Consider the following 72089-nt stretch of genomic DNA (forward strand, 5'->3'; position numbering starts at 1 on the left):
AGAAGCAGGTTATGCGAATTGGCCAATACTGAAAATCTGATTCAGAGTGTTATGGCTTCAGTGAAATGCAGTCAATTTGAGAACACCAGATCTGAGAATTTATGCAGAATTGATCCATAAATCCTATAGTAAACTTGAAGACTGTTGTTTGGTGAACAATTTTTATTAATGAAGGTCACCCTGTTCTTAACAAGAATTAAGAGAAAAAGAGGGTGAAAGGAGGTAGGTTCAGCAGGGGAATGCAGATCAGGGATCAAGAAATATCTGAAGAATGAAAAGATCTGAGGCAATGTGGATTTGGATGTGCTCGAGTGAATTGGAGATTGGAACGACCGTGGGAAGGCTATGAGCCGTGTCACCATTCCGCGAACTTGGCCGGAGTCTGACCGGAGATATTTCACCGGCGGTCACCGTGGCTCAGTCATTTCGTCGCCGTGTCACTCGCGCCTCACTCCTCCCTCACTGTGCTCCTTCCTTACATGTTTGCCATGCGCTAACAATGAATTTCGTGACCACGGACCAATAGTCGGGTCGCCGCCCCTATAAATAGCACCATCACCCATGGCGAGGTACTCACAGTTTCACCAGTGAGCTCGTTGAAGCCGAAATTCGCAAGATCCTCTCCACCTCTCCCCAAATTAGTTGTGCATGGTGAATCGGTAGTCCTTTGCGGCCGTATAGCCCCAACGTGACCCCCTAATTCCACCAGAGATCGTCGCAACGCCGTTTTCCCCTTCTCAGACACCGGCGAGCACGAATTCTCCGTGCTCCGTGGCCAGACAATCTTGGTATGGTTCTGCACTTTTGAAGTATCGTTTTAGCAGCCCTGTATGCCCATGAAGCTCACCGTGGCGACCATTTGAACTGTACGGGCACGATTTTGCGGGAACGTGGGCTCGGCGTGCACGTGGGTAGGTCATTCTCGGAGCGTGCGAGCCAAATTGATAACCATAATGGCTCGGGATAGGGTAGAATTTGGTGGAGCAGGTACCAGCGTGTGCTCGGGCCTTCCATGGTCGTGGCTCGACTAGGGGGTGTTCGTTCTCGCTGCTGTCCAGAGCCAGGGACCCAAGGTTAAAAGACTTAAAACATTGAGGGGGCTAAGGGAAAGGTGTCAGTGACACATGGGAACCGACCGAGGACTTCCCTTCTGATTTTTAAACCGGCAGGGGTCTTTCTGCAAAACCAACTGCGCGGTTGTGAGCGCGCCTGTTTTCTGTATAGGACTGGGCTGGTTGGGCTAGTTTTGGCCCAACACTATTAACAATTTATCTTTTTCTTTTTTCGAGAACGTTTGAAAATCCATAAAGAATTCTAGGAAAAAGATAAAAATATGAGACCAATTTTACTGGGCTCCTAATTTTCTTTAGTATTTAATGAAAATAGTTCCAAGATTTTTAGCCCAACCCAGGAATTATGTAGTATTTAAGAAGGCCTAAACTTAGTCTTTTTGAATTTTATAAGTTACTAGATGGCTCCAAAAATCATAAAACTTTTTGGGTGAACTTATTTTGGTACCTAGAACCCATGGGTAAAGTTAGACATGATTTGGACAAAGTTTGATCCCCAAACCCAAAACCCTAGTCTTCTAAGTAGTGTCTGCCCTATGAAATGAAGTACTGACTCCAAAAAACCTAGTTCCCCGGAGTACCATGAAAGGAAAGTTGTATTCAAGATACAACTTGATACATCCTTTCTATTATTGCATTTTCATAAGCATTACATGAGCATATGGTTATATATAGAAAACGAAGAAGAGGTGACTGTTGAAGAGGAAGAGACTACTCCATCAACAGAAAATCCACATGCCGGAAACTGTTTTTACTTTGACATCTGTGGAACAGAGCCCGACTCTCCTACAACACAAGGCAAGCCCCGGTGCATTTGCCACCTCATTGCTATTTTAAACTCTTTATCACTTGAATGATGCATTAGGTGATAGGAGTTGGGTGTTAAACCAATTGACCCATTTCCTCTATTGGAACTGTTTACCATTCCTTGATTACTTGTTTTTCTTAAAAGGATTTTCTTATCCTTAGTCCTGCTTTAGAAAAAACAAATCTTTTGTTTTAAAACAAAAGGTGATGCTTCACAATGGATGGGATGTTTTCAAATATAAAACTTGATGGTGGATCCATCATGGCCATGATGGGTTCAACATCGGAAAGGATGTACCTCTGCCATGTACCAAACTTTGGGTTTTAAATGATAAAGCTGAGACCGAGCGGGTGACTTGCACGAGAAGAGAGTCTCAGTGTAGTGTCTCCGTCTGAGTCGGTTAAGGACCGTCTCGATGTAGGCTTGATGATTGAGGACCTTTTAACTGGTCACATGCCTCGTCATGGGTAAGCTTTGCCTCGGGCAGACTAATACCAGAAAGGCCAACACGCAATGGGAGTGGAGAGATGGCGAGAGTAGCGTGTACCCTCCGTGGCAAGAGGCTGGACAGTGGTGTATCTGTGCTCTCCGTTGGCATGAACCCAGTTTGGTCTTAAGAACCCCGGTGGCGAGTTGACATATGCAAGGGTTAAGTGCTACATATGTCGTGTGATTGGAGATCCCCAGCTGGGTATTAATCGATTCGGATCGCCGTTACTTCTCGAACATGAAGACTTGGTCACTACCCTACACATAGCATTCCTGTGAACAAAAAGGGGTTGATAAAAGGATGGCTAGCATAGGCCAAGTGCTTGAACTAGGGTAGAAAGAACTATAGTGATAGGTAATGACTTAACTGGCTAATAAAACTGGAATTTTTAAGGATCCACTATTAGTAAGCATTTTTGCAAACAGAGTCTTGATTCTTGATTAAGACTTACCTTGACTCCCTTAAGCCAGCATATCCTTGAGAGTCTTTTATTTTGACGAGTAAGACTTGCAAAAGTACACTTCGTACTCAGGGTTTTCGAACCCATGTTGTTGTAGGTGAGGAAACAACAGAATTTTGCTGTCTTTGCCCCAAGGTGTTGCCCAAGGACGTGGTGCCCAAAGATGAGCCTCAATAGTAATGTGGTTGCGGAAGGACGTGGTCCTTCCTTTTGAAAAACAATATACTTTATGAGGGAGGGGTTTTTGCCTCCCAAGTTTGTAATAACAATAATTATGCACTCTTATACCCTAGGTTGTAATAACTCTAATAATCTTTCTGTATTTTAATGAATGTAAATTAAGCTATTGTAATCTGCTTCCGCTTATTCATTCCTCCGATGTGTTGTAATATCTGCGTGACGGGTGAAACGCTCTTGGGCAAGGAAAAGGATACAGATACCGAACTTGTCAAGTGATTAGGTGCATCTACAGGGTTGTCCAAAGTCCGTTGGACAAGGACAACTTAAGGTGGGCCTAATGACTTGGGAGGTTCCGTCACAGCTGGTATCGGAGCGAAGCCCATCTCTTTAGATATTATGAAGCATTTCAAAAAGAATTTTCAAATACTTATCCAAGGAAATTTCATCATTCTTACCCTATCATTTTCGGGAAGCCCACATCGTGTAAGACCAGGTAATAGAGTGCAATATATATGAAGTAGGATCAACAAAGGTTGATTCCGTAATTATGCATGCATCATGTTTAAAAACTATACTAATAAATTTTCCAACTTATGGAGATATGCCGCGTACGAGGAAAACCGCGCCCAAGTCCACTGGACCTATTGGCGTGCCTCATCATCAGTTGGCTTCGAGACATGAAGGGAGCAGTAGCGGCAGCAACGATCCAATCGGAGACTTAGAAGCCCAAGTGGAACAGCTTCGGACGGAGTTACGTCACCGAAACAGGGTGTGGGCAGAAGATGGTCAGCGTATAAATGAGTTAGCAGCTGACGTTAGATGTCTGCAAGACGAGCTTGCTGAACTAGATCTGGCGGTCGATTGGGCTGTCAACTCACGTTCGGTTGCTTGGGATCGGGAAGCCAAGGCTCATGCTCGTGTGACCGAGCTTAGTGCGGCCCTTGACAATTTGCAGGTATACTACAATACTCTACATGAGGAAGTGCATGTACTGTATTCGCGACTACACCCAGACGTACCTGCCGATCCTGTCCCTATGGGAGTCGGTCCATCATGGACAATAGGTGAAGGAACTGATGAAGAGCTAGACCTTTTTAGGCCTCCTTCCATGAACCTGGCTGACGATCGGACTCCCACGTCAAGAAATAAAGAAACCAAGGACGACGAAGACTAGACTAGTATAGTTTAGAAAATATATCTATGTAAAATAAATAATGAAGTCATGTTGTACACTTGAGTCTATATCATTACACCTTGGTAATGTAAAATGATGGTGTGTATCGACATGTTATATTTTTCCCAAATGTTTCTTTGCCTCATATGCCATCAAGGACTCATGCGCAGGACGGTGCAGGTACTTCTCGTGGTCAGGAAGATACTCCTAATCCACCACTTGTACCACCAACACTGGCCGAGGCTATCACTGCCTTGGTTAATGCGACTGCCGATAATACCCGCTTCGTACGTGAAATGGCGGGTAACCAATTCCAGTAGCAAGGCGGAAGGGCTCCTCCCCAGAGACCACGTGAAAGCTCATACTTGGACTTCTCTGAAATGCATCCCCCACTCTTTGTTAAAGCTGAAGATCCTCTTGAAGCTAATGAGTGGATCAGGGTAATGGAGCAGAAGTTCGGATTAATCCGCTGCACCGAAACACAGAAGTCGTTGTTCACCGCCCAACAAGTAAGAGGTCCTGCCAGTACCTGGTGGGGAAATTTTGTGGCGATTCAACAAGCCAGACAGCAGGTCACTTGGGATAAATTTAAATTGGCATTCCGTGAGCACTATATTCTAGAAGGATTGCTTCACATGAAAAAAGAGGAATTCATTCGACTAAAACAAGGAGGGGATACAGTGATGCAGTATCTCATCAAGTTTAATCATTTATCCCAATATGCAATTGATCAAGTAAACACTGACCTAAAAAGAAGAATTGCTTCATGAGAGGACTCAACGACCGGCTCCAAAGGAAAATGGCCACCTGCCTAGATCTTTCATACAGCAGGGCTGTCAGCACGACGCTGGCAGTAGAATCCAAGAATACAGGCCAAGGAAAATCCAAGGGATTTGGAGGTGACAGGTCCAATCAGGGACCTGAGAAGCGAACAAGGTTGGTAATCCGACCTTTCAATCAGAATCGTTCTTCGCCTCGTCCACCCTCCTATCCGTTTAAACAGCCTGTTTTCATTCGTCCTACCACTACCCCCACTTCTACAAATCAGTCGAGTGCCCCTGGTGCTCGTTTCCCCGCCCTCCCTAGTTCCTCAACTGGCTGCTTCAACTGTGGGAAGTGTTGTCATTTTATCAAAGACTGCCCATATCCGAGGCAGAATAAGTCCAACAATCAGCAGAACTCGGGGAGCTCAAATCAAGGCAGGGGAAACATGGCTAATAATTCAACAGGCAGAAATATTAAGAAGACTGGGCGAATTTATTACACTCAAGTGGCCACTACACCGGAAGGAGAGCCGGTAATGATGGGTATGTTCCTTGTGTGCAATCACCCAGCAACCATTCTCTTTAATTCTGTTGCTTCGCATACATTCATAAGCAAGAAATTCGTGGAAAAATATTGAATTCCTTGCACTGAATCAAGGGAAGGGTTTATTATTCATTCACCCAGGGGACAAATATTTACTAAGGAAGTAGTTTTCCATGTACTAGTAACATTGGCTGAACGGGGTTTTCCCACCAACATGATTGTTTTGAAAGGACAAGATATAGATGTAATTCTGGGCATGAATTGGTTAGCCCAGCACAAAGCTATCCTTAACACTGACTTAAGGACTATCAAGTTGAGCCACGGCCATGAAGAGGTTCTCTTGTCCATCCCTATAGCTATCCCAGCCAAACCATTTGGAAGGGTCTATGAAGCTATCATACCTGAAATCCAGGATATTCCGGTAGTATGTGAATTTCCGGATGTCTTTCCTAAAGATCTGCCTGGATTACCTCCACAAAGGGATGTAGAGTTTGTGATCAAACTGAAGCCCGGTACAGCCCCTATTTCTAGAAGATCGTACTGGATGCCACCAAATGAATTGGCGGAGCTCAAGACACAATTACAAGACTTACTTGAGAAGGGATTCATTCGGCCCAGTTCATCACCTTGGGGATGTCCCGCAATCTTTGTCAAGAAGAAGGATCAAACGCTTCAAATGTGCGTGGACTACAGACCCCTTAATGAGGTCACTATTAAGAATAAGTACCCTCTTCCCCGAATCGATATCTTGTTCGATCAACTCATTGGAGCACGGGTATTCTCCAAAATTGACCTTAGGTTGGGCTATCATCAGATCTGTATTCGACCCGAGGATATACCCAAGACCGCATTTACTACACGGTATGGATTATTTGAATATCTGGTTATGTCCTTCAGCTTGACAAATGCTCGGTGTTTATGCCCGAGCTGGATAAATTTGTGGTGGTCTTCATTGATGATATCTTGATCTATTCCAAGACTGAAGAGGGGCATGCTAAGCATTTACGGATCGTATTAACGTGCTTAAGGGAACATCAATTATATGCTAAATTCAGCAAATGCGCGTTTTGGCTGGAGAAAATCCAATTTTTCGGACATGTATTGTCTGCAAATTGGATTGCGGTTGATCCCAGCAAGGTCAAGGATATTATTGAGTGGAAACCGCCAACCACTGTACATCAAGTTCGAAGTTTCCTTGGATTGGCTGGCTATTACCGTAGATTTATCCCGGACTTCTCCAAGATTGTGAAACCAATCACAAGTCTGTTGAAGAATGATACCAAATTTAACTAGTCCTCAAGATGCAACGAAGCCTTCGAGCAGCTGAAGGTGTTGTTGACCACTGCTCCGGTATTGGCTCAGCCAAATATTGAAAAGCCTTTTGATGTATATTGTGATGCATTAGGCAGTGGTCTCGGATGTGTCTTAATGCAAGAGGGCCGAGTTATAGCATATGCTTCAAGACAGTTGCGCCGGCATGAGGAACATTATCCAACTCATGACTTAGAATTAGCTGTTGTGGTTCATGCCCTTAAAATATGGCATCATTATCTGCTGGGAAATATTTGCCATATATATACAGATCATAAAAGTTTGAAATATATTTTTACCGAGTCAGAACTAAACATGAGGCAGAGGAGATGGCTTGAGCTGATTAAGGATTATGAATTAGAAATTCACTATCACCTAGGCAAGGCCAACGTGGTGGCTGATGCACTAAGTCGCAAGGCTTCTTGCCATTGTCCTACAGCAAGGACCTCTGACACCACATTGTGTCAAGAAATGGAGAAATTAAACCTGGGAATGATTCAACATGGAACCTTGAACCAATTGAACCTTGAGTCAATTCTTCTGCAAAGGATTATTGATGCCCAAAGAAGTGATAAGAGTATGAAACATATTCATGAGAAAATAAAAGTCGGTAAAGCAAATTGTTTCAGAAAAGATGATCAAGGCATAGTATGGTTTAATAACAGCATAGTTGTGCCCAAGAATGATGAGGTCCGCTAGCAAATTTTGGATGAAGCTCATCTTAGTAGATATTCCATTCACCCCGGGAGCACTAAGATGTATCAAGATTTAAAACAACATTATTGGTGGATGAAGATGAAGATCGAAATTGCACGTTATGTGGCGAGATGTGACACCTGTAGACGTGTCAAAGCCATACATATGAAGACTGCTGGTTCACTGCAATCTTTACCCCTCCCGACTTGGAAATGGGAGGACATTAGCATGGACTTCATTGTGGGATTACCCAGGACAGCAAAAGGATTTGATTCTATCTGGGTTATAATTGATCGACTTACAAAGATCACCCACTTTCTTCCAGTAAAAGTAAAGTATCCAGTGATCACATATGCGGAACTTTACATTGCTCATATTCTCAGTCTGCACGGGGTCCCAAAAACAATTGTGTCGGATCGCGGACCACAATTTGTATCCAAATTCTAGGAAGAACTCCACAAAGCTCTGGGTACTAAGTTGCTCCACAGTTCGGCCTATCATCCCCAAACAAGTGGGCAGACTGAGAGAGTGAATCAAATACTCGAAGACATGTTACGGGCATGTGTTCTAGAGTTTCCGTAGAAATGGGATGACTGTTTACCACTGGCAGAATTTTTGTATAACAACAATTATCAAGAGAGCATCAAGATGGCACCATTTGAAGCTTTATATGGATGACGGTGCCGTACTCCATTAAATTGGTCTGAACCAGGAGAAAGGTGGTTTTTCAGGCCTGATTTGGTGAAAGAGATGGAAGAAAAGGTTCAACGAATCATACATAACCTGAAAGAAGCATAGGCTCGACAAAAGAGTTATGCAGACAAATGATGCCAACCCTTGTACTTTCAAGTTGAAGATTACGTTTACCTGAAAGTGTTGGGGGCCTTCGTCTTCCGAAGGTCCTCAAAAACATGACTAATAATGTTTCCCAAGTATAATACACATACAGGCACCTTCGGACTCAGGATGAAGCTATACACAATATGGGAAGCAGGGTCAGAACGAAGTCTGAACCAGTGCTGAAGCTGCACGCAAGGGAGCTTCGGCTCAGTACCAGAAAAAGGAACCGACTTAAGGAGGAAAAGGCTATCTAGTCCTCAACAGATTGTTCTTAAGTCAATAGTAAACATGAAGGGCATGAATGTAATTTCACACAGGCTGCCCCCTGTGCCTATAAATAGATAAACAGTACCCCCGTACTGTTCATGCTGACTTGTACTCGCTCGTGCATCACGCTTGTACCTTTGCCTTCTGTCAAGCCGAAGGTACAAATGTAATTCAATATTGTTCTTATTCATTTATGATTATGTAAAAAAAGATATATTGATGGTGTCATATAATTATCTATGTTATTTCTCATGTTTCATATGCTTCGTCTTTCATTGATACATGTTGTGATGATGAAGGTACGTCTTTCATGACCTTCGTCCGAAGATCGTTATATTCTTAGGGAAATAATGCTTCGAAGGACGAAGGGCATTAACCATTAACCTATTTTCGTGTTGCCTTATTCTTAATTCATAGCATTTGAGAACAAGTCCCCAACATTGGCGCCCACCTCCGGTGTACTCACTTCCACAACCTTCGGCAAAGCATAGACCTTCGTCATGCCGCCGAAGAAGATAACAGCACCAGGGGCTGCAGTGCAGCCACTGGACACAAACCAGGAGACTCTCTCTCTCCGAGAGGCTCGAAGCCAGAAGAGAAAGGCCACTAGTCCAACATTCCAGGAGGAGGAGTTGGACCAGGAGATTAGGGACATGGAAATCATCCACCAACAGGTGCAAAGGAAAAAGGAGAAGATGGCCCGGCTGGCCGATCTTCAAAGGAAGATCGATGAAGCTACTGAGGAAGTGCGTCATCTTGCTCAAGATAATCAAGACCGAAGGCCCCAACATAGGGAGCTTCATCAAGAGGGCTTATTCAACAAAGATGGATGGTATGATGATTTTAATCATGATACCTTTACTTTTGATGATGCTTCTCCCTTGGCAGCAGAATTGCAGGCTATCCCATGGCCACAATCCTACAAGCCACCCCAGCTACCCATGTACGATGGGTACTCGGACCCAAAACAATTCTTGATGAGCTATGAGGCAACAATATCCTCATACGGAGGCAATGCAACTGTCATGGCAAAGTCCTTCGTCATGGCAGTCCAGAACGTAGCCCAGACATGGTATTCTTCCCTTCGGCCAGGGACAATCACGTCGTGGTAGAAGCTCAAGGACATGCCGGTTACCAGTTTCGAAGGCTTTTAGACGAAGCCAGTCATAGCCCAGGCTTTGTTCCAGTGCACGCAAGACCATGAGGAATACCTTCAGGCGTATGTCCGAAGGTTCTTGCGACTGAGAGCACAAGCGCCCACAGTGCCTAATGAAATTGTCATTGAGAACGTATGTCTGAAGGTTCTTGCGACTGAGAGCACAAGCGCCCACAGTGCCCAATGAAATTGTCATTGAGGACACGATCAAGGGTCTTCGGCCAGGACCTACGGCTCAATACTTCGCCAGGAAGCCCCCTAGACTCTTGAGAAGCTGCTTCAGAAAATGGATGAGTACATCTGGGCTGACAACGACTTCCGCCAAAGAAGGGAGGAAGCTTACAGATTCTCTGAGATGACTAGGGGCTTCGGAGGGAGAGTCCACCCTAGGCATGTCAGATCAATCCATAGCTCCAGTCAGAATGATGACAAAGGAAGCCAGCTTCAGAGGCCACAACACACCTCACAGTCTTCGGGACAGCAGCAAAGCTCCTTTAGGCCGCCAGCTCCAAGGGGCAGAGGCGCCAGGGGCTTTGAAGGAAGATATGGGGATTAGCCTAGGAAAATCTATTGCTTATTGTGTGGTGAGGACAAGGGCCATACTACAAGAATGTGCCAAATCACTATTCTGAAGCAAAAGAAGATAGCAGAAGCCGAAGCTCGGCAGAATCAGCCGAAGCAGGTCTTGCACACTGCTTCGTGCCACTCTCCCTACATACCAAAATATGTGGGCAATCATGTTGCAGCTTTTGTTGCTTTGGCTAGCCATTCACAGGCTTCTTGGCCTCAGCTCCCGCCACCACCACTGCAACCTACCTATTCCCGAAGCCAGCATCTAGAAGGGCGCCAACACTCTCAACAGCAACGTGAATTCAGGGAGGAATCCAAAGCTCGTACAGTCAACAGTAGTGTGCCAGAATCAAAGCACATATATTGAGCGATATCCTGCCTCTGAAATACTTTTATGTTCTATGTCATTTTGTTCTTTTTTAATAAGGAACAAACAATGTAAAATTTAGTTTCAATTTTTTAACGATTTTGCTTCTATCAGAATGGAATATATCTTCTTCACAGACTTACGAAGCTCAAAAGTCGTTCCTAAGGGAATGCAGAGCTAAAATTGCTGAAGCTACAGAAAGTCATTCCTAAGGGAGTGCAGCGTAAGTTTTCTGCTCAAAAGTCGTTCCAAAGGGAATGCAGAGCCAAATACCGCCGAAATATAAGGTGAAGAAGTTCCAAAGTCGTTCATAAGGGGATGCAGAACTTATACCGCCGAAATAGAAGACGAAGAAGTTCAAAAGACGTTCCTAAGGGGATGCAGAACTTACACCGAAAAATAAACGGCGAACAACGAAAAATAAACGGTGAAGAAGGCTCCAAAGTCGTTCCTAAGGGGATGCAGAGCTTGTGTGTTTCAGTGTGGGTGTGTGTTTTCGGCATCCTCATCATTTTGCATTGTATCATCACATCACTTCGCATAACATCACATCATACATCATATTGCATCAATGACACGAATTGAATACGAAGTCAATCTTCGGAGAATACCTCGCAAAAATGAAAATGTGCTAAGGCACTAAGTAAGCTTCGGGAAATACAGTTTCATCAGCCTTGTTACAAAAGAGGGGATCCCTTTTTACGAAGCATGGATATTTTTGCAAAGCATGGATTTTTTCTTTACGAAGCGTGAAAAGAAGGGAAGGTGTTTTTTCGCCGAAGGCTCAAAAACGGTATGTATGTAAAGTTTCATGCATCGCAAAGAAATGAATTACAATAATTTACATTTTCGATTCAAAGCTATACACATCAAATATTACAATCTTGTTACAATAAAGGTACAATGTCCATTCTAGTGTTTCATACATTGACCATCTCAAAATGTTTTTACAACAAGTGTTATTCCTCTTTAAGGACTTTCTCTGCAACTTCGTGCAGTAATTTGTTAACAACTTCATCAACAACAGATTCAGCCATGTTTATAATATCCAATGCTTCCTTCATTTCTAGATCCGCTAGGGGATCGAACGGTTCCGGCGGCGGAGATAATTTAGCTGAAGTAGGAGAAGTTAATCAGTTCGAAGCAACAAAAATAAATGTCGAAGCTAAAAGACAAAAAGCAATACCTATACGTTTTTCACACTCTACAGCTTCTCCAACTTGCCTTGCTTCTGCTTGGGCATCATGGGTATCTTTTTCACTCTTCTTTATAATTTCATGGGCCATCTCTCAGCCACCATTCACCTAGACATCATTGAAAAATTTCCCGCCCATCAAGGTTGCTTCAGCTGAAGGATCCTTCGTATCATTTATGGAGAAGGCAGCTTCGGTCTGGGCCATGGTTTTAATATGGTCGTATCCCGCCTTCTCCAAGATAGCTGAAATTCCCCGCACACAGGAAAATGCGCAAACATCCCCACGATCACTTAAAATTTCTTCGAAGGTCTCGGCCTCCCCACTTATCCATTCAATAACGCCTTCGGGGTCGCCTCATATGAAGTTTTCTTTGGTAGAGTAGGAACCCACGTTGGCGAAACTAGCTTTTATTTTCTTCACACGGTCCAAGGATTTTTCAAAGCATATTTCCTTGGATGTGCGAAGTTCTTCAACATTTTTCTCTAAATGATTTTTCCAATATTCGCTGATTTCTCGGTTAGCTTCTGCGAGTGCGCATTTTTCTTTAGTTTCGGCCAGTTGCCTCCGAAGGTCTTCAATTTCAATCTTTTGGGCTTCGGCCTGAGCTTGAAGCTAGCTTCATCTTCTTTGACTTTGCTAACCAGAGAAATTAAGATTTTGTCTTTTTCAAGACCTTCGTTTCTCAATTCAATCACCTCTGAACGAAGGTTGTTCATGGCCATTGTATAGCCTTTGTCCTCAATATTGTTTTGTGCCCTAAGGGCATTACTAAGGATCAAGCCCTGCAAGTGGAGGAAAGAATTAAGTATGACAAATGAAATACCTCATTTTCAAATTCAAATTTAACTTTATACCTTTATGCTATTATAAGCTAGGCTGTCAGCAAGTTCATCCTTCGACAAAATTGAAAGGCCATCTTCTAGCTTCGGAAATCCCATGTTTTTGCCTATCTCCTGATAGACATATATTTCTTTGTTGTCCGGAACACAGTATAAGAAATCATCTTCATTGCTTCCATTAAGCACTAATGCCCCCTTCGGATATTTCAATTTTTGGGCGTAGTGTTGTGCTTCTAGCATCTCTCCTTGGGATAGTTCTTTCCCCGAAGCATGACGAATAATGTACTCAATACTTTTGTTCGAAGCTTCGGGAGCAGAAGTTTCAATCTTTTCAGATGCAATTTGCTCTGTCGCCTTTTCTTCAAGTGCGGCAGGCTCTGTCTCAGTGGGCACTGAAGGCCCAGCCTCGGCCTCAGCTTGAACTTGTGCAGCTTCGGCTTACCTAGTTTTGGTTCCGGTCTGCGATTTGGTTTTAGTTGGAACAACTTTCTTTCCGAGAGAAGGACTCAAGGCCTTCGTCGTTTCTAGCACAACATCCAGCATGTTTGCCATCCTTCTCCTCTTGGGAGTTGCGGCATAAGCCTTTTGCACCTTCGGCAGTTTTATCTCTGTTGAAGGATTCAAAATTTCTAGCATTTTCATTAATTCTTCAATTTTTGGCTCTTCAATCTTCCTCTCAACTGGCTCGACTATAAGTACCTTAGGTACTATAGTCAGCTCTTTAGTGCTCTGCACAGTCGGGACAGTTTCTTTTGCTTCGGCAGCTGAACAGGTGCCTTTGCCAAATTCAGGTATCACGGTCGTTTCAATGTAACGCGGTCGGTGACTCAGAACCTTCATCTTCTTGCCCTTCGGCTCAGCTGTAATGGCCGAAGCAGCAACCTTTCCTGAAGCAGAAAACTTTCTTTTTACCCCTTGCCCTCGCAACGGGTAGCAATAGTCAGGGTATACGAAGCCAATAGCATCAAATACCATGTTCAATCTTTTCTTATTCTGACCCCCGAAAGCTGCGGACAAGGTATTGTCCTCGTCTTTGGAGTATGCCCCAAGTAGCTCGTCACTAGTAGCTTCAATGCACTTCAGCCAATCATCATTTGGCTCATCAAACTTATCCCCAAACCTGAAGGTATACTTCAGTCGGACTAAATTACCCTCACCAGAGTTAGCGATGGTCTCTTTTAGCATTTCCCAGCTTTCCACAAGCGGCCATACCCTGAAAGCTATATGTTCTTGAATCAAATCTCTTGTACCAATGAAGGAGCAAACGGTGCTGAAGGCCTTCTGACACGCTTCAGCGGCGTCATCAATTTCTACCTTTGGCCTTCGGAGGCCGAAGCAGGACCAGATGGGGCGCATGATGATTTCTTTAATGTCTTCCCTTGCCTTTAAATCATTCTTCACATAAAACCATTCTTCCATCCAGGCTCCGGGCCACCTCTTCCAAAATGTTGGCTTCGGGTGGCTTTCGTTGGGGCGAGCGATAAATCCATAACAACCGAAGTTGTTGTGGTACTGTTCTTTACCAATGGCCTACGTCTCAAATAAAAGTTCGTGCATATTGCAGAAGCACTTCACGCTTGGCTCTAGCCCTTGACTCCTTACTGCCCAGACAAAAATCCCCATCCTTATTATAGCTTCGGGGGTGATCTGATGGAGGAAGATCTGGTAGGTTTTCAACACTTCAACTACAAACTTGCTCAAAGGGAACCGAAGTCCAGCCTTGAAGAAGCTTCGGTAAATTACAACTTCGTTTTCCTCAGGGGCAGGGATGTTGTTGTCTCCGCCAGCCCTCACAATAGACATGTCCCGAAAGTACCTTCCTCTCATGTTCTCAAGATGACTCTATTTAATGGTTGATTTTCCGAAGATAGAATGGCTTGGTCGCCAGGGCCGATCTTCAGAATCCTCATCCCCTCTTTCCACATCATAGCTATCGCTGTCACCAGTATCTTTAGATAAACCTTCCAGTATCTCTTTAGTGATCTTCTCTGTGTTTGTCTTTGCCATCGACTCAACAAATCCAGCAACATAAGGACCCACAGGCTTCTTCTCCTCAAACAGCTTTGTCTCTTCAAACAACTTCATCTCCGCAACAACCTTCTTTTCCTTGGACATTTTTTCTCCAGACATGGTGAAACAGCGTCTTTTAGCCAAAGCTTGAAAATCTAGCGAGCGCTAGTAAGCAAGAGCTAAAAGTTTGAGAAAATAACGCAAATGGCAGAAACAGCGTGTCAAATGATGCCGTTGTGAGTTCATATTTATACGCCTAGCACGCTGCAACTTGGAGGGCCCCGTCTGTCATTGATTGTTGCTATTCTAGCAAAGGGAAGGTGTTTTTTTTGGACCTTCAGCTTAAGGCCTTCATTCACGTCGCAGTCTGAATTCGTTGTCATAACAAATTAATACTGCGAGGGGCTACTGTTGGGGGCCTTCATCTTCCGAAGGTCCTCAAAAACATGACTATTAATGTTTCCCAAGTATAATACACATACAGGCACCTTCGGACTCAGGATGAAGTTGTACACAATATGGGAAGCAGGGTCGGAATGAAGGCTGAACCAGCGCCGAAGCAGCGCGCAAGGGAGCTTTGACTCATTACCGGAAAAAGGAACCGACTTAAGGAGGAAAAGGCTATCTAGTCCTCAACAGATTGTTCTTAAGTCAATAGTAAACATGAAGGGCATGAATGTAATTTCACACAGGCTGCGCCCTGTGCCTATAAATAGATGAACATTACCCCCATACTGTTCATGTTGACTTGTACTCGCTCGTGCATCACGCTTGTACCTTTGCCTTCTGTCAAGCCGAATGTACAAATGTAATTCAATATTGTTCTTATTCATTTATGATTATGTAAAAAAAGATATATTGATGGTGTCAATAATTATCTATGTTATTTCTCATGTTTCATATGCTTCGTCTTTCATTGATACATGTTGTGATGATGAAGGTACGTCCTTCATGACCTTCGTCCAAAGATCGTTATATCCTTAGGGAAATAATGCTTCGAAGGACGAAGGGCATTAACCATTAACCTATTTTCGTGTTGCCTTGTTCTTAATTCATAGCATTTGAGAAAAACTCCCCAACAGAAAGTATCACCAATAAAGGGTGTATATCATTTCAGTGTAAAAGGAAAGGTTGCACCCTGATACATTGGTATGTTTCTTATTCTTGAAAGATGTGGATCAGTAGCGTACCGACTCCAACTACCCGAAACATTGTCTGCGGTGCACAATGTGTTCCATGTATCCCAATTGAAGAAATGTCTTCGGGTTCCAGATCGAACTATTGATGTGATGGATGTTACCTTGGAACTAGACTTAACATATTCAGAACATCCCATTCGAGTCCTGGATCAAAAGAATAGGGTCACCCGAAGAAGAGTTCTCAAATTTTATAAGATACAATGGAACCAACATACGGAAGATGAAGCTACATGGGAAACCCAAGACTTTTTAGAAAAGAACTTCCCTGGCTTTTTAGCTTCATGTAATTTGTGAGATATGTAAAGTTGTTTGTAAGAATGGAATAGACCCATACCACCCCTTGCCTTGTATAAGAAATAAGGAAATAAAAATATGACGTGTTTCCTTTTCCACTACTTGCCTTAGGACTTTAAATCTCGGGACGAGATCCTTTAATGTGGGGAAGGATGTAACACCCCTGGTGTTTCTGTCACTAAAACTTGAGCATAACATCATGAGCATTGGCATATCATGTGTTTGTTACACCTAGAGTGCATTCACTAGGTAAAAATTTCAAACAAGTTGACCTGATATGACTTGATGTGTGGTTAACCCTAGGGTTAAGTGCTTAACTTTAGATCAAGGCATATGGATATAAGTGAAGCCCAAATATGTGAAAACCATAAAAGACATGAGACATGATCATAGGATATCAAATTTGAAGGATTTAGTGACACCAAAACCCTAAAGTACTAAAAACCCTAGAAAGACCCCTGAAAAACCCTAAACTAGGACGCTAGGGGGCTAAGTGTAAAATTTGTGCACTTTTGGACCCAAGTGCAAAAACCAAAGTATTAGAGCACCACCAATCATATGTTTTACACATTTGAGGATTTGAAAATCAAATTATGGGATTTGGACTAATTTGAAAAAAGCACCACTTAAACCCTATTGGGTTAAGTCTGAAATTCAATGAACTTGGGGCATTTTTGGAGCCTTATATCTTTAAATCAATGAGGATTCTATCCTAGATCAGTACATCAAGATGATAGAGCTATGATAGGAGGATAAGTTTGATCAAAAGTATTAACCCAAAAACCTAGAGGAATTTAACAAAAAAACCCTCAAAGTTAAGCTATCAGACTAGGGTTCTGTAGGTTTCAGAAGAACAGTCGTATAGGGCCCACTTTGGGGCCATGTGGAGCTCGAAATAATGGGTGTTTAACTAAAATGTCTGTAACAAAATTAAAATTGGTTTGTAGTAGAGTAACTTTAATGTAGTCGGCTTGCTAGGGTATTGTACAAAAATTAGAGAATTAGTGCGATGAAGTTGAGGTGTGAGAAGCAGGTTATGCGAATTGGGCAATACTGAAAATCGGATTCAGAGTGTTATGGCTTCAGTGAAATGCAGTCAATTTGAGAACACCAGATCTGAGAATTTATGCAGAATTGATCCATGAATCCTATAGTAAACTTGAAGACTGTTGTTTGGTGAACAATTTTTATTAATGAAGGTCACCCTTTTCTTAACAAGAATTAAGAGAAAACGAGGGTGAAAGGAGGTCGGTTCAGCAAGGGAATGCAGATAAGAGATCAAGAAATATCTGAAGAACGAAAAGATCTGAGGCACTATGGATTCAGATGTGCTCGGGTGAATTGGAGATTGGAACAACCGCGGCAAGATAGCTATGAGCCGTGTCACCGTTCCGCGAACTTGGTCGGAGTCTAACCGGAGATATTTTACCGGCGGTCACCGTGGCTCGGTCATTTCATCACCGTGTCACTCGCGCCTCACTCCTCCCTCACTGTGCTCCTTCCTTACGTGTTTGCCATGCGTTAACAATGAACTTCGTGACCACGGACCGCTAGCTGGGTCGCCGCCCCTATAAATAGCACCATCACCCACGGCGAGGTACTCACAGTTTCACCAGTGAGCTCTATTGAAGCCAAAATTCGCAAGATCCTCTCCACCTCTCCCAAAATTAGTTGTGCACGGTGAATCAGTAGTCCTTTGCGACCGTATAGCCCCAACGTGACCCCCCTAATTCCACCAGAGATCGTCGCGACGCCGTTTTCCCCTTCTCAGACACCGTCGAGTACGAATTCTCCGCGCTCCGTGGCCAGACAATCCTGGTATGGTTCTGCACTTTTGAAGTATCATTTTAGCAGCCCTGTATGCCCATGAAGCTCACCGTGGCGACCATTTGAACTGTACGGGAACGATTTTGCGGGCCGTGCGCGTGGGTCGGTCATTCTCGGAGCGTGTGAGCCAAATTGATAACCATAATGGCTCGAGATAGGCTTGAATTTGGTGGAGCAGGTACCAGTGTGTGCTCGGGCCTTCCATGGTCGTGGCGCGACAAGGGGGTGTTCGTTCTTGCCGCTGTCCAGAGCCACGGACCTAAGGTTAAAAGACTTAAAACGTTGAGAGGGCTAAGGGAAAGGTGTCACTGACACATGGAAACCGACTAAGGACTTCCCTTCTGATTTTTGAACCAGTAGGGGTCTTTCTGCAAAACCAACTGTGCGGTTGTGAGCGCGCCCGTTTTCTGCATAGGACTGGGCTGGTTGGGCCAGTTTCGGCCCAACACTGTTAACAATTTATCTTTTTCTTTTTCTGAGGACCTTTGAAAATCCATAAAGAATTCTAGGAAAAATAAAAAAATATGAGACCAATTTTACTGGGCTCCTAAATTTCTTTAGTATTTAATAAAAATAGTTCCAAGATTTTTAGCCCAAACCAGGAATTATGTAGTATTTAAGAAGGCCTAAACTTAGTCTTTTTGAATTTTATAAGTTACTAGATGGCTCCAAAAATCATAAAACTTTTTGGGTGAACTTATTTTGGTACCTAGAACCCATGGGTAAAGTTAGACATGATTTGGACAATGTTTGATCCCCAAACCCAAAACCCTAGTCTTCCAAGTAGTGTCTGCCCTACGAAATGAAGTACTGACTCCAAAAATCCTAGTTCCCCGGAGTACTGTGAAGGAAAGTTGTATTCAAGATACAACTTGATACATCCTTTCTATTATTGCATTTTCATAAGCATTACATGAGCATTCATGGTTATATATGGTTATATATAGAAAACGAAGAAGAGGTGATTGTTGAAGAGGAAGAGACTACTCCATCAATAGAAAATCCACCTGCCAGAAACTGTTTTTACTTCGACATCTGTGGAACAGAGCTCGACTCTCCTACAACACAAGGCAAGCCCCATTGCATTTGCCACCTCCTTGCTATTTTAAACTCTTTATCACTTGAATGATGCATTAGGTGATAGGAGTTGGGTGTTAAACCAATTGATGCATTTCCTCCCTTGGAACTGTTTACCATTCCTTGATTACCTGTTTTTCTTAAAAGGATTTTCTTATGCTTAGTCCTGCTTTAGAAAAACAAATGTTTTGTTTTAAAACAAAAGGTGATGCTTCACAATGGATGGGATGTTTTCAAAAATAAAACATGATGGTGGATCCATCATGGCCATGATGGGTTCAACATCGGAAAGGATGTACCTCTGCCAGGTACCAAACTTTGGGTTTTAAATGTAAAGCTAAGACCCGGCGGGTGACTTGCACGAGAAGAGAGTCTCGGTGTAGTGTCTCTGTCTGAGTCGGTTAAGGACCGTCTCGATGTAGGCTTGATGATTGAGGACCTTTTAACTGGTCACATGCCTCGTCATGGGTAAGCTTTTCCTCGGGCAGACTAATACCAGAAAGGCCAACACGCAATGTGTAACACCCCAGGTGTTTATATTCCGCTCGACAACGAGTACGGATTTAAGCACGCAATATCAGTGGATAACACAGATTTTAAATTTTAATCATCCTCGCTCATCGCGATTTTTGGATCGCATCTGTTCCATCTGTCGCGAGTGCGACGTCGTTTTTATTTTTATCCATTCGGGTTCTTCCGAAATTTTTGTGTTATTCGGAACATAGCTGTTCCGAAAATCGGTGCGACCGGTGATTATTTAAAAATTCATCGCTCGCACGGGTACGAATTTGGAAGCCCGACTTACTCGAATGATTTTATACCGAATAGATTAAGAAGAACTCGACGATAGAAGTGATGCAAAATTAAATCGGACCACGCTCGGAATCCAAGAAAAACCAGGCGCAGGATTATTGCTTGAGTTGTTCTCCGATCGAATGTTCGGATAACGGCAAAATTCATTTAGGTTCAATTAAATCAAACGTCGACTAAAATATCGAATCTAATCTCTTCCGGTTTGAATCTGTCTCCATCTTGATCCCGTGATGATGCTGACATCGCCTCCGGGGAATTCCGATTGCGATGCCGCATTCGGCTCGCACGGTTTAAAATTTATTTCTTTCTAAAGGTCGAGTCTAGTGCCAGTCTAAAATTAATCAATTAAGACTAATTGGAAAGATCACCTAAGTATTTCTCTCTTGTTCGAGCGGTCTCTACGAATTCGGTAGACACTACTAAAGACAAGCTGATTAAATAAAATGAACCTGAACTAACTAAAACTAGAGCAATTTTTAGTAGGTTCGTTTGCCTGTTTAAATATCTGAGAAAATAATATGGAAACCAAAAACGATTTAAATTGATCATTTGGTCTCGTCCAAACTAAATTCTAATATCGAAACATGGGTTTCTAAAATTCGTTTGTTAAAGGAAAATATCTCCTTCTCAGATTTTTCTCCACCGCTCATTGCTTCTACTTATCCAAGTCGTCACCGCCTGCTGAAGCTACCCGTTGGTCTTATTTCAGCATGCAAGCTCCTTCACGTAAAATATCTCGTTCCCTGCTGACAGATTTTTTTCGGACTTGATCTCATCCGGGAAAGAAAATCTTCTTAGGGCTTGTTCGGTTAGCTCTCAATCCATGTGGATTGAGTGGGATTGGGTGGGTTTAAATCCCAAGCAAGTCAAATTTCTTCACGATTTTTTCCAATCCCGTCCAATCCATAGGTAACGGGATTAACCGAACAAGGCCTTACTGTGCCTGAGATTTTTCCAAGTCGCCGCTTAATCCTGCAATAAAAACCTTGCCGTCTCCATCCAGTCGATGCGTGCCTCTGCAGTCTGCACCATCGCTTTCCTGGCTGTGCTGCTCCCTCTCGTCTTCCTTCCCTGCCATGGCACTTCTCTCCCTGGTGATTTCCCATGGCCGCCTCTCACCCTCCTCTGCCATGGATGCTAGTCACCGCTGCTTTTCTCTGTAGCTAGGTTCCTCACCGACGGTTATCCGATCTCCATGGCCATGGTGCACGCGCCCCTATCCCATGTCCGAGCTCCACCAGCCAGCGCCCATCTTCCCCTCGCCTTTCCCTGCTCACCGGCCTGCAGAGCTCCCTTGGTGAGCGCCCAGGTCGTTCCTCTCCGGCTCTCTCTGCTGGCGGCTGAGTTCCCTGGAAGCCGTGCTCTGCTCGCCATGGATGTCGTCCACCATGGTGCTCGGCCTAAACGTCGATTCCCTCGTCGCAGTGAGCTCCAGCCGATTCCTTGCCTCTTCCCCGTTTAAATCATGGAGCATCAGCCGCTGTTCCCTATTCCCGGCAGCCGAGCCCCTGCGCGCGCATCCTCCCGCGCAGTCCCCAGCGCCACCGGCCAACCTCGCCGGCCGAGCTTCCTCGCCTTCAATCCTTAAGCCGTCGCGCCCCTCAGCTCGCTGGCCGTGACCTCGCCAAGGTTTTTCCCATGGCCGGCTCACTGCTCAACCCAAACCGAGGTCTTGTACGAAACAGCATCTCCCATGGCCGCTGCGTCGCGTTCCTTGTGCTAGCGCAGCTGAACGTCATACTGCGCAGTGTTTTGTCCGACGTCGAGCTTAGCTCAGTCTCTGTTTCTCTGTGCACGTCGAGTTCCTTGCCGCGCGCTGAGCTTTCTGTCGGTCTCCAACTCGCCATGGTGTCCAACTCCTGTACCAACCGTGACCTACGCTTGGTCTTCCTAGCTGCGTTGACCTGCGTCGACCTCTGCTCACTTCGCTCGGGATGTCGTGCTGGGTCGCTCCATACTTGGTGCACACCCAGCCGGGCGTCGCGATGTTGTGCACCATGTGTCACCCGTCATCCTCATCCTCACCATGGCCAGCAGCTTCAAAAACATGGACGCCCAAGCCTTTTCCCCATCTTTCACGCCCACCTCGGTCTTCATCCTCAACCTTTGCCAGGAATTCGGTTAATTGGGCGAACCAGAAGATCTCCAGAATTTTATGGATGAAGAAGAAAATAAAGTCGAAGAGTGACGCTCGCTACATGCTCGACGAAAGGCGTGAACTGAAGATTTATCACTATTCCTCAATTGCCGAATTAAATTTTATTGAGGTGAGTGATTCGCTACTCCTCCATAATAGATCGAAGCATGGAATGGTTTCGTATATTAGATGCGATAATTTTCTTGTCGTGGTTAGGATGCGTTGTGGCTGTATTAAATATTCGTTGATGTATCATATGTGCGATGTATGTTTGAATTGGTGACGAGAAGGATAGGTCTAGTATTTTTATTGACTAGCCATCATATTTTTCAGGATTATGCTAGTTTTGTTTATTAAGATGTAGTCGATGCTCGGCTCTAGTAGTCATTATTTTCTATGTTCGGTGACCGATTAAATGTCTTAAGTTGATGAGAACGTAGATTAGACAAGGAGTGCTTAGGTAGACGTGTAGGTCTAGTACGCTTGAATCAGTTCTATGTTTACGACGTGAAGTATAACGATGATGCGTGGAATAAATTTAGTATTTAATTAATTAGCTGATAAGTCGCGTTTAGGCTAATTGAATTTAAAGCGTATGATTTGTTGTTTGTGATGTTTGCGTTAGGATTGTTAATCTAGAGAAGCGTAATTATAGCGCATAGTCGTATATTAATAACTAGTGTTTTCGTGTAAGATTGTACAATGCCACGCCGATAGGCATTTAAATCCGCTATCGCGTAACACTATTTAGGTTTGTAATATTTCCGTCGATATGCATTCATGTGCATAATGCATTTCATTCAGGTACGTTAATTAATCGCGTGTTGCGGAAGACGAGCCAAGTCGACCCCAAGCGCGGGCTAATCCGCAGGATAATGCTGATGGATTAACCTGAAGATGGATAATCGGAACAATGTGAAGACAAAGGATGATCGTCAAGTGGACATCGCCTAACAAACACTAACCTAGTGTTACCCAGGCAAGCCCCGGTGCATGCAACCCCTTTCCTTGTGTTTTTAAATACTTTTCGCACACTTAAGTCTAGTGAAATGTGCATTAGGTTCATAGGAATTGCTTGAAACCCTTTGATGCATTGCTTTCCTTGATATCCATACCTTTATGGATACTTCTGTGAAGTATCAAAATATGATTTACAAAAATGCTTAGCCTTGCTTAGATCTTGTGGATAGAGGTTGTCCTCAATTTAACCCGGGAGAGGATGGCTTCTACTTGCAAGAATATTTTCATTTGGAGCAATAGTGGGACCTTACTGCAAAGTTCCCTGTGATGCTCTTTCATCCTAAGGAACAGACACAATCCTAAGGATGGAAATACTGAAATTGAGACTTGGGGTAGGAACAGGTGATGTTCTACCCAAGTTGGTTAAGGATTAACGCGTATGTAGGCGTGCTGACCGAGGACCCTTTAACTGGTCACATGCCTCATCATGGGTAAGCCTTGCCTCGGGCAGACTAAGGCCGGAATAAGATAACACGAAATGGGCGTGGAGCGGTGGCGAGAGTAGCGTGTACCCTCCGTGGCAAGAGGCTAGACGGTGGTGTATCTGTGCTCTCGGTTTGCGTGAACCTGATCTGGTCTTAAGAACCCCGGTGGCGGGTTGACATATGCAAGGGTTAAGTGCTACATATGTCGTGTGATTGGAGATCCTCAGTTGAGTATAATCGATTCGGATCGCCGTACCTTCGCGGTTATGAAGACTTGGTCACTTCCCTACAACCTAAGTCAGGATGTGAACATTATGAATAAAAGGATGTTGTATTGATGAGATGATGAAATTAGACTAGATGCAAACAGTGTCTATTAATATTCAATCTGGCGTTAAAATATTGAAAGTAAGGACTCACTTTAGTAAGCTATTTCTGCAAAAGTATCTAAGTTGATTCTTGCTAAAGCCTCTCCTTGATTCCTATTTATCCAGCATACCCTTGAGAGTCTTTTCCTTAGTCGGGTAAGACTTGCTGAGTAATTCCATACTCAGGGTTTTATTCCCTGTTGTTTTTCAGGTCATAGCTTTGTGCTGCTGACAATGGTGTTAAGTGCCGGTGGGCTCGGCCTTCTTATATAAGTATACCCTGCCTTTATCTTCTTACTGAGGATGGTCACTTGAGCTAGCATATATTTCAAACTCATACTTTGGTAATCACTCCGATAAAATAATGTAAATTTTTTGTAACCTGTAAAATTTGGTAATAAGATTTCCGCTGCAAAAATATTGGTGTGTGTGATTTGTGTTACTTAATCCCGCGGTTCTGGTTGTAAGTGGTTTATCCGATGTCCTTGGGGCAATCGGACGGATCCTGTTAAGTTATCTGGTGCACATGCATAGCTGTCTGAGGTCTTTGGGACAAGGACAGGTGCATGTGGGCCTAATAACTTGGGAGGTTCTGCCACAGCTGGTATCGGAGCAGGATTAAGTATGTACGGTCAAATACGTATTTTCAAAACAAAAGTTTTGGTTTTGAAAAACCTATTTTTAACTAAACACGTTGTTTGGCTTTGAAAAACCGTTTTGAAAAACTATAATGCTAGCGACATCCTCTCTTAAGCCCTAAGTTAAGGATTATCAGGTGGCTTAGTTGAAAACCACAACCGGGGGTATTGCATACATGTGTATTGTTATTTTTGAGGCCATTCAGTTTTGAATGGATCGATGCTCAGGTAAGGTGAGTTGTGAGAGCATGACCGAACAACCGTCGGTCTAGGGGAGTGTTTAAAAGTGGCGTCCGATTATATACATGTTTTACATATGTATATATGAAGACTGCGATGTGGAGTAATTGCTTTTCCGGGAATTCAGTACCCCATGGATGTGTATGGGCATACAAACATGGGAATACTGAGAAGTGTAATGTACTTGTAACGACGCACCTACGCTTAGGTAAGAAGGTGAGTTACCATAATGAGTTGCCCTATGGTTAAAGTGTGGCAACGGCGCCTATGCGTGGCTCGGCGCTTAATGAAGAGCTGGCCTCCATATAGAAATATATGGAGTATAAACTGTGATAACTGTCATGTGTGAATTGCATCATTGGGAATTGGGCTGTGATGGAATTTTCTGCAGGTACACTAACCTCGAAAACGTATGTGTAGTTGACGACTAGCAAAATACCGTGAGAGTCGTAAGAATGCCACCGATATAGAACATTATTGCCACATTTGGTTGGCAAAATCAGTGAGGACGTGTAGGACGAGCATGCATCCTGATTGTTGCATCATGTTTGTCACCTATACACCCAAGATGCTTCTCTCATCTTTATTCCAGTAACCATTGATTGTAGATAATATGGTGTAATGCTGAATTTTGAACTTCGATGAAATAGGTGTCCTCCATTCTTTAGGTAACCTATTCAGGTCTTATATGGTGTTTGCTCTCGTGCTTGATGTGCTGATAGAAGGTTGGTAGTTTGGTTGCTTAAACCCAAAATTAGGCCATGTTCTTATTTAGTGAACCATGACCCCAGAGTTGAATTCTCCATTATCACTCCATGACTAAACCCATGCAAATAAATGCGTAGATAATTTCTTTGTTGGACATAAATTGTGCCTAGGCTTAAACAAGAATCTCGAGTCATGTTTCCTTCTAAAACCATTCCCTTGTTTATTGGTGCAAGCTGATGTACCTTAACTAGTTCGCCTGTTCTTAAGGATCGCCATGTTGAATTATCAACCCAACCTAGGAAAAGTATGTCCGACCATTTTCTTGAATTTGATGCCTTTGATTTCCCCCATACCTATCGAAGGCATACCAACTTAATCTTATGATTGTTTCCCCTCTGTATCTAATCAGATACTAATCCTTGACCCTTGTACTCTCTGCGATGGGCATAGAGATATGCTTGGGGCTGAACTTACAGTCTCCCATCGTACTCCCTCACCACACAGTTTAGGTTATGGCCATACCTTGTTCATTTCCTCGGGCCATGATCTATTTGGCTCTCTACCTGTAACTATTCATACAGGAGGAGTATCTCTTTGTATATGGTCACCCTTGCTCAACCTATTAGTGTGGCACGGGATTTCTTATTGGTTACGTCTAGTAATGGTGTTATGACTAAAACCGATGGTGCCGTGACGAAACCGAGGGCCTCCTGTGAATGTACACACATGGTCGTGCTGCTCGGCACGCGCTGGTATCACTGTTAGTAGTTGTAATCCATTATGAGACTATGTCAATGTGTTATCTTGATACAATCTATTTTTGCTACGTGAGATTCATTATTGGTGCCAGTTCGGTGATGGTGTCATGATTAAGGACTTATGGTGCCGTAGCGAAACTGAGAGCCCCTTGTGAATGTACACGCAAGGTTATGCTGCTTGGCGCATGCTGGTATCGAGGTCTCTGGTCATGATCCATTGTGGAACTACACTTATGTATGATCTTTCGTGGACTCCTTCCTTGAAACAATTTCTATGTTGTTTGTGAAGTGATCAAGCAACATCTATCATCTCAATTGGATCAAAAGGGCACACCACTTTCATGTGTGGTCTTATTTATTTTGATCTTGGTAGTGACTACTTATACATGTTCCCTTTACATCCTTTGTGTAAAGGTGAAGCCTTTGGAGCTTTTTAGTGTTGGAGAAACAACTGATTAGCTCTCAAATTGGAGATTGACTTTCCCTGCTGTTGAGATGCAGGAGTTTGTTCATTCGCTCTCCTATTTTCCATGTATTTCCGAACCCAGTCCGTTCATCTCACATGAAGAAACGGATGAACGACCTGACCAAATGGACTTCTACCCAAATGCATGACCTTTGCGAGTAAATGTGAACTCTCAACCCTTGGCTTACCGAAGGTACTGAGAGAACTTGCTCAATGTCAAAAGTAGTTCAACAAGCTGGTTTTTACTAACTTGTAACTGCCTAATGAACGAAGGTTGAGTTTAGAGATCGTTTTGTCGAGTTGTCTAAACTCACTTTGGTTCAACTCACTCTAAAGAAAGTACTTACAAGAATCGAGATTAAGTCGATTAGTAACCACCTAGTCATCGCTCTAGTCGTGCCTTGATCGCCTCACGTGTGCTTTTCCAGCATGTGTGATCAAGTCAAGCCATGACTAGTGCTGGATAAAATGGACTGGTTGTAAAGTCCGGATCTACAGATCCCTCCGCTGGTGATTCTCTCGAATCTATACCATCTTTTGTGGACTTGAATTCTCGGGTTAGCCACATGTTAACCGCGATAGTATTCGACATCCACATCCGTCTTGTGTGCTACGAACTCACTGTGACCACTTGTTGGTAAACCTCTTTCTGTGTGTTTTACCTAAGAGGTTGCATCTGGTTCTGTTTGGGTAAAGCCGTATATCTATCGCTCGCTCAACAGACTCAGATAGTACAGTGTCATCAGAAAAAGCAAACTGCACATATGGAACCTTATGTGTTCTTCTGGCAGGCATTGTCTCTATTGTTGGACATCTCTAAATTAGCCTAAGGCGATATATGTTATGTCCACTAGAGAAATCACATCCTGAGACACTCGTCTTTGTTTGGAACTACCTTAGGGTTATCGCTGATATGGACATGCTACATGCTTCTCTACCCTTAGAAGTCTTTCGCTCCGAATCTCGGGACGAGATTCTTTTAAGGGGGGAGGGCTGTAACACCCCAGGTGTTTATATTCCGCTCGACAACGAGTACGGATTTAAGCACGCAATATCAGTGGATAACACAGATTTTAAATTTTAATCATCCTCGCTCATCGCGATTTTTGGATCGCATCTGTTCCATCTGTCGCGAGTGCGACGTCGTTTTTATTTTTATCCATTCGGGTTCTTCCGAAATTTTTGTGTTATTCGGAACATAGCTGTTCCGAAAATCGGTGCGACCGGTGATTATTTAAAAATTCATCGCTCGCACGGGTACGAATTCGGAAGCCCGACTTACTCGAATGATTTTATACCGAACAGATTAAGAAGAACTCGACGATAGAAGTGATGCAAAATTAAATCGGACCACGCTCGGAATCCAAGAAAAACCAGGCGCAGGATTATTGCTTGAGTTGTTCTCCGATCGAATGTTCGGATAACGGCAAAATTCATTTAGGTTCAATTAAATCAAACGTCGACTAAAATATCGAATCTAATCTCTTCCGGTTTGAATCTGTCTCCATCTTGATCCCGTGATGATGCTGACATCGCCTCCGGGGAATTCCGATTGCGATGCCGCATTCGGCTCGCACGGTTTAAAATTTATTTCTTTCTAAAGGTCGAGTCTAGTGCCAGTCTAAAATTAATCAATTAAGACTAATTGGAAAGATCACCTAAGTATTTCTCTCTTGTTCGAGCGGTCTCTACGAATTCGGTAGACACTACTAAAGACAAGCTGATTAAATAAAATGAACCTGAACTAACCAAAACTAGAGCAATTTTTAGTAGGTTCGTTTGCCTGTTTAAATATCTGAGAAAATAATATGAAAACCAAAAACGATTTAAATTGATCATTTGGTCTCGTCCAAACTAAATTCTAATATCGAAACATGGGTTTCTAAAATTCGTTTGTTAAAGGAAAATATCTCCTTCTCAGATTTTTCTCCACCGCTCATTGCTTCTACTTATCCAAGTCGTCACCGCCTGCTGAAGCTACCCGTTGGTCTTATTTCAGCATGCAAGCTCCTTCACGTAAAATATCTCGTTCCCTGCTGACAGATTTTTTTCGGACTTGATCTCATCCGGGAAAGAAAATCTTCTTAGGGCTTGCTCGGTTAGCTCTCAATCCATGTGGATTGAGTGGGATTGGGTGGGTTTAAATCCCAAGTAAGTCAAACTCCTTCTTAATTTTTTCCAATCCCATCCAATCCATGGGTAACGGGATTAACCGAACAAGGCCTTACTGTGCCTGAGATTTTTCCAAGTCGCCGCTTAATCCTGCAATAAAAACCTTGCCGTCTCCATCCAGTCGATGCGTGCCTCTGCAGTCTGCACCATCGCTTTCCTGGCTGCGCTGCTCCCTCTCGTCTTCCTTCCCTGCCATGGCGCTTCTCTCCCTGGTGATTTCCCATGGCCGCCTCTCACCCTCCTCTGCCATGGATGCTAGTCACCGCTGCTTTTCTCTGTAGCTAGGTTCCTCACCGACGGTTATCCGATCTCCATGGCCATGGTGCACGCGCCCCTATCCCATGTCCGAGCTCCACCAGCCAGCGCCCATCTTCCCCTCGCCTTTCCCTGCTCACCGGCCTGCAGAGCTCCCTTGGTGAGCGCCCAGGTCGTCCCTCTCCGGCTCTCTCTGCTGGCGGCTGAGTTCCCTGGAAGCCGTGCTCTGCTCGCCATGGATGTCGTCCACCATGGTGCTCGGCCTAAACGTCGATTCCCTCGTCGCAGTGAGCTCCAGCCGATTCCTTGCCTCTTCCCCGTTTAAATCATGGAGCATCAGCCGCTGTTCCCTATTCCCGGCAGCCGAGCCCCTGCGCGCGCATCCTCCCGCGCAGTCCCCAGCGCCACCGGCCAACCTCGCCGGCCGAGCTTCCTCGCCTTCAATCCTTAAGCCGTCGCGCCCCTCAGCTCGCTGGTCGTGACCTCGCCAAGGTTTTTCCCATGGCCGGCTCACTGCTCAACCCAAACCGAGGTCTTGTACGAAACAGCATCTCCCATGGCCGCTGCGTCGCGTTCCTTGTGCTAGCGCAGCTGAACGCCATACTGCGCAGTGTTTTGTCCGACGTCGAGCTTAGCTCAGTCTCTGTTTCTCTGTGCACGTCGAGTTCCTTGCCGCGCGCTGAGCTTTCTGTCGGTCTCCAACTCGCCATGGTGTCCAACTCCTGTACCAACCGTGACCTACGCTTGGTCTTCCTAGCTGCGTTGACCTGCGTCGACCTCTGCTCACTTCGCTCGGGATGTCGTGCTGGGTCGCTCCATACTTGGTGCACACCCAACCGGGCGTCGCGATGTTGTGCACCATGTGTCACCCGTCATCCTCATCCTCACCATGGCCAGCAGCTTCAAAAACATGGACGCCCAAGCCTTTTCCCCATCTTTCACGCCCACCTCGGTCTTCATCCTCAACCTTTGCCAGAAATTCGGTTAATTGGGCGAACCAGAAGATCTCCAGAATTTTATGGATGAAGAAGAAAATAAAGTCGAAGAGTGACGCTCGCTACATGCTCGACGAAAGGCGTGAACTGAAGATTTATCACTATTCCTCAATTGCCGAATTAAATTTTATTGAGGTGAGTGATTCGCTACTCCTCCATAATAGATCGAAGCATGGAATGGTGTCGTATATTAGATGCGATAATTTTCTTGTCGTGGTTAGGATGCGTTGTGGCTGTATTAAATATTCGTTGATGTATCATATGTGCGATGTATGTTTGAATTGGTGACGAGAAGGATAGGTCTAGTATTTTTATTGACTAGCCATCATATTTTTCAGGATTATGCTAGTTTTGTTTATTAAGATGTAGTCGATGCTCGGCTCTAGTAGTCATTATTTTCTATGTTCGGTGACCGATTAAATGTCTTAAGTTGATGAGAACGTAGATTAGACAAGGAGTGCTTAGGTAGACGTGTAGGTCTAGTACGCTTGAATCAGTTCTATGTTTACGACGTGAAGTATAACGATGATGCGTGGAATAAATTTAGTATTTAATTAATTAGCTGATAAGTCGCGTTTAGGCTAATTGAATTTAAAGTGTATGATTTGTTGTTTGTGATGTTTGCGTTAGGATCGTTAATCTAGAGAAGCGTAATTATAGCGCATAGTCGTATATTAATAACTAGTGTTTTCGTGTAAGATTGTACAACGCCACGCCGATAGGCATTTAAATCCGCTATCGCGTAACACTATTTAGGTTTGTAATATTTCCGTCGATATGCATTCATGTGCATAATGCATTTCATTCAGGTACGTTAATTAATCGCGTGTTGCGGAAGACGAGCCAAGTCGACCCCAAGCGCGGGCTAATCCGCAGGATAATGCTGATGGATTAACCTGAAGATGGATAATCGGAACAATGTGAAGACAAAGGATGATCGTCAAGTGGACATCGCCTAACAAACACTAACCTAGTGTTACCCAGGCAAGCCCCGGTGCATGCAACCCCTTTCCTTGTGTTTTTAAATACTTTTCGCACACTTAAGTCTAGTGAAATGTGCATTAGGTTCATAGGAATTGCTTGAAACCCTTTGATGCATTGCTTTCCTTGATATCCATACCTTTATGGATACTTCTGTGAAGTATCAAAATATGATTTACAAAAATGCTTAGCCTTGCTTAGATCTTGTGGATAGAGGTTGTCCTCAATTTAACCCGGGAGAGGATGGCTTCTACCTGCAAGAATATTTTCATTTGGAGCAATAGTGGGACCTTACTGCAAAGTTCCCTGTGATGCTCTTTCATCCTAAGGAACAGACACAATCCTAAGGATGGAAATACTGAAATTGAGACTTGGGGTAGGAACAGGTGATGTTCTACCCAAGTTGGTTAAGGATTAACGCGTATGTAGGCGTGCTGACCGAGGACCCTTTAACTGGTCACATGCCTCATCATGGGTAAGCCTTGCCTCGGGCAGACTAAGGCCGGAATAAGATAACACGAAATGGGCGTGGAGCGGTGGCGAGAGTAGCGTGTACCCTCCGTGGCAAGAGGCTGGACGGTGGTGTATCTGTGCTCTCGGTTTGCGTGAACCTGATCTGGTCTTAAGAACCCCGGTGGCGGGTTGACATATGCAAGGGTTAAGTGCTACATATGTCGTGTGATTGGAGATCCTCAGCTGAGTATAATCGATTCGGATCGCCGTACCTTCGCGGTTATGAAGACTTGGTCACTTCCCTACAACCTAAGTCAGGATGTGAACATTATGAATAAAAGGATGTTGTATTGATGAGATGATGAAATTAGACTAGATGCAAACAGTGTCTATTAATATTCAATCTGGCGTTAAAATATTGAAAGTAAGGACTCACTTTAGTAAGCTATTTCTGCAAAAGTATCTAAGTTGATTCTTGCTAAAGCCTCTCCTTGATTCCTATTTATCCAGCATACCCTTGAGAGTCTTTTCCTTAGTCGGGTAAGACTTGCTGAGTAATTCCATACTCAGGGTTTTATTCCCTGTTGTTTTTCAGGTCATAGCTTTGTGCTGCTGACAATGGTGTTAAGTGCCGGTGGGCTCGGCCTTCTTATATAAGTATACCCTGCCTTTATCTTCTTACTGAGGATGGTCACTTGAGCTAGCATATATTTCAAACTCATACTTTGGTAATCACTCCGATAAAATAATGTAAATTTTTTGTAACCTGTAAAATTTGGTAATAAGATTTCCGCTGCAAAAATATTGGTGTGTGTGATTTGTGTTACTTAATCCCGCGGTTCTGGTTGTAAGTGGTTTATCCGATGTCCTTGGGGCAATCGGACGGATCCTGTTAAGTTATCTGGTGCACATGCATAGCTGTCTGAGGTCTTTGGGACAAGGACAGGTGCATGTGGGCCTAATAACTTGGGAGGTTCTGCCACACAATGGGAGTGGATAGATGGCGAGAGTAGCGTGTACCCTCCGTGGCAAGAGGCTGGATGGTGGTGTATCTGTGCTCTCGGTTGGAGTGAACCCGGCCTGGTCTTAAGAACACCTGTGGCGAGTTGACATATGCAAGGGTTAAGTGCTACATATGTCGTGTGATTGGATATCCCCAGCTGGGTATTAATCGATTCGCATCGCCGTTACTTCTCTGACATGAAGACTTGGTCACTGCCCTACATGTAGCATTCCAGTGAACAAAAAGGGTTTGATAAAAGGATGGCTAGCATAGGCCAAGTGCTTGAACTAGGGTAGAAAGAACTCTAGTGATAGGTAATGACTTAACTGGCTAATAAAACTGGAATTTTTAAGGATCCACTATTAGTAAGCATTTTTGCAAACAGAGTCTTGATTCTTGATTAAGCCTTACCTTGACTCCCTTAAGCCAGCATATCCTTGAGAGTCTTTTTATTTTGACGGGTAAGACTTGCGAAAGTACACTTCGTACTCAGGGTTTTCGAACCCATGTTGTTGTAGGTGAGGAAACAACAGAATTTTGTTGTTTTTGCACTAAGGTGGTGCCCAAGGACGTGGTGCCCAAAGATGAGCCTCAACAGTAACGTGGTTGCGGAAGGACGTAGTCCTTCCTTTTGAAAAACAATATACTTTTATGAGGGAGGGGTTTTTGCCTATTAAGTTTGTAATAATAATACTTATGCACTCTTATACCCTGGGTTGTAATAACTCTAATACTCTTTCTGTATTTTAATTAATGTAAATTAAGTTATTGTAATCTGCTTCCGCTTATTCGTTCCTCCGACGTGTTATAATATCTGCGTGACGGGTGAAACGCTCTTGGGCGAGGAAAAGGATATAGATACCGAACATGTCAACTGATTAGGTGCATCTACAGGATTCTCCAAAGTCCGTTGGACAAGGACAACTCAAGGTGGGCCTAATGACTTGGGAGGTTCTGTCACATGGCATGTAAAAATCAAGTATGTTTCCTTCTTCAAATGTTGTCCAGAACTCGTGCTCAGGATGGGGCTGGACTTCCCGTGGTGGGGAGGAAACTCCGAACCCGCCGCTTGTACCTCCCATGATGGCAGAGGCTATCGCTGCCTTAATTAATGCCACTACTGATAGCACTTTTCTTCGAGAAATGGCTGGGAATCAAATTCACCAGTAGGGAGGCAGAGGTCAACACCAAGCCCCTAGAGACACCACGTACCTGGAATTTTCATAAACTCATCCACCTGTTTTCGTTAAAGCAGAAGAACCTTTGGAGGCGAACAAATGGATTCAGGTCATGGAGCAGAAATTTGGATTGATTCGGTGCATAGAGACCCTGTTGGGGGCCTTCGTCTTCCGAAGGTCCTCAAAAACACGACTAACATGTTTCCCAAGTATAATATATGTACAGGAACCTTTGGACATGGGATAAAGTTATACATGTGATGAAGGGCGCAGTTCAGGAGAAGGATGAACCAATGCCGAAGCTACCCATGGAAAAGCTTCAGCTCGGCAGTGGAAAATGAAACCGACTTAAAGGGGAAAGGGCTATCTAGTCCTCGATAGATTATCCCTAGGACAATAGTAAATGCCAAGGGTATGAATGTAATTTGTAACGCCCTGAATTTGGGGGTAGAATTTTTTCTTCTTTTCTCTCACCAAATTCGGGCGTTACTCTCTTTTCTCTTTCCCCGTTTGCTCCTTCTTCCCAATTTCAAACCAGTATAGCGACAAGTGCCCGTGTCATGTATAAACCAAAACCTAAGTGTTATGGGTGTTGCATCATGCCGAAGCACTTTTCTTTATCCGATGTTGAGTGTTTGCCTCGTTCCGTTCCGGATTTCGATTCGCGATTTAATTCCGTTTAGTGGTCCGCGCTCGTCGTGGGTCTTCGATCCGCAAAGTGGCCCAGCCCAGCCCAGCCCAGCCGGCCCGGTCCGACCCGGCCCTGCGCGCCCCTGGCACCCAAAACCCCCCCATGCGCCCCCCCCTTCTCTCTCTCTCTCTCATTTGGATCTCCCGCGCAATAACCTCTCCTCTCCCTCTTCCACCTCTCTCTCCCCGTGGTGCCCTAGGATTTGGAGACGGCGATCACCGGATTTTGGACCCCGAGGTGAGCTCCCCTTCTTCTCTCTCTCTCCCTCTCCCTCCTCTTCTCTCCCCCGCGTGCACCCTCTCTCTCCCCCTGCTCGCGCGCGCCCCTGCCCGCCCCTGCTCGCCGGCGACGGCGCTCGCCCGCCCCTCCCCCGGCCGCGGCGGCGCTCCCTGCCCCTGCCCGGCCCGCGCGGCGGCGTTCCCTGCCCCTGCCCGGCCCACGCGGCGGCGATCCCCGCCCGCGGCGGCGGCCCCCACCCCCTCCCTGCGCGGCGGCGCGCGGGCCCCGCCCCCCTGCCTGCGCGGCGGCGCCCCGGCCCCGCTCCCTGCTTCCCCGGCGCGGCGCGGCCCCGCCCGACCCTGCGCGCGGCGGCGCCCGCGGCCCCGCCCTGCTCCCGCCCGCGCGGCCCTCCCCGCCCCGGCCTCCCCGCGGCGGCGCTCGCCCCCGTCCCGGCCCCGTGGCGGCGCCCGCCCGCCCCGCCCCTCCCCTGCTCGCCGGTGCGCGGCCCCGGCGCGGCCTCCGGCCCCGGCGCGGCCCCCGGCGCGGCCCCTTGCCGGTTCAACCGCCCCGGCCCCGGCTCGGCTGCTCCCGTCGCGCCCCGGCCCGGTCGCCCCGCCCCCGTCCCGGCCTCGCCCGACCGTATCCTCGCTCGTCCGCGCTCCGATGATTATTTGTTAGTCGATAGTTAATGTCAAACTCCGTTAGTTAGCGTGCTGCGTCGCGCGCTTCGCCGCGCGACGGATTGTCTAAATTCAGATTCTATCTATGTGCTGCGTCGTGTGCTTCATCGCGCGACGATCCATTTTAATCTCCACCTGCTTATAATGATTAGACATGAAACATGACTTTACTTTACGCTAAACATAGTGTCTACGTTAAATTTCCTTCCATTAAGCGAGTGGTTAATTTATAATCATGTAACGTGATCGTTTCTCGACTGTCTTTTCCTCTTTCTCTCTTAACCGTACTCGCGAGCCCGCGTGGAACGTCTGTTTACTTATTGCATTCTATTGTATGGTGTACTGTTCTTTTGTATTAAATATGTGGATGTATGTATGTTTGCGCTCGCATAGAGAACGATCCGGTCGAAGAGCCCGAGGAACCCGCAGGAGAAGCCCCTGAGCAGCAGTCGGTTGGTGGAGCCAAGTGTCCTTTGACCTATCTCTGTCCTATTCATTCTTTAATTCACCTCCCGCATTACACATTTATGCCTAAGGATTGACTAGCTTTGTTATCCATGTCCTTGTTTACCTATTCGGGTTGGATTATTATTGTTTAGCTTTATGCTATTGCTCAAACTCTAATCAATGAACATGATGAGATTATCTATGATACGCTGTTTTCCCTTCTCTTATTATGATGTGGTACTTGTGGTCATCAAGGGGGCTCGAGCGGTTTCTCGAGTGCCTCTCCGTAAGGACCTGTTCTATGGATGACCGCCCGGGAAAACAATGCAACCATGAGGGTGGAATGGGATGCCCTTAGCTGAATAATTAGAGGACCCGGGGTGTAGTTCACTTAGCCGTCGTGCCGTCAATGGGGCTCGGTGTATGCGGCTCGCTCTGCCAAGTTTGGGTTCGCCCCTTGGGGAGGAGTGCGGTGCATTTAGGAAACCTAACGGGTGGCTACAGCCCCGGGGAATCTTTGTAAAGGCTACATAGTGATGCCCTGCTGGGTCACCTTGGTAGTGATCAATGGAGAGTCATGATCTCCGGGCAGAATGGGAATCACGGCTTGTGGGTAAAGTGCACAACCTCTGCAGAGTGTTTGAAAACTGATATATCAGCCGTGCTCGCGGTTATGAGCGGCCAAGGGAGCTCTAGTGATTAGTGGTACTTGATCAGAGATACTTTGGTACAGGTGGCGATGAGATCAATGGTTTTGGTTATGACTATGGTGCTGGTAAGTGGTATTCTTTCCGTTTGGAAAGGGTACATCGGGCTAATAACTTGGGTTAAAGCTAAAACCTGGCTTTCTATTAGTAAATAATAATCTGACCAACTAAAAGCAACTGCTTGACTTATCCCCACATAAAGCTAGTCCACTACAGCCAAACAGGATACTTGCTGAGTATGTTGATGTGTACTCACCCTTGCTCTACACACCAAACCCCCCCCCATCCCCAGGTTGTCAGCATTGCAACCACTGCTCAGGCGAAGATGAAGCTGTGGAAGGAGACTTCCAGGAGTTCCAAGACTACGACGAGTTCTAGGCGTGGGTTAGCGGCAACCCCCAGTCGGCTGCCTGTGAAGGCCGCGGTTATCTACGTTTCTTTTTCGCACTTTGATTTATTGTAAGAACTATATGGACGTCTCAGACGTATGATGTAATCTATTATTTCCCTTTTTAATACTATTTGAGCACTGTGTGATGATGTCCATGTTATGTAACTGCTGTGTACGTGAATAACTGATCCTGGCACGTACATGGTTCGCATTCGGTTTGCCTTCTAAAACCGGGTGTGACATAAGTGGTATCAAAGCCGTGCTGACTGTAGGACCACTAACCTAGAATAGAATGGTCGTTCTAAGGACTATAGACCTCTGTCCCTGCCTTGACTTTGATATCCCTTCAAAAGTTGGTCATACCGACCAAACCTATGTTCTACTATATAATATACCTTGCTGAAAATGGTGTTTTATTCTAATCCTTCATTTACTTATGATTCATTATTTGCTGGTCATATTAATTCTGTTCTCACCCTTTTGCTTGCGCTGTCTTTTGTAGATGGCTTGACTTAGACACACTGCACGAAAGTCTGTCATCCCCTTCTTACCCTCCCGCCTTACTGAGCGTCCGCTTCGCCGTCCCGTGGCCGGACAGTCCAGCCACTTGGAGAGACTGCACCACCGCCTGCATGAGGAGCAGGAACGTCGACGACAAGAGCAGCAGGGCTCTTCTTTCTCGCTCCAGCAGGAGATAGAGTCCGTGAGGAGCTGCTCCCCCGTGCTTCCCCTGGAGGCTCCCCCTGCACCACCACTGGGCGCCCCAGCTTCTGGAGTAGCTGCTGGAGGAGACCCAGATGACGGAGGTGGCGATGACAGCTCGAGCCACGACATCGACTTCTCTGCTAACCATGAGCCGGAAGGATGGGTTGCTCGACCCATCACTCGCGACGCTGCTCGCGGGTGTCACTTCCACGATGCGCTCGACACCCTGCTACGTCGGGCACTTAACCGGCATACTTGGTCTATCGAGTATCGCTGTGTGGTCTACCAGCACAGTCGCGGGGTCTACCCGGACCGCTGGGAGGCAACCTGCTTGGTGCGCCGCCCGGAGAACAGTCTCTAGGGTGCGGAGGCCTGCTCAGAGCACTATTCTATCTCTAAGCGGGACTCAGCTGAGGCAGCCATGCAAGATGCTGCACGGCGTGCGCTTTCGCACTACTGCTCGGTTTTCGGTGGGGTAGCTGATGGCCTTGACCTGAAGTATTACCCCCGCCGTCCATCTGGCAGCACAGGAGGCGTGATTGTCTCACCTGTTGGTGAGGGCAATCCTAGGTTGAGCAGCACAGTCAACCTAGCCGCCGTGCTAAACACGGAGCTGGACCATGCATTAGACGAGCTGAGTAGGGCTCGTGCTGAGATCACCCTGCTGCGGGCTGAGCGCACGGAACGTCGTCACCTGGATGGTGGTTCCCCCGCTCCCGTCGGGACTCAGCACCCATACTGCTCACCTCGGCGTGGACACCAGTCTTATGGCAATCCCGACTGCAAGACCAAGATAAATCTAGAACCATAGCTCGTCAGAGTTGGATCTTGTAATTAATACGAAATACATACGTAGAAGCTATAGTCTTAGCGTTAGTCTCGGTCTTAGTTAGTCTTAGTTAGACAGGGTAGTTTGCTATATCCTGTGCATTTATGTTTGTCATGATGAACTATGTTTGGTTTGGATCTTTGTAATGACTGTCACCAGAGTGTGGGTATCCCCTGCACTTTGGGTTACCTATTATGTTAATGGAGTTAGTTATATAGTTGGGAAACCTTTTATTCCACTTTCCTCTTTATCTGAGAAGCTGTGTGGTCTGTGTTGGAGATCAGTGAAGATGCTCATCTGTTCAGTGCTGTTGAAGAATTCTATACTCTTTTCTTATGCTGCAAGATTTGCCAGATCAGTTCTGATGTGTGGTTGCATTCTGCAGATGTCAGAGAACAGGCGCAGAGGAGGAAGGCGTGCTCAGCAGGAGCGAGCCGCTCAACAGGATGAGGTGCCCCAGCAGCAGCACCTACCGCCCCCGCCCCCGATGTCCATCGAGCAGATGTTTCTGATGCAGACTCAGGCAGTTCAAGCCATCGGTCAGACTTTGGCCGCCATTCAGCAGCAGCAGCAGCAGCAACAGCAGTAGGCCCCACCTCAGCCTCAGATGCCTCAGATGCCCAGAGACAAGCGTGCTGAATTCATGAGAGGTCATCCACCAACGTTCGCTCATTCTTCTGACCCCATGGATGCTGAAGACTGGCTGCGCACTGTGGAGCGGGAGTTGCATACCGCTCAGTGTGATGACAGGGAGAAAGTCCTGTATGGTCCCCGTCTGTTGAGAGGAGCAGCCCAGTCATGGTGGGAGTCTTACCTTGCCACCCATGCCAACCCTGACGCCATCACCTGGGAAGAGTTTAGAGGTAGTTTTCGTCAGTACCATGTTCCTGCAGGTCTGATGACAGTGAAGAAGGAGGAGTTCCTGGCTCTCAAGCAAGGGCCATTGTCTGTCAGTGAGTACCGGGACAGGTTTCTGCAATTGTCTCGCTATGCTCCTGAAGATGTCAACACCGACGCCAAGCGACAGTACCGTTTCCTGAGAGGCTTGGTTGACCCTCTGCAGTACCAACTGATGAATCACACCTTCCCGACATTTCAGCACCTGATTGACAGAGCAATCATGACAGAGAGGAAGCGTAAGGAGATGGAGGATCGTAAGCGCAAGATCAGTGGACCCCAGCCTGTAAGCAGCAATCGTCCTCGTTTCTCAGGCAGTCAACCTCAGCAGTTCAGGCAGAACCAGCGTCCACCTCAGCAGCAGCAGCAATTCCAAAGGCAGTATCCTCAGCACCAGTACCAGAACTGTCAGAGCAATCAGTCAGGAGGTCAGTTTCAGAGGCAGAATCAGCAAGCACCTTGTCTTCCTGCCCCAGCAAACCAGCAGAACAATCAGGCAGCACCAGCTCAGGTTGGAAACAGGGCATGTTTCCACTGTGGAGAGCAAGGCCATTGGGTGATGCAATGTCCGAAGAAGGCAGCCCAGCAGCAGTCAGGCCCCAACGCCCCAGCAAAGCAGAACGTGCCTCAGCCTGGATCAGGCAACCGCTCTCAGCCGCGCTATAATCATGGAAGGCTGAACCACTTGGAGGCTGAAGCAGTTCAGGAGACCCCCGGCATGATAGTAGGTATGTTCCCAGTCGACTCCCATATTGCAGAAGTGTTATTTGATACTGGAGCAACACATTCTTTCATTACTGCATCATGGGTAGAAGCACATAATCTTCCAATTACTACCATGTCAACCCCCATTCAAATTGACTCAGCCGGTGGTAGAATTCGAGCCGATAGCATTTGTTTGAATATAAGTGTGGAAATAAGGGGGATAGCGTTTCCCGCCAACCTTATAGTAATGAGTACTCAGGGAATAGATGTCATCCTAGGGATGAATTGGCTAGATAAGTACCAGGCAGTTATCAGTTGTGATAAAAGGACCATCAAGTTGGTGTCCCCACTAGGAGAAGAAGTGGTGACCGAGTTAGTCCCGCCTGAGCCAAAGAAAAGAAGTTGTTATCAGCTAGCTGTTGATAGCAGTGAAGCAGACCCAATTGAGAGTATCAGGGTTGTGTCCGAATTCCCAGATGTGTTTCCAAAGGACTTACCGAGAATGCCACCAGAGCGGAAAGTTGAGTTTGCCATAGAGCTTCTTCCTGGAACCGCCCCTATCTTTAAGAGAGCTTACAGAATATCTGGACCAGAGTTGGTTGAGCTTAAGGAGCAGATTGATGAGTTGTCAGAGAAAGGTTACATCCGGCCAAGCACCTCGCCTTGGGCCGCCCCTGTCCTATTTGTGGAGAAGAAAGATGGCACCAAAAGGATGTGTATTGATTATCGAGCTTTGAATGAGGTCACGATTAAGAACAAGTATCCCTTGCCCAGAATAGAAGATCTGTTCGACCAGTTGAGAGGAGCCAGTGTGTTCTCCAGGATTGATCTGAGGTCAGGTTATCATCAGCTCAGGATCCGACCTTCGGACATTCCGAAGACGGCATTCATTACCAAGTATGGGTTGTATGAGTTCACAGTGATGTCTTTTGGTTTGACCAATGCGCCAGCATTCTTCATGAACTTGATGAACAGTGTATTCATGGATTACCTTGATAAGTTTGTGGTGGTATTCATTGATGACATTCTGGTTTATTCTCAAAGCGAAGAAGAGCACGCAGATCATTTGAAGATGGTATTGCAGAGATTGCGAGAGCACCGGTTGTATGCAAAGTTGAGCACGTGTGAGTTCTGGATCAGTGAAGTCCTGTTCTTGGGTCACATAATCAACAAAGAAGGATTGGCTGTGGATCCGAAGAAAGTTGCAGACATTTTGAACTGGAAAGCGCCAACAGATGCTCGAGGAATCAAGAGCTTCATTGGAATGGCCGGATATTATCGGCGATTCATTGAAGGGTTTTCGAAGATTGCGAAACCAATGACAGCGTTGCTAGGCAACAAAGTCGAGTTCAAGTGGACCCAGAAATGTCAAGAGGCCTTTGGAGCGCTGAAAGAGAAGTTGACTACAGCGCCTGTCCTAGTCTTGCCTGATGTGCACAAGCCCTTCTCGGTGTATTGTGATGCTTGTTACACAGGTTTGGGATGTGTGTTGATGCAAGAGGGAGGAGTTGTGGCTTACTCGTCCCGACAACTGAAGGTTCATGAGAAGAATTACCCAATCCATGATCTAGAGTTGGCAGCAGTGGTTCACGCACTGAAGACATGGAGGCACTACCTGTATGGGCAGAAATGCGATGTTTACACAGATCACAAGAGTCTGAAGTACATATTCACTCAGTCAGAGTTGAACATGAGGCAACGAAGATGGTTAGAGTTGATCAAAGACTATGAGTTGGAGATCCATTACCATCCAGGCAAAGCAAATGTAGTGGCAGATGCTTTGAGCAGAAAGAGTTAAGTCAATCTGATGGTCGCTCGTTCGATGCCTTATGAGTTGGCCAAGGAGTTTGACAGGTTGAGTCTTGGGTTTCTGAACAATTCGCGAGGAGTCACAATCGAGTTGGAACCTACCTTAGAGCACGAAATCAAAGAAGCGCAGAAGAATGATGAGAAAATCAGTGAGATCCGGCGACTGATTCTAGATGGCAGAGGCAAAGATTTTCGGGAGGATGCAGAAGGCGTGATATGGTTCAAAGACCGCTTGTGTGTTCCTAACGTCCAGTCCATTCGGGAGTTGATTCTTAAGGAAGCTCATGAGACAGCCTATTCGATTCACCCTGGCAGTGAGAAGATGTATCAGGATCTGAAGAAGAAATTCTGGTGGTACGGAATGAAGAGGGAAATCGCAGAGCATGTGTCTATGTGCGATAGTTGCCGAAGAATTAAGGCAGAGCACCAGAGACCTGCTGGATTGTTGCAACCGTTGCAGATCCCTCAGTGGAACTGGGATGAAATTGGTATGGATTTCATAGTCGGATTGCCTCGCACTCGAGCCGGCTACGATTCCATTTGGGTAGTGGTGGACCGCTTGACCAAGTCAGCCCACTTCATACCTGTCAAGACCAACTACAGCAGTGCAGTATTGGCAGAATTGTACATGTCTCGGATCGTTTGTCTTCATGGTGTGCCAAAGAAGATAGTATCAGATAGAGGAACGCAGTTCACCTCTCATTTCTGGCAGCAGTTGCATGAAGCTTTGGGCACGCATCTGAATTTCAGTTCAGCTTATCACCCGCAGACAGATGGTCAGACCGAAAGAACCAATCAAATTCTTGAAGACATGTTGAGAGCCTGTGCATTGCAAGATCAGTCCGGATGGGATAAGAGATTGCCTTATGCAGAGTTTTCCTATAACAACAGTTACCAGGCCAGTTTGAAGATGTCACCATTTCAGGCGCTCTATGGAAGGAGTTGCAGAACTCCGTTGCAATGGGATCAGCCCGGAGAAAAGCAAGTGTTTGGGCCAGACATTTTGCTTGAAGCTGAAGAAAACATCAAGATGGTCCGAGAGAATCTGAAGATAGCGCAATCGAGGCAGCGAAGCTATGCAGACACAAGAAGAAGAGAGCTGAGTTTCGAAGTCGGAGACTTTGTCTATCTGAAAGTGTCACCAATCAGAGGAGTTAAGAGGTTCGGAGTCAAAGGCAAGCTAGCACCCCGCTACATTGGTCCGTATCAGATTCTTGCAAGACGTGGAGAAGTGGCCTATCAGCTCAGTTTGCCAGAGAATTTGTTTGCTGTGCATGATGTCTTTCATGTGTCTCAGTTGAAGAAGTGCTTGCGTGTGCCAGAAGAGCAGTTGCCAGTGGAAGGTCTTGAAGTCCAGGAGGACTTGACCTACGTTGAGAAGCCAGTGCAGATCCTTGAGGTTGCAGACAGAGTCACCCGAAGGAAGACCATCAGAATGTGCAAAGTTAGATGGAATCACCACTCTGAGGAAGAAGCAACCTGGGAGCGTGAAGATGATCTGATGGCTAAATATCCTGAGCTCGCTAGCCAACCCTGAATCTCGAGGGCGAGATTCTTTTAAGGGGGATAGGTTTGTAACGCCCTGAATTTGGGGGTAGAATTTTTTCTTCTTTTCTCTCACCAAATTCGGGCGTTACTCTCTTTTCTCTTTCCCCGTTTGCTCCTTCTTCCCAATTTCAAACCAGTATAGCGACAAGTGCCCGTGTCATGTATAAACCAAAACCTAAGTGTCATGGGTGTTGCATCATGCCGAAGCACTTTTCTTTGTCTGATGTTGAGTGTTTGCCTCGTTCCGTTCCGGATTTCGATTCGCGATTTAATTTCGTTTAGTGGTCCGCGCTCGTCGTGGGTCTTCGATCCGCGAAGTGGCCCAGCCCAGCCCAGCCCAGCCCAGCCGGCCCGGTCCGACCCGGCCCTGCACGCCCCTGGCACCCAAAACCCCCCCATGCGCCCCCCCTTCTCTCTCTCTCTCATTTGGATCTCCCGCGCAACAACCACTCCTCTCCCTCTTCCACCTCTCTCTCCCCGTGGTGCCCTAGGATTTGGAGACGGCGATCACCGGATTTTGGACCCCGAGGTGAGCTCCCCTTCTTCTCTCTCTCTCCCTCTCCCTCCTCTTCTCTCCCCCGCGTGCGCCCTCTCTCTCCCCCTGCTCGCGCGCGCCCCTGCCCGCCCCTGCTCGCCGGCGGCGGCGCTCGGCCGCCCCTCCCCCGGCCGCGGCGTCGCTCCCTGCCCCTGCCCGGCCCGCGCGGCGGCGCCCCCTGCCCCTGCCCGGCCCGCGCGGCGGTGCCCCTAGCCCCTGCCCGGCCCGCGCGGCAGTGCTCCCCGCCCGCGGCGGCGGCCCCCGCCCCCTGCCTGCGCGGCGGTGCCCCGGCCCCGCTCCCTGCTTCCCCGGCGCGGTGTGGCCCCGCCCGACCCTGCGCGCGGCGGCGCGGCCCTGCCCGGCCTCCCCTCGCGGCGGCGCCCGCGGCCCCGCCCTGCTCCCGCCCGCGCGGCGCTCGCCCCCGTCCTGGCCCCGTGGCGGCGCCCGCCCGCCCCGCCCCTCCCCTGCTCGCGCGCAGCGCGGCCCCCGCCCCTGCTCGCCGGTGCGCGGCCCCGGCGCGGCCTCCGGCCCCGGCGCGGCCCCTGGCCGGTTCAACCGCCCCGGCCCCGGCCCCGGCTCGGCTGCTCCCGTCGCGCCCCGGCCCGGTCGCCCCGCCCCCGTCCCGGCCTCGCCCGACCGTATCCTCGCTCGTCCGCGCTCGCGATGATTATTTGTTAGTCGATAGTTAATGTCAAACTCCGTTAGTTAGCGTGCTTCGCCGCGCGACGGATTGTCTAAATTCAGATTCTATCTATGTGCTGCGTCGTGCGCTTCGTCGCGCGACGATCCATTTTAATTTCAGGTTGTTTAAGGTGTAACGCCGCGTGTGTATTCACGCGACGTTCCACTTTGGACTCAGTTTAGTCGACGTATGCTGTCGCGCGTCTCGCCGCGCGACCATCCTCTTTATTTATCTCCACCTGCTTATAATGATTAGACATGAAACATGACTTTACTTTACGCTAAACATAGTGTCTACGTTAAATTTCCTTCCATTAAGCGAGTGGTTAATTTATAATCATGTAACGTGATCGTTTCTCGACTGTCTTTTCCTCTTTCTCTCTTAACCGTACTCGCGAGCCCGCGTGGAACGTCTGTTTACTTATTGCATTCTATTGTATGGTGTACTGTTCTTTTGTATTAAATATGTGGATGTATGTATGTTTGCGCTCGCATAGAGAACGATCCGGTCGAAGAGCCCGAGGAACCCGCAGGAGAAGCCCCTGAGCAGCAGTCGGTTGGTGGAGGCAAGTGTCCTTTGACCTATCTCTGTCCTATTCATTCTTTAATTCACCTCCCGCATTACACATTTATGCCTAAGGATTGACTAGCTTTGTTATCCATGTCCTTGTTTACCTATTCGGGTTGGATTATTATTGTTTAGCTTTATGCTATTGCTCAAACTCTAATCAATGAACATGATGAGATTATCTATGATACGCTGTTTTTCCTTCTCTTATTATGATGTGGTACTTGTGGTCATCAAGGGGGCTCGAGCGGTTTCTTGAGTGCCTCTCCGTAAGGACCTGTTCTATGGATGACCGCCCGGGAAAACAGTGCAACCATGAGGGTGGAATGGGATGCCCTTAGCTGAATAATTAGAGGACCCGGGGTGTAGTTCACTTAGCCGTCGTGCCGTCAATGGGGCTCGGTGTATGCGGCTCGCTCTGCCAAGTTTGGGTTCGCCCCTTGGGGAGGAGTGCGGTGCATTTAGGAAACCTAACGGGTGGCTACAGCCCCGGGGAATCTTTGTAAAGGCTACGTAGTGATGCCCTGCTGGGTCACCTTGGTAGTGATCAATGGAGAGTCATGATCTCCGGGCAGAATGGGAATCACGGCTTGTGGGTAAAGTGCACAACCTCTGCAGAGTGTTTGAAAACTGATATATCAGCCGTGCTCGCGGTTTTGAGCGGCCAAGGGAGCTCCAGTGATTAGTGGTACTTGATCAGAGATACTTTGGTACAGGTGGCGATGAGATCAATGGTTTTGGTTATGACTATGGTGCTGGTAAGTGGTATTCTTTCCATTTGGAAAGGGTACATCGGGCTAATAACTTGGTTTAAAGCTAAAACCTGGCTTTCTATTAGTAAATAATAATCTGACCAACTAAAAGCAACTGCTTGACTTATCCCCACATAAAGCTAGTCCACTACAGCCAAACAGGATACTTGCTGAGTATGTTGATGTGTACTCACCCTTGCTCTACACACCAAACCCCCCCCCATCCCCAGGTTGTCAGCATTGCAACCACTGCTCAGGCGAAGATGAAGCTGTGGAAGGAGACTTCCAGGAGTTCCAAGACTACGACGAGTTCTAGGCGTGGGTTAGCGGCAACCCCCAGTCGGCTGCCTGTGAAGGCCGCGGTTATCTACGTTTCTTTTTCGCACTTTGATTTATTGTAAGAACTATATGGACGTCTCAGACGTATGATGTAATCTATTATTTCCCTTTTTAATACTATTTGAGCACTGTGTGATGATGTCCATGTTATGTAACTGCTGTGTACGTGAATAACTGATCCTGGCACGTACATGGTTCGCATTCGGTTTTCCTTCTAAAACCGGGTGTGACATAATTCCACACATGTTGCGTCATGTGCCTATAAATAGATGAACAGTGACATCGTATTGTTCACGCTGACTTGTATTCACTCGTGCGTCACACTTGGACTTTTGCCTTCTGTCAAGCCGAAGGTACAAATGTAATTCAATATTTCTCATGTTCATTCATGATGATATAATAAAGATATATTAATGATGTCATATGATTATTCATGTTATTTATCATGTTTTACATGCTTCTTCTTTCATTAATATATACTGCGATGATGAAGGTACGTCCTTCATGACCTTCGTCTAAAGATCATTATATCCTAAGGGAGATAATGCTTCGAAGGACAAAGGACTTTAACCATTAACACTTTGTGTTGCCTTGTTCTTAACTCATAGCATTTGAGAACAAGTCCCCAACAAACCCAGAAGCCCCTGTTTGCTACCCGGCAACTGAGAGGTTATATTAAACTAACTCTAATTACACTCTAATCACACCCTAAACTAACTCTAATCACATGAAAGTTAACTCCCGTCGGCCATAAAAAACCGACGAAAATAAATATTTATACACACATTTAACAATAACACTCGCATTTACATTATAATTCAAACCATAATATACCTTAACGGTCCGGGGTGGCTGCGGCGCTCCGCGGTGGCGGCGTTGGTGGCGGCGAGCAGCGGGCGACGCTTCGGGGGCGGGCGGCGCAACGGGGACGGGCTGCAGACGGTGCTCCGGGGCCGGCGGCGCGGCGGACGGCGCTCCGGAGGCGGGGCGGGCGGCGGTCGTTGCTCCTGGGGTGGGTGGCGCTTCGGGGGCGTGGGCGGGCGGTGCTTCGGGGGCGTGGGCGGGCGGCGGGCGGCGCTACGGGGGCGGCGGCGGGCGGCGCTACGACGCCGGGGCGGTGACGGTTGGGGGCGGCGCTCCCGGGGCGGCGGCGGGCGCGCTCCTAGGCCGCGGGCGGCTGGCCGGCGTCGGTGGTGAGCGGCGGCCGGCGTCGGGGGCGGTGGTGAGTGGCGGCGGCGTGAAACCGAGAGAGAGCAAGCGAGAAAATGAGTCGCGCGGGATGACCGCCGGCACATAAACAATTAATTCCCGTCGGCTGGCGTCAGGGCCGACGGGAATTAGTTAACTCCCGTCGGCTGGCTGCTGGGCCGACGGGAGTTAAACTAAAGCCCGTCGGCTAGGTGGGTGGGCCGACGGGAATTAAAATAAAGCCCGTCGGCTGGCGGCTGGCCGACGGGAGTTAAAATAAAGCCCGTGGGCTGGAATTGAGCCGACGGGAGTTATTTAATTCCCGTCGGCCCGAGCTCGGGCCGACGGGAATTAAAATGGCCGACGGGAATCTTCCTGATTCCTGTAGTGGGTCCTGCCAGTACCTCATGGGCAAACTTTGTAGTTGTTCAACCTGAAGGACATCTTTTTACGTGGGCAGAGTTCAAGCAAGCGTTCAGGGAACACTACATTCTAGATGGTGTTCTACAGATGAAACTGGAAGAGTTTGTTCGCTCAAAGCAAGGAGGAGACTCGGTGGTGCAATACCTTGTCAAATTCAACCATCTCTCCTAGTATGCTATAGAGCAAGTTGACACGGACCTGAAAAAGAAGAATTGTTTCATGAGAGGTCTGAATGATCGACTACAACAAAAGATGGCTACTTGTCAACATCTCACTTACAGCAGGGCCGTGGGCACAGCGCTTTCGGTGGAGGCCAAGAATTCAGGGCAGGGAAAGACAAAGAGATTTGGGTGTGAAGGGGGTGAAGGATCCGACAAGCGGTCAAGGTTGGTGATCCGTCCCTTTAACCCAAATCGCTATTTTTCTCGTCCACCTGCCTATCCTTTCAAGAAACCAGTTTTCATCCGTCCCACTCCTGCCCCTGCTCAAAATACTCAGCCGAGTGCCCCTGGTATTCGTTTCCCCGTTCATCTAACATCTGCTTCAGCTGTGGGAAGTCTGGACATTTCATCAAGGACTGTCCCTATCCAAAGCAAAATAAATCCAATTTCCAAAAGGCTTCTAGAAGCACATCTCAAGGCAAGGAAAATGTGGCAAGCACTCAGGAAGGCAAAGATCAAAGGAAAACTGGATGGGTCTACTATACTCAAGTGGCTACCACCCTAGAAGGAGAGCCTGTGACGATGGGTACGTATTCCATTGCCAATCATCCCGCCATCATTATTTTTAATTCTGGTGCATCACATACTTTCATGAGCAAGACTTTTGTTGAGAAGCATTGCATACCTAGTGTTGAATCAAAGAAGGGTCTTGTTATTCAATCACCTGGGGGTCAAATTTTTACTAAGGAAGTAGTCTTCCACATACCCGTGAATTTAGCCAGATATGATTTCCCCACAATATGATAGTTATAATGGGGCAAGACGTAGATGTGATTCTAGGCATGAATTGGTTAGCCTAGAATAAGGCTATTATCAATGCTGATCAAAGGACTATTCAGCTAAGTCATGGACAAGATGAAGTCAGGTTGTCTATCCCTGTATCTGTCCCAGTCAAAGTATCTGGACAAGTTTTTGAAGCCATAGTACAAGGGATACAAGACATCTCGGTTGTCTGTGAATTTCTAGATGTATTCCCTAAAGATTTACCTAGATTGCCTCCTGAGAGGGACGTAGAGTTTGTGATTGAGTTGAAACTGGGTACGGCTCCTGTTTCTAGAAGATCGTACCGTATGCCTCACAATGAGTTGGCAGAACTAAAGACGCAATTACAAGACTTGTTGGTGGAGGGATTTATCAGACCAAGGTCATCGCCATGGGGATGTCCAGCCATCTTCGTCAAGAAGAAGGATCAAACCCTACGAATGTGTGTGGACTACCGACCCCTAAATGAAGTTACCATTAAAAATAAGTATCCCCTTCCCAGGATCGATCTTTTATTCGATCAACTTACTGGAGCTTTGGTATTTTCTAAAATTGATCTCAGATCGGGCTATCATCATATAAGAATTCGACCCGAGGATATACCCAAGACAGCTTTCACCACTCGAAGTGGATTATTCGAGTATTTGGTTATGTCCTTTGGATTAACAAATGCTCCAACCCATTTCACAAATTTAATGAATTCGATATTCATGCCCGAATTAGAAAAGTTTGTGGTGGTCTTTATTGATGATATTTTGATTTATTCCAAGAATAAGGAGGAGCATGCAGAACATTTGTGGATTGTTTTAACGCGCTTAAGAGAACATCAACTTTATGCTAAATTCAGCAAGTGCACGTTTTGGTTGGAGGAAATCCAATTTTTAGGGCATGTTTTATCAGCTAAAGGGATTGCGGTTGATCCCAGCAGGGTTAAGGATATTCTGGAATGGAAATCTCCTACCACAGTGCACCAGGTTAGAAGCTTCCTTGGACTAGCTAGTTACTACCATAGGTTTACCCCGGATTTCTCCAAGATAGTTAAACCTATCACATAGTTGTTGAAGAATGATGTTAAGTTTAATTGGTCTCCTAAGTGTAACGAGGCCTTTGAACAGTTGAAAACATTACTAACCACTACACCAGTTTTGGCTAAACCGGATATTGAGACACTGTTTGATATATATTGTGATGCATCAGGCATTGGACTTGGATGTGTTCTAATGCAAGAAGGACGACTAATAGCGTATGCCTCAAGACAGCTGCGTCGGCATGAGGAACATTACCTAGCACACGACTTTGAATTGGTCACAGCAGTTCATGCCCTTAAAATTTGGTGTTATTATCTACTGGGAAATGTATGTCATATGTATACTGATCACAAGAGTTTAAAGTACATTTTCACCCATTCAGAGTTAAATATGAGACAGAGAAGATGGCTCTAGCTAATCAAGGACTATGACCTAGAGATTCACTATCATCCAGGAAAAGCTAATGTGGTGGCTGATGCTTTAAGTCATAAAGCATTTTGTCATTGCCTCACTATGGGATCGCCTGACACTACCTTATGTCAGGAAATGGAAAGACTAAATCTAGGAATAGTGCAACAAGGAGCATTGATGCATTTGAAGCTTGAGTCGATTATTCAACAAAGGATTATTGATGCTCAGAGGGTTGATAAGGGTATGAAGTATACCCACGAGAAAATGGAAGCCGGCAAAGCTACCTGTTTTAGGAAAGATGATCAAGGAGTGTTATGGTTTGAAGACCGCATAGTGGTGCCTAAGGATGCTGAACTCCTTCAACAAATCTTGGATGAAGCCCATCTTAGTCGGTATTCTATTCATCCTGGAAGTACTAAGATGTACCAAGATTTGAAACAGCACTATTGGTGGACTAATATGAAGATAGAAATCGCTCGTTATGTGGCAAAATGTGACACGTGTAGACGAGTCAAGGCAGTGCATATGAAAACCGCTGGATCTTTGCAATCATTGCCTATCCCAACATGGAAGTGGGAGGACATAAGCATGGATTTTGTTGTTGGATTACCCAAAATGTCCAAGGGATATGACTATTTGGGTCATAGTGGATCGGCTTACAAAGACAGCTCATTTTCTTCCAGTCAAAACTAATCATCTAGTCGTTGTTTATGCTCAATTGTATATTGCTCGTATTCTCAGCCTGCATGGAGTGCCAAATACAATCGTGTCGGACTGTGGACTGCAATTTGTATCCAAATTTTGGGAAGAGTTGCATAAATCTTTAGGCACTAAATTGCTCCATAGTTCAGCCTATCATCCTCAAACGAGATGGCAAACAGAAAGAGTAAATAATACTGGAAGATATGCTACGAGCATGTGTCTTGGAGTTTCCACAAAAGTGGGATGATTGTCTGCCGTTGGCAGAATTTTCTTACAATAATAGTTACCAAGAGAGTATTAAAATGGCACCGTTTGAAGCTCTATACGGACGACGATGTAGAACACCCTTGAATTGGTTAGAACCAGGAGAACATTGGTTTTTCAGGCCTGATTTAGTCAAAGAAACAGAAGAAAAGGTCCAACGCATAAGACATAACTTGAGAGAAGCTCAAGCACGGCAGAAGAATTATGCGGATAAATGACGTCGACCATTAATTTTTCAAGTCAGAGATCATGTGTACTTGAAAGTATCACCGATGAAGGGTGTTAGTCGATTCGGGGCTAAAGGAAAGTTAGCACCCCGATACATTGGTCTGTTCCCTATTCTTGAACGATGTGGGCAGGTTGCGTACAGACTTCAGCTGCTAGAATCACTGTCTACTATACATAATGTGTTCCACATATCACAATTGAAGAAGTGTCTTCGGATCCTGATCAAACATGTGTGGTGATCTGACTTGGTCAAAAAGGCCCTTGATCCTAGGTTAGAGTATCTCCCCAAGGATTAGAAGCATGTGGACTTGTGTGATGAGCACTAAGGTATGATCTCAACAAGTTAGTAGAAATGTTCAAAAAAGGTTAAACTTAGAGAGCTTAAGTGCCACATGTACCCTAAAACACTCAAAAACCCTAATTTGGAACCCTAAAACCCTAATTAGTGCCCTATTGGGTGATTTTGAGTTCTATGCACTTTTAGTCAAAAGTGTATACATCAAAGTGACAGAATAACTAAAGTTAAGCAACTTTCATGTTTGGGGATTTCCATGTTTTATGGTGAAAATTGGGGTAAATTGCAAAAGATCCAAGAGTACCCCTATTCTTAATTCTGAAAACAGTGTTAACATGCCAACTTTAAGCCTCTATATCTCTTGATCTATGAGGATTTTGTCATGAGTCACCACAACAAAGTTGTAGAGCTACTATAGTAGTTTAAGTTTTATCAAGTAACCTAACCCAAGAATGGTACAGAAATTGGAGTAAAATGCCCTAGAAGTCGGGCTATCAGTCGGACCTTACACTGAACACAGACTGACAGTGGTCTCTGATCAACTTTGGAGCCGGATTACGCTTGATGTAGTGAGTAACTTCTCAAGACCCTTATCACAAAGTTGAAGCTGGTTTATAAGAGAATAACTTTGATATAGTCAGATTAGTGGCTCATCACATAGAAATCGAAGAAAGAGGCCCCTCAAATTGCTCTGTCAGGCGCACCGAATGAGCTCTACATGGTACACTAACTGAAGAAGATCGCGGGTGCAGGGAACTTGGCCACCCGTGATCTCTGCGCGATGATTAGTGCTGGCCGCCATGATTCGTGCCTGGTTCGGAAGGGATATTACCGTGGGGAATGAAAAGAAATGAGGGGGATTTGATTGAGTCTGCCCCGACGTACCCACTTGCCCGGCGATGTGGCCGTGCGGCCGTCGCCGTGGTGGTCGTCGTTTATCTTGATTGCGCCATGCCATAGACCGTGTTACCACGTCACAGTTGATTGTGAGAGATAGCCAGTTACCACCCCGATACCTTACTCCGTTGAGCGCCACAGTAGATGAGTTATGGTGACTCACCTATTCACCATCGTGTGCACTTATGTCCCAAATTCACAAAGCACGCGGACGATCGCTATAAATTGAGCGTTCCCCTTGCTCCGTCTCTCTGTTACGAACCCAACGCACCACTCCTCACTTCCGATCATCCACCATAGCTCGTGAATGCCGGATTTCCCCCAAATCGACCGAAACGCCGCCGTGAGGCATTGCGCCGTGGCCAGGCATTTTCAGGTCCGTTCACGTCCCTCTGATCCATGTTTCTACATCCTCTGGTGCTAGTGAAACTCCCAGTCTTGGCCAATTGAATGCTACCATCGTGGACATGGTTCATGTCGACCAGCCGTTTCGGGTTGCCTCCGTCCATGTTTGCGCAAGCACCATAGTCCTAGTCAGTCACTGATTCGTTCCAAGTGTTTGGATCGAATGCGACCGGCACGGGTAAACCGGAATGGGTACGCCGACGATTTTGCTCTCCGATTGTCGCGGACAAATACTATTTAACGGTGAACTAGTTGAATTAAGCCTATGGGCATGCTTGGGTAGCATCCGTGATGGCGCCGGTGTACTTGACACCACCGGAACAGGTCACCGCCGACAAGTATTCGATCGGTGCGCGTTCGAGGACCTTGAGTCATGAAGAAATAGAAGCATGGGGACCTATATGCAATTGTCAGTGAAACACGTGAATAGTACTCTAGGCTCTTTACTGGTTATTCAAATGACCAGGAACCTTTGGGCAAAACCGAACGCGCGGGCGCGTTTCGGGCCAGATTCGGCCCAACCCTGTTCATCATTTTTCTTTTTCTTTTTCATGATAACATAGGAAATCTGTAGAAAATAGTAGAAAATGGTAAAATTATGAGAGCAATTTTGTTAGATTTCTAAAATCAAGTAGTATTTAATAAAAATAATTTCAAGATTTTTAGTTCAAACCTGCAATTGTGTAACATTTAAAGGTGCTTCAATAAAGACCTTTAGAATTTTAGAAATAATTCAGTAATTCAAAAAATCATAAAACTTTTTGGGTAGACTTCATACGATGGTCAGAAACCCTGAGTAAAGTTTGAAATGGTTTGGACAGTATTGGACTAGAAAACCTAATAACTAGCTTCATAAGATTAATCCTCTAACATTAATCCTAAAGGAATACCTAACTAGGAAACCTTAGGGATTGATTCATACCGTGAAGGAAAGTTGTATTCAAGATGCAACTTACTATATTTCTATTGTGTAACTACATATTCATGACATAGCATAAGCATTCATGTACATGTATTATCATGTATAGAACACGAGGAAGAAGTTGTCTCCCAGAATGAGAATCCTCCAGTGGAGAACAACTATTACTTCGACATCTGCGGTGTGGAAACAGAAACTCCTGCAACACAAGGCAAGCCCTGGTGCATTATCCCTTTTCCTTGTTGTTTTAAAATCTTTATCACCTTATATGATGCATTAGGTAATATGAATTGTGTGATAAAAAATTGATGCATTCCATTCCTTTAAAAGTTAGTTACCAATCCTTGTTTACCTATTTTAATTAAACAAGTTTTCTAATGCTTAATCTTGTTATAGAAAACAAAATGTTTTATTTTAAAACAAAAGGTGATGTTTCACACTAGATGGGGATTTTTACAAAGAAAAGACTTATGATAGTGAATCCATCACGGCTGTGATGGGTTCAACATCTGAAAAGAAGTAAATCTGCCATGTACCAAACTTCGGGTTTTAAATGATAAAGACGAGACCGGGCGGGTGACTTGCACGAGAAGGAAGTCTCAGTGTAGTGTCTCCGTCTCAGTCGCTTAAGGACTGAAAGTCGCCTAGAGGTGGGGTGAATAGGCGAAACCAGAAATTTATAAACTTAAACACACACTAAGGTTGGGGGTTAGCGTTAGAATTAAATTCAAGTCCAAAAGAATATATCTATTGCTAGGAGTTGCTCAAGGATTGCGGATGACGTATGGGAGCCAACTCAAATTCACACTAGCAAGGAAACGTTAGAGAGGGGAAAACAAATCAAATAAGAATCAAGGCAAGTGAATAGGATGATTTGTTTTATCGAGGTTCGGTTCCAAAGAACCTAGTCCCCGTTGAGGAGGTCACAAAGACCGGGTCTATTTCAACCCTTTCCCTCTCTCAAACGGTCACTTAGACTGAGTGAGCCTTTTCCTTAATCTCTTGGGTCACTTAGACCCCGCAAGGACCACCACACACTTAGGTGTCTCTTGATTTGATTACAAGTTACTTGAGAAATAGAAGGGAAAAGAAAAAGGCCAAACCAAGCGACAAGAGCAACAAAGAACACAAGTGATCCTCTCACAAGCCCTAATGCACTAGAGTTGATTTTGGGGCTTTGAGTGGATTGATTGCTTTGATTGTGTCTTGGAGTGTTGGGCTTTTGCTCTTCCAATGAATGAAGAATTCAGAATACCTGGATGGGAGTGAATGAGGTGGTTGGGGGTATTTATAGCCTCCCAACCACTTCTAGTCGTTGGCTGATTTCTGCTGGCGATCAGTGCACCGGACAGTCCGGTGCGCCACTGGACAGTCACTGTGCACTGTCAGGTGTGCGCCACGTCAGCGCAACCATTAGGGCTAGAGCAGTTGACCGTTGGAGATGTTTGTCTTCTAGCTGCACCGGATAGTCCGGTGCCACAACAGACAGTCTGGTGCCCTCTGACTTCTGTGCTTCTAACTCTATCGCGGCACTGTTGCTTTTGTAGACTCGACCGTTGGCGCAGGGACCGTTGCTCCACTGGCTCACCGGACAGTCCGGTGGCACACCGGACAGTCTGGTGAATTATAGCGGAGCACGCCTCCATTTTCCCGAGAGTGGTTGGTTTAACTCTGTACGACCCTTGTGCACCGGACACTGTCCGGTGCGCCATTTTTCAGCACACTCTAGGTCTTGCTCCATTTTTAATTGTGTCCCTAACTTGATTTCTTTCTTGGTTTGTGTTGAACCTTATGCACCTGTAATAAATGAATTCTAGACAAACTAGTTAGTCCACATGTTTGTGTTGGTCATCAACCACCAAAATTAATTAAAGGAAATGGTTAACCCTATTTCCCTTTCAATATCCCCCTTTTTGGTGATTGATGCCAACACAAACCAAAGCAAATGAAGAGTGTAGAAATGTAACTAGTTTTGCAATTGATATGATTGTGCATAGGTTACTTAGAATTAAACCAATGAAAGATTTTAAACATATGAATAAGAGTGAATGGTTTGACTTTCTTTTATTTGACATTTTGGATCACATTTACACCACTTAGTTTTGTTTTTGGAAATCTTTTCAAAAACGTTTGCAAATAGTCAAAGGTATAGTAATATGATTGCAAGAAGCATTTTTGGGATTTGAAATTCCTCCCCCTGTTTCAAAATATGTTTCCTTTGGCTACATAAAAACTCCCCCTGAATAAATTCTCCTCTTAGCTTTCAAGAGGGTTTTGAAATAGATACCAATTGAAATGTTTGAAGTTTATACAAATTGAAAATTTTCATACTAGCATGAAGTTTTGAAGATACCAATTGGGAAAACAATACCAAATGATATACCAATTGAAAATACACTACACATGGCAATTGAAAAATTATTTTGAGCTTGTCTCAAATACCAATTGAAATAAACATTTTGTGAATTTTTTTGAAATTGGTGGTGCGGTCCTTTTGCTTTGGGCTTAATACTTTCTCCCCCTTTGGCATTAATCGCCAAAAATGGAGAACTTGAGAGCCCATAATACTTTCTCCCCATTGGTAAAGTAAATATGAGTGAAGGGTTATACCAATCGAGAGGTATCGGCAAAGGGTGAGTGATAGCATCAGAGTTGGAGTGGAAGCCTTGTCTTTGCCGAATACCCTATTTCTCTTTCAATCTAAGACTAATCATAGAGATATACTTGAAAACACATTAGTCTTAGCATTGGCACAAGAATAATAAGAAATATGCAGTTGTACCAAAAGAAAGAGACATGATCAAAGGTATATAAGTTGAGCTAAGTGTGCAATGTTTCAATCAAAATTCCGAGAATCAAGTATATTTAGCTCATTCCTAAGTTTGCTAAAGGTTTTGTCATCTAAAGGCTTGGTAAAGATATCGGCTAATTGGTTGTGAATGTTCACATAAGCTATTTCGATATCCCCCTTTTATTGGTGATCTCTCAAAAAGTGATATCGGATGTCTATGTGCTTAGTGCGGCTGTGTTCAACGGGATTATCTGCCATGCAGATTGCACTCTCATTATCCATAGGAGAGGGACTTTGCTCAATTTGTAGCCATAGTCCCTAAGGGTTTGCCTCATCCAATGTAATTGCGCACAACAATGGCCTGCGTCAATGTACTCGGCTTCGGCAGTGGAAAGAGCTACTGAATTTTGTTTCTTTGAAGCCCATGACACTAGGGATCTCCCTAGAAACTGACAAGTCCCTGATGTGCTCTTCCTATCAATTTTGCATCCGGCATAATCGGCATCAGAATACCCAATTAGATCAAAGGTAGATCCCTTGGGGTACCACAACCCAAACTTAGGAGTGTAAATTAAGTATCTCATGATTCTCTTTACGGCCCTAAGGTGAACTTCCTTAGGATTTGCCTGAAATCTTGCACACATGCATACAGAAAGCATAATATCCGGTCGAGATGCACACAAGTAGAGTAAAGAACCTATCATCGACCGGTATACCTTTTGATCTACAGATTTACCTCCCGTGTCGAGGTCGAGATGCCCATTAGTTCCCATGGGTGTCTTGATGGGTTTGCCATTCTTCATCCCAAACTTCTTAAGTATATCTTGTATGCATTTTGTTTGGCTGATGAAGGTGCCCTCTTGGAGTTGCTTGATATGGAATCCAAGGAAATACTTCAACTCCCCCATCATAAACATCTTGAATTTCTGTATCATGATCCTACTAAACTCTTCACAAGTTGACTTGTTAGTAGACCCAAATATAATATCATCAACATAAATTTGGCATATAAACAAGGCTTTTGCAATAGTTTTAGTAAAGAGAGTAGGATCGGCTTTACCGACTTTAAAGCCATTAGTGATAAGAAAATCTCTCAGGCATTCATACCATGCTCTTGGGGCTTGCTTGAGCCCATAAAGTGCCTTTGAGAGTTTGTAAACATGGTTAGGGTACTCACTATCTTCAAAGCCGGGAGGTTGCTCAACATAAACTTCTTCCTTGATAGGTCCATTGAGGAAGGCACTTTTCACGTCCATTTGGTAAAGCTTAAAGCCATGGTAAGTAGCATAGGCAAGTAATATTCGAATTGACTCAAGCCTAGCTACGGGTGCATAAGTTTCATCAAAGTCCAAACCTTTGACTTGTGAATAACCTTTGGCTACAAGTCGGGCTATGTTCCTTGTCACCACACCATGCTCATCTTGCTTGTTGCGGAATACCCACTTGGTACCTACAACATTTTGATTAGGACGTGGAACTAAATGCTATACCTCATTCCTCATGAAGTTGTTGAGCTCCTCTTGCATAGCCACCACCCAATCTGGATCTCTTAATGCATCCTCTATCCTGTATGGCTCAATAGAGGACACAAAAGAGTAATGTTGACAGAAATGAGCAACTCGAGATCTAGTGGTTACCCCCTTGTGAATGTCATCAAAGATGGAGTTGACGGGGTGATCTCTTTGAATTGCTTGGTGGACTCTTGGGTGAGGCGGTCTTTGATCCCTTATTTCTTGATCATCTTCCTTGTCTTAATCATCTTCATCTCCCCCTTGATCCATGTCTTCCTCTTAAGGTGGCTCATCCTCTTGATCTTTATCTTCATCATCTTGAGTCTGATCCTCGTCTTGAGTTGGTGGAGATACTTGCATGGAAGATGATGGTTGATCTTGTGCTTGTGGAGGCTCTTCGGATTCCTTAGGACACACATCTCCAATGGACATGTTCCTTAGTGCAACACACGGAGCCTGTTCATCATCTAGTTCATCAAGATCAACTTGCTCCACTTGGGAGCCATTAGTCTCATCAAACACAATGTCACAAGAAACTTCAACCAATCTAGTGGATTTGTTGAAGACTCTATATGCCCTTGTGTTTGAGTCATATCCTAGTAAAAAGCCTTCTACTACCTTAGGAGCAAATTTAGAACTTCTACCTCTCTTAATAAGAATAAAGCATTTACTCCCAAAGACTCTAAAATATTAAACATTGGGATTTTTATCGGTGAGGAGTTCATAAGATGTCTTCTTGAGGATTCGGTGAAGGTAGAGCCGGTTAATGGAGTAGCAGGCGGTGTTAATTGCCTCCGCCCAAAACCGGTCCGGAGTCTTGTACTCATCAAGCATGGTTCTTGCCATGTCCAGTAGAGTTCTATTCTTTCTCTCCACTACACCATTTTGTTGAGGGGTGTAGGGAGAAGAGAACTCATGCTTGATGCCCTCTTCCTCAAGAAAAACTTCTATTTGAGAATCCTTGAATTCCGTCCCATTATCGCTTCTAATCTTTTTGATTCTCAAGTCGAACTCGTTTTGAGCCCGTCTTAAGAATCTCTTTAACATTTCTTGGGTTTGTGATTTTTCCTACAAAAAGAACACCCAAGTGAAGCAAGAATAATCATCCACAATAACTAGACAGTACTTACATCGATGCTTATGTAAGCGATCGGGCCGAATAGGTCCATGTGGAGTAGCTCGAGCGGCCTGTCAGTCATCATTATATTCTTGTGTGGATGATGGACTCCAACTTGCTTCCCTACTTGACATGCGCTACAAATCCTGTCTTTCTCAAAATGAACATTGGTTAGTCCTAAAATGTGTTCTCCCTTTTGAAGTTTGTGGAGGTTCTTCATCCCAACATGGGCTAGTCGGCGATGCCAGAGCCAACCCATATTAGTCTTAGCAATTAAGCAAGTGTCAAGTTCAACTTTGTTATCATTAAAATCAACTAAATGTAGCTAACCCTCTAACACTCCCTTAAATGCTATTGAATCATCACTTCTTCTAAAGACAGTAACACCTATATCAGTAAAAAGACAGTTGTAACCCATTTTGCATAATTGAGAAACAAAAGGTAAGTTGTAATCTAAAGAATCTACGAAAAAACATTGGAATAGAATGGTCAAGGGATATAGCTATTTTACCCAAACCTTTGACCAAACCTTGATTTCCATCCCCGAATGTAATAGCTCTTTGGGGATCTTTATTTTTCTCATATGAGGAGAACATCCTTTTCTCCCCTGTCATGTGGTTTGTGCACCCACTATCGATTATCCAACTTGAACCACCAGATGCATAAACCTACAGAACAAATTTAGGCCTTGTTCTTAGGTACCCAAACGGTCTTGGGTCCTTTCACATTAGAAACAAGTACCTTGGGTACCCAAACACAAGTTTTTGGATTCTGGTGTTTGCCCCCAACATATTTGGCAACTACTTTGCCTGATTTGTTAGTCAAACCATAGGAAGCATCAAAAGTCTTAAATGAAATATTATGTTCATTTTATGCAGTAGGAATTTTCTTTTTAGGCATTTTAACATGAGTGGAATGCCTAGAACTAGAAGCCTCACTTTTATATATAAAAGCATGGTGAGAAACATAATGAGGTTTCCTAGCATGAATCTTCCTAATCTTATGTTCGGGATAGTTTGCATGATATAAAATGTAACCCTCACTATCCTGAACCATGGGAGCCTTGCTCTTCACAAAGTTAAACAATTTCTTAGGGGCATTAAGCTTGACATTGGATTGGCTCCCCTGTTGGAACCCAATGTCGTCCTTAATGCTAGGGCGTCTCCCATTATAAAGCATGCTGCGAGCAAATTTAAACTTTTCATTTTCGAGCTCATGCTCGGTAATTTTAGCATTTAATGTAGATGTGTGATCATTTTGTTTTTTAATCATGGCAAGGTGATCATCAATAGCTTCAACATTTATATCTCTACATCTAGTACAAACGGAAACATGATCAACAGTAGATGTAGAGGGTTTGCAAGCATTCAATTCTTCTATCTTAGCATTTAATTTTACATTCTCATCTCTAAGACAGGAAATCGAGTCACTGAAAACATTCAATTTTTCAACCTTAGAAACTAAACTAGCATTCTCAGTTCTAAGACTTGAAATTGAATCATGACAAATGCTAAGCTCCTTAGATAAGTTTTCACATTTTTCTACTTCCTGAGCATAAGCATTTTTCAATTTAACAAATTTTTATTTTCCTTAATGAGCAAGTCCTCTTGGCATTCCAAGAGATCATCCTTCTCCTTAATGGTCTCAATTAGTTCATTTCATTTTTTCTTTTGTTCCATGTTAAGGTTGGCAAAAAGAGGACGTAAATCCTCTTCATTATCGCTAGAGCTACCCTCATCACTAGATTTTGTATATTTGGGGGTGGCTCTAGAGTGTACCTTCTTCTTCTTGCCATCCTTAGCCATGAGACATTTGTGGCCGACGTTGGGGAAGAGGAGGCCTTTGTTGACGGTGATGTTAGCGGCGTCCTTGGAAGAGGAGGAGTCGGTGGAGCTCTCGTCGGAGTCCCATTACCGGCACACGTGCGCAATGACGCCCTTCTTCTTGTAGTATCTCTTCTTTTCCTTCTTCTTCCCTTTCTTATCTTCGTCCCTGTCACTTTCACTAGAAATTGGGCATTTAGCACTAAAGTGACCGGATTTACCACATCGGTAAAACACCCTTTTGGAGCGGGGCTTGTAGTCCTTCCTCCTCCTTTGCTTGAGGATTTGGCGGAAGCTCTTGATGATGAGCGCCATTTCCTCATTGTCGAGCTTGGAGGCGTCGATTGGAAGCCTACTTGATGTAGACTCCTTCTTCTCTTCTTCTGTTGCTTTGAATGCAACGAGTTGCACCTCGAGTGTGGAGGTGGCGCCTTGCTCCAAGTTGACAATGTGTTTGGAGTCTTTGATCATTAGTTCAAAGCTCACAAACTTGCCAATAACCTCCTCGGGAGACATTAGTTTATATCTAGGATCCCCACGTATTAATTGAACTTGAGTAGGATTGCAAAATACGAGGGATCTAAGAATAACCTTGACCATCTCATGGTCATCCCATTTGGTGCTCCCGAGGTTGCGCATTTGATTCACCATGGTCTTGAGCCAGTTGTACATGGCTTGCGGCTCTTCTCCTTTGTTGAGGACGAATCAACCGAGTTCTCCCTCGATCGTTTCGCGCTTGGTGATCTTGGTCACCTCGTCCCCTTCGTGCGCGGTTTTGAGGACGTCCCAAATTTCTTTGGCGTTCTATAACCCTTGCACCGTGTTATACTCCTCTCGACACAAGGAGGCGAGGAGTATAGACGTGGCTTGGGAGTTAAAGTGCCTAATTTGGGCGGCCTCATCCGAGTCTTAGTTTTTGTCCCCCACCTTTGGTACCTGCGCTCCAAATTCAACGATGTCCCATATGCTTTCGTGGAGTGAGGTTAGATGATGCCTCATTTTATCACTCCACATACAATAATCCTCAATATTGGGGACTTGTTCTCAAATGCTATGAGTTAATAACAAGGCAACACGAAGTATTAAATGTTAATGTCCTTCGTCCTTCGAAGCATTATTTCCCTTAGGATATAACGATCTTCGGATGAAGGTCATGAAGGACGTACCTTCATCATCACGGTATACATTAATGAAAGACAAAGCATATGAAACATGAAAGGTAATATGAATAATCATATAACATTATCCATATATCTTCATTATATAAACTTGGATAAATATAAAGACAGTATTTTAATTACATTTATACCTTCGGCTTGACAGAAGACGAAAATCCGGGTGTTGCGCACGAGCGAATACAAGATCGTGTGAACAGTACAGGGGTACTATTCATCTATTTATAGGCACAGGACGCAGCCTGTGAGAAATTACATTCGTGCCCTTTACAAATGATTACAATCATAATACAAGCTATTATGGGCTAATTGGTCATTTCATCTTTAAGTCGGTGCATCTGGAAATATACTTCAAATCTCTCTGATTGATAGCTTCGGCTTTGTGTCCATCTTTCCAAAGTGTTTCTTCTTATGGGACCTTCGGCGATGAAGCAGACCCCCAACAGTAGCCCCTTCATGGTGCTAGATCGTTTTTCGTAACGAGCTCGACCCGTGAAAAACTCTCTCAGGCTTCTGAATGCCGAAGGTCCGAAAAACACTTTCCCTTAGCTCGTTGTCGAGAAACGATTTAAATATTTCGAGTGAAAGGCGGTCCCACCATACAACGGGTACGTGTGATCTGATGATTCATCTTCTTAGGCACTATGGTCCACCGTTTAGTGGGTGCGGGCGACTGTTCGACGGGTGCGAGCGGCTTGACGATTCACCTTCCCACCTGCAGCACTATATAAACAGACGGGTAGGTGTGAAGTTACCACAGCATTTACTGCCATTGTTCTGTTGTGCTGCCGAAAAATTTGACCACAGCCAAAGCTCATTCACCGTATTCTGAATCGAAGCATCGTTTTGCTTTAGCTTCGTCACAAGAAAGAGAGCTTCGGAAAAAACAAAAAACATTCAACTTTGCCAAAACGCAAGAAATTCAGCATCAAATGGCCAGGGTGCGCTCGACAGCTAGGATAACCCGTGACGAAGATGAGACCGAAGCTACTGAGGCTGCGCCAATTTCCGAAGTTATGAGGCGGTCAGGACTGGTTGTGACGGAGGGCGGTTCTAACGAAGGTGCACCTGCTACTGAAGCCGAGCAGGCAGATATTGAAGAGGGCGATATTGGTGAAGAAGAGATTGATTATAACACCGCTATGCCATCCAAGCCCAGCCATTTGGATTTTGGGAAGTCGACTATGTCCGAAGCTGACATGCCCATGATGACGAAGCTAGGCTACTTCGGTGAAGCCGAGAAGAAGTTGATTCGCTTTGGCGGGGAAGAGACTATCCCGAAACCAGAAAGTGATGAAGTGGTAGTTTTTAAGAGCTTCTTCAAAGCAGGGTTGAGGTTTCCTCTGCACGGAATGATTGCAGATGTGCTGGAAAATTTTGAGTTTATCTTCATCAACTGACTCCTAACACTATTGTTAGGCTCAGCGTGTTTATCTGGGCTCTCCGAAGCCAAGGAGCCAAGCCGCTTGCTGAAGCCTTCTGTCGAGTACACGAACTTCACTATAAGACGAAGGCTAGGGAGGATGGACTGCACGAGAACTTCAGCTTTTATAAATTTGCGTATCGCAAGGATATGAAGACACCGGTGGTTAGCTACCGCACTAAGTGGCCGACCGGTTGGAAAACTGAATGGTTTTATGTTAAAATTGATGAGAAAAAGGAGAAGCTAGTTTAGAGCCCGCTGGAACTAACCTTCGGGTTGACTAGGCCTCAGTGCAACATGACGCCGGGGGCACCATGCCCAGATGCTGTGGGCGAATTTAGAATTGTATCTGAACATATTGGTACTAGGGATTTAGTTCAGGAATACCTGGCCAACAGGGTATTCCCAACACTAAAGGAATGGGGTATGCCAAAGCTTAAAGGTGAGAAGAAGAAGAATGAACTCGTTCGGCTGTCGTATCATTTTAAGTTCAAGAAACATTTCAAAGAACCATGCCAAGAACGGTTGGACACAATTGAAGTTATGTGCAACGAAATCCTGGGCAACTATACGAAAAAAGAAGATCAATTGATGACTGCAGCCTTCGGCACCCGACCGAAGCGAAGGTTGAATCGAGTGATGGATGCCCTGAATTTTGAATATCCTGACTATGAGCGATTGAGCAAGGGTGCTGAAGGGTAAAAGAGAAAAAGAATTGTTAGCGTTGTGGGCAAACAAGCTGCTAGAATGGTTAAAGAAGATGAAGAAATTCTGAAGAAGACAAAATTGAGTCGTGAGCCGAAGGCAGTTGCTCCGAAGAAAAGGAAAGATGCGGCTCCAAAATAGAAGGCGATTGATATAGAAGAAGAGACTCCATCAACACCTTCTGCTGCCGACGTGGAAGAAATTCTAAAGGTAATGACTGAATCTTTGCCTATCAAGCTAAGTCCACTGGGCCACATCTGACGAAGCTTTTACAGAAGGAAAAGGAGCCCTCGGCAGCGAAGAAGCCTGCTAGGCCAAAAAACATAGAATTATTCATGTGATTGAAGCCATTGAAGAAACACCACCGCCAGCCTCGGCGTCAAAAACACCAGCTGTCGAGAGCGCTATTGCTGCCGAAGCTGCACCCACCGAAGCTGGAACTGCCGAAGCTGGAATTGCCGAAACTTCAACGGCCGAAAATACAAATCTAGAAAGCACATTTTCTTATATTGACAAAATTCTCCTAAATATGGCCACGGAAGAAGCTGCTACAGCCGCTGAAGAGACCCTGGCCACAGTGCCTGGAAAAGAAAAGGAGAAAGCCGAAGATACTTCGAAGGAAAAGGACTTCTATTTCCAAAACATAATTGGTCAGGAGTTATCTGAAGCTGAGAAAGAAGAGTTGAAAGATTATGCTATATCATGTGGTTACAAACCAGGAGCGCTGCTCTTCGACGGCATTGACGATGAAAGCTTAGGTTGCCTCCGAGACCGAACTGGAGCGAAGGTTATCAGTACTCTGTCGAAGAGTATTGGTTTCCCGAAGCTTGAGGCCGATATCAGCCGCTACCGATGACAGCATATTGTCGGTAGTTTGTTCTATTCTAATTTCAAGGTAAAAACTTTTCTTCGGATTTTCATTGTTTTACCGACGAAGGAGTTCTCTGACGAAGGTTGTTTTTGTACAGAGTATGCTATTAAGTAAAGCTTTGAAGATGCAACAGGACCTTGAAGACAAAAAAACATGAGGTTATAATTGAAGGTTTAGAGAGCAAAATAAAAGATCATGCAACAGCTCTTGAAAAGAAAGATTTCGAACTTCAAACAGTGGAGGGTTTACTGGCAGAAGCTGAAGCCAAAATTGCAAAATTGAATAGTGAACTCCTCTCAAAGTCGAAAAGCTTCGAACAGGAAAAGAAGAAACTTGATGCGAAGTTTGAGGCTGAAGTCAAAAAGAGTTTGAATTTGCAGAAATCACTGAAAGAGCTTCAAGATAAATGTCTGGACTTCGGCAACCGATGCTTGCAGTGGCTAAAACGGGTTTTCAACTCGGTTGGAGCCAGCTCTGAAAAATTCAATCCTTCGGTTGAAGACCTGCCAGGGACCTTCAAACACATTGAGGGCGAAGTTGATGCTCTTGATGAAGTTATAGCTGGACACGGCGATTTCTGTGCCCTGCTAGCTTCTCGAGGCACAGCTGTTGAATTCATGAAATCTGGTTGCACGCATGGGAAAATTGTTAATAGACCAAACTTCAGCTTATCACCGGCAGATTTAACTGATATCCCCAGCCTGGCTCGAAGCATAGGAAATAGATTCATAACGCAAATCTGGACGAAGGGCGGGCGAAACATGGCTTGCGACGAAGCTCGAAGCCACCTTAAGCCGGTAAGAAATTTGTGCCTGTTGCTTAACCTTCTACTTGAAGTTTGCACTTTTCTCATACCGCTTTGATATGTACAGAATGACGAAGCTGAGGAACAGTGAGCCGAAGCTTGATAGGTGATCCGAAGCTTAATGATGATGAAGCTGAAGACCTTGATGCGGAAAAACTCTAGAAAAAATCTTGTATTATCCTTGTAAAAAATATTGTAATTTAAGAATCAGATACTTATTCTGTAAAATTTGTCCATACCTTGTAATATATTTCTACCTTTTCGTCCATGTATGAACTGCTTTGATGTGGATGAAACTTGTATTTTTTGAGCCGAAGGCGAAAAACACCTTCCCTTCTTTTCGTACACAACGAAGCATGAAACTGCTTCTTTTCTTTTTGCCGAAGCCTTATCCTTATAGCCGAAGCATCTGCCTTTGTCTGTATGATATGATGATGATGATCCTATGTATGTCTAAATGAATGTTTATGAATGCAATGTATGATGTAATGTGACGTGCAAATGAATGTCCAAACACACACATACGAAGCCACAACCATAACCTTCATTCCCTTAGGAATGACTGAAGTCTCTTTGCCGCTTATTTTTCGGCTTCACCGCTTATTTTTCGGTGTAAGTTATTCATCCCCTTAGGAACATCTTTTGAACTTCTTCGCCTTCTATTTCGGCAGTATTCGCGTTGACTTTTCGCGCTTCGCCTTATACTTCGGCGGTATTTGGCTCTGCATTCCCTTAGGAACGACTTTTGAGCAGAAAACTTACGCTGCGCTCCTTAGGAATGGCTTTTTTGTAGCTTCGTTGTGCTCTGCATCCCCTTAGGGACGACTTTCGAGCTTCTCCCTGTTTTTCCTTTTTCTTTGCACTCGATGGTGCATGCTCAGATTTTACATTTACATATTTTGGGGGATTTTGATCTCGTAGAGCTGAATAAGAGAGGAAAAATACAAATTATGGCCCCATTAAAAACCTTTCTCCCCCTTTGGAAAGGAAAAGGGTGCCATAGGAAAAATGAAAAAGATTACATCAAGTTACGCATAATATCGCCGAAGCTCATCCGCATTCCAAGATCTAGGAATGTCGTTGCCATTTATATCCTTCAATCTGTAAGAACCGGGTCTTGACGAAGATACCACCAGAAAGGGTCCTTCCCACTTCAGCTGTAACTTGCCTACCGTGTCTGGATTGACCACTCTCCGAAGTACCAAATGCCCTGGCTTAATGTTTTTTAGCCGAACTTTTCTGTCGCGCCATTTTATTGTTTCGGCTTGATATTTATTGATATTCTCGACAGCCTGAATTCTAGTCCCTTCTATAGCATCTTTTGCCACAGAATAATCAGCTTTGTCCTCTATCGAAGCTACTGTTCTAACTGACCCTGCCTTACCTTCTTCTAGAGTTATAGCTTTGTCACCAAACAATAACTTGAATGGTGTAAAACCTGTTGACCTTGATATTGTTGTGTTGTGGCTCCACACCACTTTAATCAACTCATCTGGCCACTTTCCTCTGGGCTGATTGAAGATTAACTTCATTATTCCTGTCATTATAATGCCATTTGCTCTTTCGAGAAGTCCATTTGACTCTGGATGTCTGACTGATGCAAAATGAATCTTCGTGCCAATCTGATCACAGAATTCCTTGAAAGCTTAGGCATCAAACTATGTTCCATTGTCTATAGTGATAGCCTTCGGCATGCCAAAGCGACAAACAATGTTTTGCCAGAAGAATTTCTGGACTGTGACCGAAGTTATTGTGGCCAAAGGCTTCGCCTCAATCCACTTGGAAAAATATTCTACCGCCACCACAACATATTTTAAATTGCCTTGTGCTGGTGGAAGTGGGCCTAGCAAATCGAGGCCCCATCTTTGCAACGGCCAAGTGGGCTGTATTAACTGAGTGAGAGATGAAGGTTGCTTCTGGTCTCTTGCACATTTTTGACAGCCTTCACATTTTTGGACTAGCTCTGCTGCATCCGAAGCTGCCTTCGGCCAGTAAAATCCTTGTCGAAAAACTTTTCCCAGCAAGGGCCTAGACCTAATGTGAGATCCACACAGACCTATGTGTATCTCTTTCATTAATTCAATACCTTCAGCTCTTGATAAACACTTGAGGAGTGGGGAACAGACTCCATGTTTATACAATTCCCCTTCTATTATCACATATGGCCTTGTCCTTGCCTCCATTCTCTTGTTATAAGCTTCGTCACTTGGAAGACAATTGCCTTGGAGGAAAGATATAATTTCAGTCCTCCAATCTTCACTGTGTACTGGAGAAATAGTAAGTACTGCTCTCTCCATGAGTTCAACCGAAGGAGCTTTTATTGTTTCGAAAAATACTTCCGAAGGTAAAGGGAGCACCTGAGCCGCCGATTTGGCTAGTAAATGTGCATGCTTATTTTCACCTCTTAAAATATTCTTGACAGAAAAACCTTCGAAAGAAGCCTCCAACCTTCGAACTGTATCCAGATATCTTTCGAGTTTTGGATCTCTTGCCTTGCTACTTTTGTCCACATGGCCAGAAATAACTTGAGAGTCAGTCTTCAGGATGGCCCTTCTTACTCCCATTGCCCTTAACTTCTGAAGCCCCAACAGAAGTGCTTCGTACTCAGCAATATTATTTGTGCAACTGAAATCCAATTTGGCTGCATGACATGTTTTGACTTTTGAAGGTGCCACGAGGACCGCAGCTGCTCCTGCACCGAAGGTTTCCTAAGAACCATCGCAGAACACTGTCCAAGCTTCGGTATCTTTGTTTATTTCTTCTTCATGAGCCCCTGGCGTCCAATCAGCGATGAAGTCTGCTAACACTTGGGATTAGATTGAAGATCTATGCACGTAGTCAATGGTGAATTTATTAAGGTCCACGGCCCACTTTCCAATCCTTCCAGTAGCTTCTCTGTTCCTCATAATATCCTTCAGAGGCTGTGATGAAGGAACAATTATGTGGTATGCTTGAAAATAACGTCGAAGCTTCCTGGAGGCCATTAACACATCATACAACACCTTCTCCAATTATGTATAGTTTTTCTTTGATAAACTTAGAACTTCGGAGACGAAGTATACTGGAACTTGCTTTTTAGTTTGTTCTTCAAGCTTCTCCTGTACAAGCGCCGCACTCACTGCAGAGTGCGAAGCTGCCACATACAATAGCAATGGAGCCCCTGGCACAGGTGGAGTTAATGTTGTTAGATCAATCAAGTATTGCTTCAGCTCTTCGAAGGCTTTCTGTTGAGCTGGGCCCCATTGAAAAACTTTGGCTGACTTTAGTACTTCAAAGAATGGTAAGTTTCTTTCTGCTGATCTAGATATAAATCGATTCAAAGATGCTAGTCTTCCTGTCAGCCGTTGGGCCCCCTTCTTTGTGCTTGGCGGCTCCATCCGAAGGATAGCTTCGATCTTGCTTGGGTTAGCTTCGATCCCCTTCGTTGAAACTAGGCAGCCAAGGAACTTTCCTTCTTCACTCCAAAGACACATTTTCTGGGTTTAATTTCAGGCCAGCTTGCCTAAAATTAACAAATGTTTCTTGCAAATTAGTAATATGATTTTCTTGCTTCGTGCTTTTTACTATGATATCATCAACGTATGTTAGCACATTTCTGCCTATCTGAGAGTGAAGAACCTTGGTTGTCATTCTGCTGAAGCTTCCTCCAGCATTCTTGAGCCCCTCAGGCATCCAAAGATAACAATAGGTGCCACTGGGAGTTATGAAGGTAGTCTTTGGCTCATCCTCCTTCTTCATCCATATCTGATGATATCCGGAGTAGCAATCCAGCAGACTCATAAGCTCTAAAGAAGTTGTTGCATCTACAAGAGAGTCTATTCTTGGTAATGGAAACTCGTCCTTTGGACAGGCCTTGTTAAGATCTGTGAAATCAATACACATTCTCCATTTTCCATTGGCCTTCTTCACCATAACAGTATTGGCTAGCCATTCTGGATATTTTACCTCTCTAATAACACCAGCACTGAGAAGTCTTTTTACTTCATTCCGAGCACCTTCGGCTTTATCATCAGACATTTTTCGAAGCCTCTGCTTTCTGGGCCTGAAGGATGGATCAACATTGAGTTAATGTTCAATGACGTCCCTGTTGACACCACAGAGATCATTGGCCGACCATGCAAAAACATCTTTGTTGTTGAATAAAAACCTTATCAAAGTTTTCTCCTGCTCTTCAGATAATTGAGACCCCAGTAGTACCTTCTGCTCTGCTATGTCTTCACATAGAAGCATGGGCTTCGGCGGATCAGCTGAAGCAGCCTTCTCTCTTCTGTACTTGTACTGTTCACAAGCTTCAGCTCCATCTATATTGTGGATCACTTTTGAGTCTGTCCAATTTCCCTCAGCCTTTCTGGCAGCTTCCTGACTTCCATGAATAGCAATAGGCCCTTGTTCCGAAGGTATCTTCATGCATAGATATGCTGGATGAAGAATTGCTTCGAAAGCATTAAGTGTCCCACGACCAATGATTGCATTGTAGGGGTATTCCATATCAACAATATCAAACACAACCTATTCAGTCCTTGTATTATGGACAAATTCGAAGGTCACTAGCATTGTGATCTTGCCAAGTGCTACAATCTGTCTTCCTCCGAAGCCACAAAGAGGGTGTGTAGCATCATGAATCTTGTCCTCTGGCTCTTGCATCTGTCTGAAGGCCTTAGCAAATATGATATCCGCTGCACTGCCTGTATCAACCAGAACATTGTGTACCAGAAATCCCTTGATGACACAAGATATGACCATAACATCATTATGAGGGTAATCCTTGAGCTGAAGGTCCTCCTGGGAGAAGGTGATTGGGATGTGGGACCATCTTGACTTGATGAAGGGTCCCTGCACCCCAACATGTTGCACCCTTCTCTGAGCCTCCTTCTTCTGCTTCTTATTGGTCGGTTCTGAGCATGAACCGCCTGTTATCGGGAGCACCAGCTTCGCATCCGAAGCTATTTCAGCTTGATTGTTGAACGAAGCCATCAGCTCAACATTGGAAGTGAGTTCACCGGAGGTGGGCGCTAATATTGGGACTTGTTCTCAAATGTTATGAGTTAAGAACAAGGCAACATGAAGTATTAAATGTTAATGTCCTTCGTCCTTCGAAGCATTATTTCGCTTAGGATATAACGATCTTCGGACGAAGGTCATGAAGGACGTACCTTCATCATCACGGTATACATTAATGAAAGACAAAGCATATGAAACATGAAAGGTAATATGAATAATCATATAACATTATCCATATATCTTCATTATATAAACTTGGATAAATATAAAGACAGTATTTTAATTACATTTATACCTTCGGCTTGACAGAAGGCGAAAATCCGGGTGTTGCGCACGAGCGAATACAAGATCGCGTGATCAGTACAGGGGTACTGTTCATCTATTTATAGGCACAGGACGCAGCCTGTGAGAAATTACATTCGTGTCCTTTACAAATGATTACAATCATAATACAAGCTATCATGGGCTAATTGGTCATTTCATCTTTAAGTCGGTGCATCTGGAAATATACTCCGAAGCTCTCTGATTGATAGCTTCGGCTTTGTGTCCATCTTTCGAAGGTGTTTCTTCTTATGGGACCTTCGGCGACGAAGCAGACCCCCAACACTCACCATCAAAATATGGTGGTTTTCCTAAGGGAACGGAAAGTAATGGAGCGCGCTTTGAAATACGGGGATAGCGTAGGGGCATCTTACTATACTTATTTCGCTCATGGCGCTTAGAAGTAGTGGTCGACTTGGAGCTTGATGTGGAGGGTGATGAAGAGTTGGTCTCATAGTAGACCACCTTTTTCATCATCTTCTTCTTGTCACCTCTCCTATGCTACTTGATGGAGGAAGAGGATTCCTCCTTGTGTTTGTTGCCGGACTCCC

At 45.1% G+C, this 72089-nt stretch overlaps 2 protein-coding genes across 2 annotated transcripts; both read left to right on the forward strand.

The window, feature by feature from the left end:
* Window positions 1-21387: 21387 nt before the first annotated feature.
* LOC103632505 (uncharacterized) lies at window positions 21388-22410 on the forward strand. The gene has a single exon (XM_008654293.3). It carries the CDS (start codon window positions 21591-21593, stop codon window positions 22113-22115), a length of 525 nt encoding a protein of 174 aa, XP_008652515.1. The 5' UTR covers window positions 21388-21590; the 3' UTR covers window positions 22116-22410.
* A 7027-nt stretch (window positions 22411-29437) lies between these two features.
* LOC103632506 (uncharacterized) lies at window positions 29438-30792 on the forward strand. The gene has a single exon (XM_008654294.3). The coding sequence runs from the start codon at window positions 29641-29643 to the stop codon at window positions 30163-30165; it is 525 nt and encodes a 174-aa protein (XP_008652516.1). The 5' UTR covers window positions 29438-29640; the 3' UTR covers window positions 30166-30792.
* The last annotated feature ends 41297 nt before the right edge of the window (window positions 30793-72089 follow it).

Source organism: Zea mays, chromosome 7 (assembly GCF_902167145.1).
Source record: "Zea mays cultivar B73 chromosome 7, Zm-B73-REFERENCE-NAM-5.0, whole genome shotgun sequence".
In the NCBI taxonomy this organism is placed as follows: domain Eukaryota; kingdom Viridiplantae; phylum Streptophyta; class Magnoliopsida; order Poales; family Poaceae; genus Zea; species Zea mays.

Bases quoted from the DNA above. Each gene is read 5' to 3' on its own strand.
- LOC103632505 (XM_008654293.3), top strand. From the start codon at position 21,591: ATGGCCGGCTCACTGCTCAACCCAAACCGAGGTCTTGTACGAAACAGC.
- LOC103632506 (XM_008654294.3), top strand. From the start codon at position 29,641: ATGGCCGGCTCACTGCTCAACCCAAACCGAGGTCTTGTACGAAACAGC.